This window comes from Symphodus melops, assembly GCF_947650265.1.
Source record: "Symphodus melops genome assembly, chromosome: 5".
NCBI classification, from domain to species: Eukaryota; Metazoa; Chordata; class Actinopteri; order Labriformes; family Labridae; genus Symphodus; species Symphodus melops.
In genome coordinates, this window is record NC_136695.1 from 13,052,730 (window position 1) to 13,124,818 (window position 72,089).

Consider the following 72,089-nt stretch of genomic DNA (forward strand, 5'->3'; position numbering starts at 1 on the left):
ATAATATGCAACCTAAACCCCAAAGAGTTTACATAAAAATGACAACAAACAACCTTATGTATTTTGGCTTTATTGAAATTACTTAAAATAAGACTTGACCATTTATGAAAAAAAATATTCCTCTTTTAGTTTTGGTAAAACAATGGAGTTATTGTTCTAAATAGAATAAATTCATAGATTTGTGAATGTATTAAGATTACTGCAGCAAGAAAAGTAGAATCCGCAGAAAACAATGCATATCAAGGAATGCATTTCATTCATGTCATGTAGTAATTCAGTTTTACTTCACTCATGTGAGGTTTTTTTTTTCCAGCCATACTGAAGTCTGACAGCATCTGATCTCAGCTGTTGTTTGTGTCCAAAGCAGACAGAGAGAAATGTAATTCTACTTCATTTGACCTAATCTATTTTCCGTCTTGCCAATTTAAATAATCTAATATACGTATTATTAGTTACAAATGTCACATTAAAAGTTTGATGAGTGGAGCAGGTTGGATGTGTTGGGGGAAAGACCTACCTCACACATTTCACATGCAGACGCCACGGCAGAGGAAGACCTTCATTCTCATTTAGCTGTTGCTTCAGGATCTGCTGCTAATGAATCAATGAAAGTTAATATGCTCTCATATTCAAACATTCACAATATTACAGTGATTATGTAAATGTGTGAGAAATGCTCTCTAGTGATACAACAGCACATCAATAATAGCTGATTGATATCTTATATGAGCGTCTGTTTTTACCAAGCAGGAGCAAATGAAAGAAGGATCAAGTTTCCTGTTCATGACATAATGACCAATTTCCATTTGTCCGCCATCGCCATATTGGCTGTTGATTAGTTTGGGTTTTGAATATTTTTTTTCAAGACTACACAGTTTGTCTTCTTTAAAAATCATCTGTGGATACTGTAAAAGTTAGCTAATATAAACGCTTTGTTGCTTGGAAAAATGTTTGGTTTTTTTTTCCATGTAGTGTCATGGTTTTAACTGTTTTTCCTTTTGCTAATGACAGGTTGAAAACCTTCAGATTTGTTGGATGCATTAAACAGACTAGATGTGTCATTACATTGAAAACAGGACCGCGGTGAAGCAACAACAGTAGAAGTGTCACTCTCTGCTAATTTCTTAAAACTATCTTGTTGGCTTTCATCTTTCAACCCCATTTAGGTGATCCAGTCCAAAAATATGGGTTTATGCGTATAACTACATTGTAGCTCAAACATAATTGCATGTGTGAAAGCTGTTGATAAAAACGAACAAGTAATAAATATATATCCATATACAGTGAAGAGATAAGGAACACTTCTGCTCGAGTGATGTTCAATAATGTAACAACCAGACTGAATTATTGTTAATGCACTGCACAGTTGAATAATGATTTGATGCCAAAAGAGAGATAAACTACTTTAGAAGTTAAAATTTTTTGAGCCATAAGATTTTTGTTGAAGACTTACAGAAGGAGACAAATTAAAGATTCATGTAAACACAACTCCTGTAGGAATATAAATGAGATAGAAGCTCTGTCTGAGGTTAATTAGGAAAAAAATCTCATTAATTCTGGAAATGCTAGGTGAATAAAATCTGTCTTCATGACTTTTTCAAATAGTATTATTGGTCCTGTGGACCTGCACATTACAGTAACAAATAAGCTAATATACATGTTTATATATGTGTGGGTTTTTTTTTATTGAATGTACAACCATTTCAAAGTCACAAAATGTCTCAGAGTTTGCCATCACAGAAGTGAGTCACAATGAAAACCCTCAAAGTCACTGATAAACATTGAGTCAGGCTGTGCAGACATTACAAAGTTTCAGTGTTTTCGAGAGGAGAAACAGTGCGGAGGGAAAACTTTTGGCTCATAATACTCAGGCATTGATTTATGAGCCTCATAGCAGAGAGTAAACTTGTTTGTCTTTTTCCTAAAAGTGTTTAAGTATGTAATGAAATTTCACTGACCAAGACTTTTATTGGGAATCTGCAAAAAGAAGAAAGATACGAAGATGGGAATACACGCGACAGCTTAATGAAACTTAAACATCATATAGCCTATAAGATACATTTATTGTGTCTGAATAGTTTTAGTTATATATACAAGGGTCAAACTTTGAACAATGGTATTACATAATCTTTCTTATACTGATGCTCATTGTCAGTAATAGCCTACAGGTACATGCCTGAATGAACTCTGCACCCGGACTCAATCATTGGTATCACTCAGATAGAATCACAGTGTCTCTCAAACATTCACTATCACAGATTTATAACTTCTCTTTTAACCAGTAAACATATGTTTCAATTGTTAACACTAGACCACAAAACCCCTAATGGCTGCACTCTAAACCCTAAAGCCTACGATGACTGGGCCTCTGTGTGTGTGTGTGTGTGTGTGTGTGTGTGTGTGTGTGTGTGTGTGTGTGTGTGTGTGTGTTTAGGTGTAGGTTTGTGTGTGTGTGTGTGTGTGTGTGTGTGTGTGTGTGTGTGTGTGTGCATGTGTGCATGTGTGTATCTGCCATATTAGTTTCAAGGAAGAAAAGTATGCCCAAGGGAAATTGATCCAGTGAGTAGCCAGAGGCAGAATTTACTTCTGAACTACCGTCAGGAGTGGCGTCAGTCAGATAAACCAGAGCCCACAATTGAGTGAGGAATGAATTGTCAAGAAATGTGTGACACAACACATCATAAATTGCACTGACAGGAAGTACACAAAGATTTGCACAGCTTAATCAACATGAAAGCATACATGACAAGAGGTGTAAAAAATTAGACTAAATTTAGATGAAGCTACTTTTCACAAACTAACAAAACAACAACATCAAAAGGGCAATGGCTGTTTCATGCCACAAGTCTCCAACTAGTCGTCATCTTCTTTGGTTAACATAAATACGAACACAAAAACAGTATAACAAAGCACGGCCTCCAAACAAACACTTTATTGAGAGTGTAACATTAACTTTTATTTTATTTTATTTTTATAGCTGTTGGGGATTCAGTGCCATGCTCACGGGCACCTTGCCAGTTCTCTGAAAGTTAGAGATTTAGTAATTCCCCAAATCTAATTTTATTAAATAAAAACTAAAGTGTCACAGTATAACCATTTGAGAACATTAATGCTCGAAACATAAAGCATCAATGTAATCCGACCAGCCTTTTGCTGAGAACAGAACAAACAACATCATCATTTAGCAGATTAGTTTAGATATTTCACCTGTTAAGTTAAAAGTTTGACCTACAGGTGGTGACTGATGTGAAGTCAGACCCAAGGGCTCATCCAATAGTGGTGCAAGCCTGAGGATTCAACAATTCGACAGGCGGCTGTGGCTCAGTTGGTAGACTCGTCATCGATCCCCAGCTCCTGCGAGCAACATGACCGATGTGTCCTTGGGCAAGACACTTAACCCTGAATTGCTCGCTCTGCTGCGTCAGGTGCGAATGGATGTGTATGAATGGGATTAGTCTCTTCTGATTGATGGTCAATATACTGTACATACAACCAGCCATCAGACCATCAGTGTGTGAGTGTGTGTGAATGGGTAGGTATGATATGCGGTGTAAAAGCGCTTTGAGTTGTCAGAAGACTAGAAAAGCCCTAAATAAGCTCATTTACCAATCTATCTTCTAACATTGCGCTGTCACGTATGATACCACCTGTGCAACTGTCTGAACAGTTAGATAGCACAAAAGATAACATTAATGTGTGAACTATTCTTTGTTTATTCTGCATAAATTATGTTGGAGGTTTCTGGCAGCCTTAAGATTTTTCTTTTTAACCACTATAGCTGAAAAAAAAATCCCTTTTTGTAAGTGTGTGAAAGAACAATATTGAGGGACGCTGGCTCTGCAGCTCCTTATGTTTCACCTCTTGAGGACATGATCGCACATCCCGACGCTGAAGTGGACCTCCTCTCTGAGCTGCTTTTTTATCTCTCCGTGCGGAAGAATAATGTTTGGCTCTGAAACACAGCAGCTGAAGAAGAAGCGCCAAGTGGAAACTTACAGTTCTTCTGACTCAGGACACACACAAGAGGCTTAAAATCATTAAAGATAGCAAATCTTGCATCTCAAGATGACCTTTTTTTTTTGTTAACCTCATTCAATCTGTTTGAAGAAACAGTGACCTCAAAACTGCTCTAACCTTTGATCCTGCATAGTTCCTCATCTGATATCTTTCTTACACAGAACACATGACCTGACAGGCTGACCAGAATCGATCCGCACAGAAATGACATTTTCAGACAAGCTGACCAAGACCTGCTAGGGAAAAAAATTGTTTCTTATTCTTCTGCTCGTCTTCTACTTTTTCAGTCGTGGCTGACTCAACACTTCAGAATGTTCTCATTTCCCCGCTGGGACCAGACACACCTGCCAGTCCTCCTCTGAGCATCAGAAATCATTTCACAAGCATTCAGTGCTGCAAGTATCCATCTGTCCCCTCTCTTCTTTTTAATCTCCATCATTCAGTTACAGATCAGCCTGCTTTTCAGTTGTTTGAGTTGCCTCTCTATCATCCCTTCTTTCCACTTTCGAAACTTTTTAAAACTTCCTCCTTTGTCTAACCTCTTAAAAAGACATACGTAATCAAAGTTCTTGGATATATCATTTTAATATTAAGGAAGAATGTCTGTCCCCATCTGGTTTACCAAAACACAAGTAGATTTCAAATTATAAGCATTTCTAATCGAAAAATTGCAAAAACAACATTACATTAGTGTATGAACAGAATGCCAGTGGTGGTTTATAGTGTGTGCTGTCTGGCTCTGTGGCAAACACGGGATGGAGAAGAAGCCCAGGAGGACACAGATCTGCTGAGCTTCATGCCGAGCCCAGGATGAGCACATATGGGTCGAGCTTAACAAACTTTGGAATGCCTTTCTTAATCTTTCAATGCATGATTGCTTTCTTTTTCCAGACTTAGAGTTGGCTGTGGGTTGTGTTTACACCAGCTGTCTACTTTAGCCTCTGAGACACACTGCCTCCCTGTGGGGTCTAGATGTAACTGAGAGGCTGGAGCATGTCATATTCAGAACAGTTGTTTATGAATGAAGATGTTTTGTTAAGTATAGTTGTCAGAGTAAAGGCTACATTTTAGAATGGGTTAGATTATGAGGTGACACATTTGTTGTATTAAACTACTTGTTTTTAAGCTGTTGCAGGCTCTAATGTGCATTGGTCAGAGATCAAGCCATTCAAAGAAGCACCAGTAACATCTGTGAGGGTGCAGTGAGATGATTATTGAAAAAATGGAGAACTGAATATTGAAAATTAAGATACAAAAGAATGCAAAAACTATTACTTTTAGTTAAATATTGGATATTCTTTTAGCATTTTAGAATGAAACCATGTTAGAAGTTCAGTGGCCTTTGTATGTCTTTTGGTTGACTTGACAACAACCCAGAGATCTCTACAATGTCACAAAGAGATACAGCTTTGTTGTATTGGGAGATTTGGTGTCAGAACAAAAAGTCTGGAAACCACAAAGCTACATCACGAAACAAGAAACATCACACTGCAAGAGATGAATGAAACATCAAGTGGAGTGAATGCTTGAAGGAGATGTTTACCATTAATGCTGCAAGCAGAGCAAGAGTAAATCTTTGGATGGTACCAATTTCTTCGATGCATGTGTGATGCATGCATTACAGATTGTACACATGACCACTGATGCAAATTATTGATCATCTGTTTGCAAGAAGTGCAATGATCAGAGTGTAGGTTTTTGACAAGTACAGTTGCCTTTACTGTGCAGCCTGTGCATGTCTTAACAGAGAGCAAGAATTGTTGGAGGGATGTGATAAATCTTGAGCTTCACATCCAGCAGATGACCACCAGTGAGTGATCTCAATACTGCTGCCAGATACTTATTCATTGTTTAATAATAGGGTCCTCAGTACTTTCAAAGTCCACAAGGGGGCCTCAGCACACTTGGAGAGCCCTGGACTTTAAAGTGTCATGAGAGAACTTCATGTTCAGGTCTGTGTTTTCGAGCTTTACAAAAAAAATTTGATTGAATTTTCCCTGTGTTTTCCCTTGCAGTTGTATCGCCATTGTCCTTGTGTTACATCTGCATACTTGCATTTTTGATGTGATATTGATTTCCCCCATATCTACAAGCCCTACTTCTATCAGCCATTCGGCAGGGTCGACAACTTCTCCACCGACAACTGCAATAAATGACAAATGATCAACATTCATGTTCAAGAAATATGAAATGAGCAGTAATTCCACTTAAATGCAAAGTTGAGAGAAGCTGCACTTTTCTTCTGCGCTGAAGAAGGACAAGAAGTCGGTCTTTATGTTTGTATTTTATTGACAGTCCAGCCTGTTCTGTAGAATCGAACACTTCAGTCCTGAACAGAAAACCACCTCAAACCCTTTCTTGATTTTCTACTGTTACAGTTTCTTTCAAATAGGAAAAGGTTAGCATGACTATATGTTGCATACATTTACAATGAAATAATGGTTTCCCTTTCTTAGGTCAACACAATGTATTGTACATAAATATATAGACCTAAGGCAGCATTACTGCGATAACTTACATTCAGATGTTTCAGCTGACACAGAAAAAAACAAACACGCGCGCACTAACACACACACTCTCTTTCTGTGCCCCCTCATGCTTAGCACTTTGTATTGTCGTCAATACTTTAATTTAACGTGGTTGTTGTTTTTTTTACCAGATGAGTCTTAAATCAGAGAACAGCATCTGTATACTGTTAAATTATACATGTATGAAGTCAAAGAAACACAAGTGACAGTTCAAAATTAAATCCAAACTCTATATCCTTCATTTAAACAAACACATTGGACATTCAGTTATATGTTTGTCTCTAACAATCCAAGTATTTTATACATTTGAATAAATATGTATAACGTAGTTACTATTCGTCTCCCACTTGATGAGACCACTCATTTAACCCTTTAATCATTAAGGATTTCAACAGAACACTTCCAGCAGCAGAGCCAGCCATTTCTCCATCTATGCACCTAAAAGTGGAGCAACGGTCAGCTGCCCAGACTCAGGCAGAAAAGGGGGATCAAATGTTGCCTGAGGAGTTGGACCGGTGAAGTACCATGACCTGAGCAGAGTTGCAACTTGCTCTCGATGTATAAGCCCATATGTTTTACACAACGTATTCAAGCTATCAGATGAACTAGGATCGATAATGGAACTGGGTCATTAGAACAACAAACTGTGCTATAGTCTATCTTCTCTAAAAAAATAATATTTGGATACTTTACGTCTCTGCTCAAAGAATTACATTCACAAACATTAGTTTAATAACTTTTTCTATTGCTATATTTTCAATCACACATTTGTCGGATTTTGACAAAATAAATTAAATGTTTTAAGTATGTATGTGTCTGATTCAGGTTTCTTAAATATTACATAAACTGCCCTGCAACAATTCTGTTTGGTGGTCCCGTCTACTTCTTGTACAGGTCTTTCTATGGTTTGAGTGAAACGTGGGGGTTCAGCCTGTGAGAGACTCTATTCCTTGATTTGTTGGGGCAAGATGTCCGTACTGAGGTCATGACATCATGTCAGACTGGGAGCTTTTCTATCGTGATGTCAGCACACATTGGAGGATCGAAATCATACAAATGATGAGGATGATAACATGACCTCCTCTGATTGAAATGATCTCCACTTTTTTATCCTCCTCTCTCTTGTTAGACAAACCCAATGTAGAGAATGGATTGGCTCCAAAATAAAAATAAAAACTAAAGCAAACTAATTGTGTTGGCTGCAGGTCTAGATCTTTATTTTTACTCACAGTTTTTTGAACAGATGTGTGTGTGTGTGATCTGGTCTGGATTACGTCCTATGAGCTACATGAACCTGATGACTAAAAGTGAAACTCATATAAACAACAACAACACAGATAAATTAACCAGTGTGGGGAGTACATATTCATTCACTCCCTCTACTGCATTCAAATAAAACATACCCACAGAGATACAGTATGTTTGCTGTTTTAGGCACATGAGTACAATATGTCACAGCAGGATGACACGTTAAAGCCACAATCTGGATTCATCTTGAAACTGCAGGTTTCATACATACAGTGATTGAAGGTTAAAAAGAGCTCCTGGTAGAAAAGAAGCTCCACTACCAACCTTATAACTCCCATTTAACTCCAGTGCAATACTTATCAAACACAAACTATGAAGGCTCACAATGAACATAAAGGACCAAATATAATAATAATATAATTTACCCTGAAGGTTGGTAAATTAACTGTATGTATTTCATTATGACCCCACTTCAATTTTAATTTTGAATACAAAACACTAAAATGCTTTTTTTCCAGGTAATTAGCTTCCTGGGTTGATTTAGCTAAAGGGTTGTGGTGATAGCCTGGTACTGTTCAGGACATTTAGCTATGTGAATGTGAATAATTGGAGAGATGTTATCTCCTTTTTCAAGTCTCAACCTGTCAGCTTAGGAAAACGAATAAAGACTAAGATGTAACAGTTTATTCTACCATGCTGTCATTGATGCTTGCTGAAGAGGAAATTGCTAACCGTGTCTGGCACTAACACAACAGAGACTTTTTTTGTGTAATAGCAGTAAGGCTATGAAAGATCCATGACTCAGCACTTTGGCTGAAGAAGTGAATGTTTCATCGTATCGTCCTGAGATATACCAACCCAATTTCTTGAAATATTATAGATGGGGAAATAAACAAATATCTTGTTTTGGGGCCATATGTAATACATATTCCTGGGTTGCATTTTTCCATTAGTGCAGTCAAAATGTTAAGAAGAAAAATAACAAGTGTTACTGGAAAGCTCTGCAGGACTTTGACCAGATTGGGCCTTTAATACTTGACTCTATATGACACAGTTTATTGCATAAACAACATGTACAATAAACAATTAAAAAATGGTCACTCAGGAAGGCAACAAACCAGTCTGGTCTGACAGTAAGTGAGTTTAACACAGTGTAACAGTGTCAGCCACTAATGGTTTAATCACCACCGTATCATTCAGTTGTTGTTGTTGATCCGATCGATGATGGACTGGTAGTGACGATGACTGTATGATTGAGTCTGCAGGAGGACTATTCATCAGTGTAGCTGTTCAAAATGAGTAGCTGAAGGTTGGCTGTAATGTTAAGCAGATTGTTTTGGTTTGTGTGTATGTGTAATCATGTTACATGTGTGTGTTTATGTAAAATTTGTTTTATTACTACTACACTGAATTTCTCTTGTTATGTCCAAGTTTCATCATCATCACTGTATGGGTCGGTGTTTGTTGAAGGCCACAGTCTGCAGTTTGGCTGAGTGTGTCTCTGTACAATTGTCTGTGGTGTGACAGTCTCCAGTGCATGTAGGGTCTGTGGTATGTGTATGGTCTTTTTGACCAGAGTCTGGTTTGTGTGTAATTTGTTTGTTTCTTTTGTGTGCACTGCATGTTGGGTATGAGGAGCTTGCATTGTATGTGGTATAAGTATCTCTGTGTTGGGGGGACCTCCTGGGTCTTTCATAGCCATACTCGCCCCCACCATAGCAGGGTAGCTACGATTCCTCCTCAGGCCTGCATTCAAGCCTGGAAGCCCCCCGCCCAGAGTGCTGTTCCCCAGTCCGTTAGAGCCAAAAGAGGCTAACAGAGCACTACCAGATGAAACGGACGCAGCATGCGGAGGAACGGTGCGGAAACTTTTCAGTTTGTCCACAAGTCGAAGATTCAGTGCGTCTGTTTGGCTTTCGTCATCTGCTTGCTCCCTCTCTGCCTCTCCAAGTATCTCCCTCAGGATCATACGAGCTGGCTTAGAGGCGAGGAAGGTTTCATAAAACGGCGGTTCCTCATTGGTCGGGCTAAACTGGAAAACCGGGCAGGTGGAGGTAGAGTATGCTGATTTAGAACGAGGGGAGTTTGGTGGGGTGGAGGGCTCCAGGAGGAGGGTGTCTGGCCGTTTCCCAAATCGTCTGAGTTCTGTCTCCTCAACTGTGTGGCAGCTCCTCTGCGCTGGCGATTCTCCCACGGGTGTTGAAGCGCCGCTAAGATCCAACCCTCGATCCCAGCTGCAGGGGTTATACACAGAGGCAGATATCCCATTCTCCAGCAGACGGTGCACAAGGCCCAGAGAAGTGCTGGTGGTCTTGGTGGAGTCTCTAAGGTTGGTGGAGGACTCAGCTAGAGAGAGAGAGAGGGAGCAGCGGCGAGGGGTGCAGCAGGGGGTGTAGGAAGGTGTGTGAGGGGCAGAGAAGGGCACAGGAGAGGGAGCTGGGGTAGGAGTGCTACTGCTGATGCAAGCACTGCCCTGACAGGAGCTGAAAGCTTGGCTATAGGGAGAAGGAGGAGACAGAGGAGGGAGGAGAGGAAGCAGGGGAAATGGGTGCGCACAGAGCACGGGAAGCAGAATGGGTGCAGAGACAGAAATGGTCAGACATAAGTTATCAAGTTGTTATGACTAGTTTTTAGTAATTAAGTAATGATAATTAAGACATGGACTTGAACATAAACACATCACTTATTTTCTGATCGGCTCAGCAAAAACATCATGCTTTCCCAAATAAACCAATCAGGAGGATTAAGCTTTACAGACTTATTAGACAATTATCCACACGGGACGTTAATTATTAAAGCCCTGATATAACAAGTTACACTGTCATATGAAACTAAGCAAAACATCATTTTAAAAGGTTTAATTCAGCAAATGGAGCTGACTCAGGTGTGGTCACATGGTTTTGCGAACCAAATGACACAACTTACAGCAGATATTTCAAAATAAATGTTGCTGAAAATTGGAAGAAGAAAAGGCTTCACCAGTGTGCTTCAGAATACCTAGTCGGTTATTCTGAATTTTAATGTCTTTTGAACTGACAAGGAGATTAGTCAATTGAGAACATCTCGAGTCCAACAGTCATGTGAGCAAAGTGTTCATAAACAAGGAGAAAGTGATAATGCCTCGCTTGATTCAAAAATAGACCTCTGCCTTCATGAATCAACTATGAATGATCTCCATTACAGCTGACCCACTGATATGTTTATCTTTTTGGCCTCCTACAATACGTTATTGGGTATCAAAGAATGTCAATGCTAGTCAATGCCACCATGCAAAAAAAAAAAGCTATTAAAGCTTTTAAAGTTTAAAAAGGGGGACAGTTTATGTAAGACTCATTAAAAAGATATTTTTTATCATATTGGTATCGAATGGATACTTCATGTCAGTTGATTCTAAAGAAGTTATGCTATATAAGTTTAAGTCTAATGCTAACTGCACAGGTTTAACCTGTAATTATGTTTACTCTTAGTCACATAGGAGGGCTGCTAAATCTTGTTTGGGGGATTATTGTATACAGAGGGGAGGGGGGACAGCGGGTGTGTATTGTAACTAATGTCTTGTGTCCTGCCTGTCTGTATACTGTTACTGGATGCCTTGAATTTCCCTCGGGATCAATAAAGTATCTATCTATCTATCTATCTATCTATCTATCTATCTATCTATCTATCTATCTATCTATCTATCTATCTATCTATCTATCTAGAATCAGGGAGGAAACAAAGGGCATCAGAACAGCTCTACTTTCCGTCTAGTTTTTGCTGCGTGCAGTATCTGGGCGCACTGTGCAGCTGCTGTTATCTACAATTGTGAGCTTGCTTTGTGCCTGGATTTGTACATCTTAGCTGGTTTTATAAAAGTAAATGCTAAATCCCAGTAATCTAGCATGAAAGGTTGATTCAGCAGCTTGATTGTTAGTTAGAAACGTGTTGTCAGAGAACATTAGGCTGGCACTCCCATGCATCTTCTCACCCATGTGCACCCTCAGAGGCTGCACTCAATGAGTCTGCTCTACTCCAGCCATGACAACCATTTGATACAACTCCACTTCATCTTCCTCATCACATGACCTGCCAAAGGCCAATCACAAAGCAGAAGAGCAAGACGTTAGCCAGGAGCTTTGGCATCAGATTACCTCTAAAATCTATAAAGAAGCCGAAGCCTTGGCTGACAAGAAGCTTTATTCCTGTAGCATAACAGAATCTGAGCTACTTATTGCTAATAGCTAATATTTGTAAAGCTCCTTCAACAAACTTTCAGGTTGTGTCAAATTTAGCAATCCCCGTAGACTAAGTGGTACATTCTGACATTCCAAATAAATACACAGAAATAATAAATCTTCTAGCTGATAGTCTTCTAGGCTATGTAGCTCATTTAGAGGAATCAGAAATTAATTCAGTCTGTTTTACAACGAGCCACTGATCATTGTTTCTCAAGTCCATTGATTGTCTTGACATGTCTTGGGCATACTTAAAGACATTTTTATACATTTTTCTACTTCATAAAAATCTGCCTTAGTAGACATCATCATTGTACAATGATGTACAATGATGATGTAAACCTGTCAGATAAGTGTTACTAGAGCATGTTATTTTTATGTTACAGTAGTTTCAGCAGCGTCTCTCTCCTTACTTTTTTTATGCAAAGTTGTAATCCAAGTCCATAAATGACTTCATCTGACATCTCCAGCTCATAATAGTTAACTAAAGTCAACAGTGCACACTAAAGACAAAAGGACCAACTAAAACGTCCACCAACAGACATTTGTGAACCAAATACAGAGTGACAGTGATTAAAAAAAAAAAAAAAAAAACAGTGTTTACCTTGAGGACACAGTGGTCAGCTGATCAGAGGGGTGGAGAATCCTGCAGGTGGTGAAGGTGTATGTAGAGCTAGTGATGGACATACACTTCCCTGGGAAATTTACTAGAAGAGAAGAGAGCAGTAAGTACAGAGAGAAAAGGTACCAACAAAAAAAAAAAAAAAATGTATTCAACAAAGTGGAGAAAAGATAGACCATGATCATAACAGCCCCAAGCATGAGCACCAGCAACCATCAGTAAGATACTGAGGAGATGATGGGCGTGCACGATTTGAATGTAATGTTGTACCTTCATATTAGGATTTGAGCCTTTAATCTGTATTTATACCAACAACAATCTCAGGACATTAATCGTAGTTCTGTGTTGTTTGTTTTGAGATTCGTCTTTTAAAAGCTTTACACCATGTCTTGTACATAATGATCTTGAAATTACCGTAAATTCCGGACTATAAGCCGCTACTTTTTTCTCACACTTCGAGCACTGCGGCTTCTACTCCGGTGCGGCTAATGCATGGATTTTTTATGGGGGACAATGAGCTTCTGCCGCAAACACATTTGACTTCGTCACGTCGGATCTTAATATCAGTCCTTTTGCGCTTCATGCACGCACCCTCATGATGGAAAACACACGGAGAAATACATATGATGCAGCTTTCAAGTTAAAGGCGATTGACCTGGCTGTCAAAGAAGCTAACAGAGCTGCTGCACGTTAAGATGACACTGACAGCGACAACAGAGACTGAGGAAGTGAGTAATGAAGTCATTCTGAGGCAGTGAATGGATGGACTTTTTCTTGTGAAATATATTACGGTCATCTTTTTCATCAGCCGTGTTACAGACACCGTCGGCTAGGCTTCGTATTGTAACGGTTCATGTTGTAAAGTCAGTAGTTGATAATGTGTTCATAATTCCGATTATGTGGAGAGTCAGTGAATGCACCAGCGCGAACGTGTTGAGTGGCTGTATGAGAGAGCGCTGGGGGAGAGAGTTGGATTGTTACGGCAAGTTATGTGTTGCTCTCTGCTGTAAACGGCGTGGTCACGGCCGACAGTGATCGGGTTATTAAAAGTTATTATTTGAACGCTCTCGTCGTCCTTTAACGTCCGTACGGACGCTACAGTGATGTTACCGGTAGCCTACGTCTGTGTAAATAGCTCTTGTTATAGCGTGGACACCTGCGGCTTATAATCAAGTGCGGCTTATATATGTACAAATACATTTATTTACTTATTTTTAGCCGGTGCGGCTTATATCCAGGTGCGCTCAATAGTACGGAATTTACGGTACTTGTTTATATTTTTGAGTTAATTGTTAATATTTAATGTCTACATTCGAGAGCACAGTCTACTGAAGTTAGATTCCTTGAGTGTTAAACATACCTGGCAAATAAAACTGATTCAGAGGTTTGTGACAATTGTTTTCATCGTTACATATTGTCACTACAATCCATAAATAAATCACACCATATCATGTGTTTCTAAAGGTGACCTTACACCAAAGCTAGTGGACGAGTCTTATATTAGTCGCAGTGGGTGTTGTGGTGTTCATGTGACTTGGACAGCTGCACTAATAACACCTGATATACACGTACGTGTCCGCTTACTGGACACAAGCCATGGGAAGAGTGTTGTTGACTGCTTGAAAATATAAGTAAACACTTATTTTGAAAAGATAGTGACAGAATTATATTTTTACTGTATAGTGGGAAAGAATTTCCCCTCGGGGACAATAAAGCAAAGTCTAAGTTTAAGTCTTAATAAATCACACCAAAATAAGAACAAATTGTGTGTTGCAGGTCACCCAAGAGCGAGAGTAGAAGAGGACAGTCATCACTGAAGATTTTAACAGAGGTGTGATAGGACGGAATTTAAGCAACTGTGGCAGTGAAAGGAAACGTGAACCCAGAGAGAAGGAAGATAATAAAGGGGTTAAAAAAGAATTTAAAAAATATAAGAGGTACTCTGTTTTGTTTGGGTTCCATGGCTGCAAACACAGGGGCTGCGGGAGGGACAAAGGGGGTGTGCAGGTGTGTGCGGGGGGGAGGGGGGGGACGTCACATTGGGGCTGTTAGAAGTCCAGAGAATGCCTTTCCAATTCCCTCCCCTGCCCTTCATCCCCTCCCCTTCTACACCCGTGCTCCAGGCTCATTAGGGTGGGTGGATGTTGGTTAGTGACTTCAGCTAAGTGCTCCCTCACCAGGCATGTGGTCCACTGTGGCTGACTGTACGGCCTGGAGCTCCTTGAGGTCTGCGTGCCCGTTCATCTCAGAGGACAGGAGAGGAGACGATGAAGGGTTGGAGAAGGAAAGCGGCGTGTTTGCAACATGTCCATCTTTTACTTGAAACACCTCTTCAGCCAGGCACATTTCTCCTTGCGACGTTTCCGATTGGCTGTTAACGTCATCAGCGTCTATGATTTTGTTGCAGCGGACAAAGGGAGAAGAGGTAGATTGAGGCAGACCCACAGGAGCAGAGCTCTCTCCTGACAAAGCGGAAAATGAGTCACATGACACTTCGTCCTCCTCTGGTTGGTCCAGCTGCCAGCTGTCTTCCTGGTCGTGCTCGTCTGCTAAACTGCGGAAGCCCTTTGTGACCACACCAGGCCGATGATCCAGCAGAGCGCCCATGTGAGGTTGAGCCAACTGCTGCCATGCGTGGAGAGTAGCAGAGCCTGGAAAAGAAATCAGAAAAACACTCAGGTTACCTTCGTCTGTTTAAGGCTGAGCTCTGTCGTTTGTACTTCTCTTGAAAGTGACATTTTAGCTCAAAAAACCGTGAAGTGAAACTGACTCATTACATCCTATATGCTAAAGTTAGTCCTAACAAATCCATTTTTAACATGACTACCAGGACAAAGAAAAAGGTTTTTATTATGGAGTCATGTTATGAGAACAATGAGACCCCCATATTGTCACACAATCACTTACTTTTCTTTTCTTTTTTTCCCCCGCACTAATGGATTTTTAGTTTAATTCAAGTGTTGGTATGATGTTCTTTGGGTTACAATTTAAGTTACGAAACTTTGCTCACAAAGCTTTTGCAGGTTAAAGCAGACCAGACCACGGGCACACTGCGCTCTTCGCATGTCTGCTTCACAGAATCCTGCTATTCAATCTTAAGCACATTGATTTGACAGGATGATGATGAATACTGCATTCATACAGACACTATGCTGTACGCAGACATACTGCATAGTAAATGTCATCGCTGTAGTTCAATGTTTAGAAATAGTTAAAATCATAGTAACAGATACAAACAGAGGCGTGCAGACAGCAGAGACACATGCAAACAGTCTGACACAGTCATTCACATAAAGCAGTCTTCATGCCACATACAGTACACAGACTCAAAGCAACTGTGGAAACACATTCTCACATATTGTTGACAGCATGTCTTCTTTAAGGGACTGAAAGACCGTATGTGCAGGTCTTCCCCGTTTATTAAGGTAGTTTCAAGTCTAATGAGAAGTTGCTTTGTAAAGACGAACGAAAAAGTGCTTTGAGGAAAGTCAGGACAGAAAATTCACGTTTAGGAAACACCAAAGAATGAGAGAAATGGGAAGATGACAGACATTAGTATGGTTTTATTCAAGAAATCAGAAACAAAGGGGAAAAGACAAGTTGAACAGAAAAGAAAGAAAGTTAACAGACAGCACAAACCAAACGTAAAGAACAAAGGATAAGAAAAGATGAGACAAAAGGGATGGACGGCAGTACAACACACACGTCTGCAGATTACACTAAAGTCTAATACAGTGATGAAACGGTCAAAACACAGACAGTTTGTTTGTTTTTAAGGGTACCTTTGCTGTGTTTTTAAATAAAGGGGATGATCACCTGACGGCAGATTCAATCATTCTGAATAATATTATTCTTTTCCAGATTGTTTCTCAGATCCCATCACGAGACATTAAACACTTTTACAGATTCATTTCATGACTTTCCTTTCAAAAACATGTTCAACAAGTCTCACATGCTTATGCGGTTGTCTTTTCCCGCCCTTTAATTGGCATAGCAGTTTAACCTGTTATTGTTACCGCGCAAAGGTTGTTACAGAGTTTGGACACCAGGGGGAGCCACATTACAGGAGATGCACAATTCATGTTTTGATTCAATTAAACAGTAAGCATACTTCTTCAAGAGATGGAATCCTTAAAGTCAACAACTATAAAGTTTAGATAGATATCTTTAGCTTTGAGGCTGTTGTAGCTTTTTTTTTTTTTTGGGCCAACCCAACGATGTTTGAACATCATTTCCTGTTGTCCAAAACTGCATCTTTGTGCGGTTGTAAATATCAGCACTTCATTCAACATGGACGTAAATGATTACAGGAAGAAAGAAGGGCCCTCTAATGACAGACATACATGGTTAAAACATACATGGTGTAATTTTAAATACAACACTCACATTGCAGAAGGTGCTCACTCTTTAGGGATATGTGCAACATTTTCAAAGAAATGTTTTTACTTCTCATAAAAACAGCTACAATGGAGGCACTGCACGACATAAAACACCTGCTTCGAATAGATGAAATATACAGACTTTATAAGGTGTTCGTGGCATTTTGACACACTGTACTTTGACACACTTCTTCCGCAGGCTGTCTGCTATTCTATATTTCAAACCAGCAGCGAGGCTGTGTGTGTCTGAAGTAAAAGGAGTGCTGCAGATTTAAACTGCCCCCCTGCTGCTCTAAAACCTCCAGCAGACCTGTGACTATAGCCAGACGAGCTCCCAGGTTAGGCTGTGAGCTGTGCAGGCTGCTCAGCTCCGACACCCTGGAGCTCATCTGCAGCGGTTTTATCTCCCGTGAGGCACTGAGAAAGATTTTTGGTGGACTGTGGTTATGAAAAATCAAAAATTGATTCCGCTGCTTATTCTCAACCTCCTGCTTTTGGTTCTGCTGATGAGTCTGAATAATATGACTATGGGGATTAATTAGAAGTACACTGTTTGAGTTTTGGGCCAGGCTGTTTTTTGCATTCTGTTGAGATTTCTGACAGTTTTCGTTTTCACTGGACAGGACATTCTTTTGACTTTCTTTTTCATTATGTAAAGGATCAGAGGACTTGTGTCTCTGAGAAGAATATTCACCTTCTAGGGGTTTGACAATCTGCAGCTTTTCCGGCAGGTAAGATCTCGCTGAGAAGGAGTATCCCGACCACATGCTTCCAAGTGAAGGGTGTGAGCACAGAGACAGCAGGCTCTCAGTCGGTGTCCCGGGGCCTCCACTGCTCCCCTCCTCTCCTTTTTCATCATCTTTGGCCAGATATGCCAGCTTTCTTTCCCTCTCATCCTCGAAGAAGCGTTTTTCTGAGAGGTAGTTGTCACGGCGGAGGGACAGACGCCGCAGTGCTGCCTCCAGGTCCCTGCTGCCTGGGGTCCCAGGGGTGCCGGGAGGGCGTTTGTTGGAGTCCTCTGATCTACGAGGGGAGACAAAGGTGATACATGTTGTTAGTGAAGGTTCAATTTAAGCAGAATTTTCCCCTCTCTTGTTATTTTATAAAGTCTTTCCCTGTTTTGTTTGGTAGTAATGATTCAACTGTAGCCAGAAACTAAAGATTAAACATTAAACCATGAAGCATGAAAACACTCTGAGCAAACAGTAAATATAGAGCTGAATCAATAGAATCCACAATGTGCATCCTCTCGGTTACTGCAGGTAAAAAAACAAGAGAAGTTAAAGAACAAAGAACAGACAAAAAAAAAATCTTTATTTTTACAGCATCAACTCAGAAAAAATATCATCCCTAACAATTCACAGTGCAGATATAATATCTAACTCTTTGTAATAATAAAACAATCTGACTTCAAATAGTCTCAAATGTGAGTCCATCAGTCCTTACCCATCATCTGGACCCTCCAGGATACTGCTGGTCCGGTTGTCCAGGATGATTCCACTTCCTGTCTCACTTCCACAAATGGAGTTAGAGCACGGCGTGCCGACCCTGCTGGAGCGCCCTGAGGTGAGGCATGATGTACGATTGGAGCCTGGGATGTTGAGGGGGGAGGGGCCTAAGGATGAGCGCTGCTGACGCATCAGGTTCAGGTTTTTCACCGTCTGGAAAACTCGCTTTGGTTGCAATCTGGAGAAAAAGGATCGCAAGTATAATAAAGAGTTTCAATGTCTCAATAACAGAACATGAAACCATTTTTTTTTTTCACAGTGACGTATTCTTGCAAAAACATGGCATCTTAATACCTCTGCTCTTCTACATCTGGATCATCCATCTGAAGCTCCTTCCTCATGGTGCCCTCGATTTCAGCTGCCAGAGAGTCCTGGAGAACAGGGTAGAAAAAAAATGTACAGATGTTTTAACTGCTGGGGACATTGCGATGCCGAGATACTGAAAGAAGGGGTCATGAATATGGGCTCACCATTGGGAAAAGACCCAGAGAGTGGAAACGTCTCTGTGTGCTGACCGGGAGAGTTTTATTTCTCAGGTTCTTCAGCTCCTCCTGAGCCTCATGAAGCATCTCCATGCACTCTGCATACTTATCCTGTAACTCTCGCAGCTGCATCAAGGCAAAGAGGGAAAAAAGAGAAACACATTTTGTCTGGTCAGTGGCCTGTTTGAGGGTTATGACTACAAATAACTTGCTAGTGGAAGCTACCGCTGCAGAAAATAAAATGATGAAGCCGCGGTCAGCTGGCTGGGAATGGCCTTACCTCAGCAGTGAGTTGGCGCTGGGCATCTTTGGCTGCACCTAAATGCTGAGTCAGCTCTTCGTTCTCCACAGCATACTACAATCACCCCAGACAAAAAAAGAACAGCACATACCAAAAATATATACGTTACCATATGTATCCAGTTCCTTCTGCACTGCGTTGAATATAAGCATCGATAACCCAAACACACTATGTGTTTACATTGACTTGTCCTGAGTTTCTTACCATTTTGGCCTTCTTCTGGAGGTCTACTATCTGGGAGAGGAGGTGCGTGATCTCCTCCTGCTGTCTCGAGGCATCTTCACTCTTCCTGGCCAGCTCCTCAGCCAGAGTGGACATCTGCTGGTTGGCATTACCTGGAAGAATTCAAAAGTGTTTTTTATTTGACTTTAAGAACACACGTGTACACACTGCCTCTTGACTGCTTCAGAGAAGCGAAACGTTTCGTACGATGTCAGCCCGGTACTCACGCAGTTCTTTGACACAATCATTAACAAGTTGCTGCTCTTTCTCCTCTTGGAAGATTGTTTCTGTCTCCAAATGACTGGCCTGAAAAATAAAAAAAACCAGGCATGTTTTAATAATGCTAGACACGGTGTACATGACCTGAAATTATTTAAATTAAACCTTAAGCCATGCTTAGACTGTAAAACATTCTGATAAAAAAAAACATCTTACTGCAGTAAAATTAGAATAAACACACTTAGGTTTTATTTGTGCCCTGACTTTAATATAAATAAGCAAATGAGTTAGCATATGAAGTATATTCATATTGATGTGGTCAAGGATAATTTCCCCTCATAAGTCCGAAATGATTACATACTGTATATGCAAATGTAATGGAACAACCTTTGGCTGGTAATGTTAACTTTGTCAAATGAGAGATAGTTTAATATCAAATAATTTTGTAAAGTAGTTTCTTGTTTCCAGGAGGTTATGTGTGCGAGTGTGTCTGTGCACCTCAGAGCGCAAAGATTTATTTTCTTCCTCCAGATCTTTGAGTTTCTTCTGCAAGGAGTCAAGGGGGAAAAGAGTTGGAGTTGACACACTGATTTCACTGGGACGCACACTGTGAACACACCGCAACACAAACATGTAAGTCAACAACTCATCAATAACTGTGTGGCCAAAGATTAAAATGCAGTTTGTATGATGTTTTCCTTTTCTTTTTTTCTTACATAAAAAAAAAAGACATTCAATTATTTATTATTAACTCATATCATTTTGAGGAGATTCACCACAGGGCCAACAATAATTGTACTGTTATTTCTAGGGAGAATTGTGTTGCCTTGATTGGCTAGGACAGCTGAAGAGAGACAGGACATGTTGGGACGAGAGAGTAGGGGATGATATCCAGCAAAGGGCTGAAGTCGGATTTGAACTCTCAGCCCCTGTGATGAGGACTATAGCCTAAGTACATGGGGCGTGCTACATCACCTCTGGGCTATCAGCGCTCTAGGGCTGAAACGTTTTTTTTTTTTTTTATAATAAGTGGCAGAAGCTTTGTATATATACTTGAATTAAATCCATAAGTGCAATGTGTAATATTTGGACGAGAGAGGAGGTGAATGAAAGGAGACGTACGGTGTGGTGGTGGCAGAGTCCCCCTCGCTTTCGTCTGCCGCGTTGGTGTAAAACTGAAGCAGCTCATCTTTCATGGACAAGTCATGACGCAACTGAGACACCTGTATGAGGGACACGTAAAGAAGATGTAAAGAAGATGAGGAGAGCGGAGAGGAGGAGCAAGGTCATTAGTACTCAAAGTTACTGGGTGACTGCTGGATCTGGTAAAACTACTTACTGGATTTATTTGCTCTATCTAGATAACTTATATTGCCTAAAAAAAACATTTATTTCAGTAAGTTAAAAAAACATGCTACACTCTCCCTGCCCCAGTACTGTCCCATAAATGAGGCATAAATCAGACACACACACACACACACACACACACACACACACACACACACACACACACACACACACACACACACACACACACACACACACACACACACACACACACACACACACACACACACACACACACACACACACACACACACACACACACACACACACACACACACACACACACACACACACACACACACACACACACACACGCTGTGTACCTCCTCTCGTATGTGTTCTACTTGCTCCTCCAGCAGTTCATTTCTCTCACTGAGACCTTTGTTTTTCTTCAGCAGTGACTGTCCGATGCGAGCTGCCAACTCCAGGTCTCGCTCTTTCTGCACCAGGAGAGAGACAAGTTTTCATTAATGACAGTTAAACGGTGAACAAAACATTAGTCATAAAAAGGGATTACAAGGAAAACTTAGCAAAATATGCCAAAGCTCCCAGAGAACTGACATCACTCTTACCATGCTAACATTTTCTGCGTGTTTTCAAAAAGGATTCATGCTAAGCTAACAGGCTGCTAGCTCCCATTTCATATTTAACATACTTCTTTGAGAATGACTTTGATCCTCTCATCTAGTTTTATGCAAATTGCCAAGCTGTCGATGGTACATATGTCTACAACAAACGGTGGACTTAAAGGCCATGTGACCAAAGCAGGAGCAAAGTGAAAGGGTTGATCACAAGCTCTTAGAATAGAAAACAAAGAAAGAGAAAACCAAGGACTGAAACCGAACACTTTGTCCATGACTTAACAAGGAATCAGTCACTAGAAACGGCCAAACACTGGAGTATAAACGCTGTGCAATCCTGTGCCAGGCACATTGGTTCTGCAATTAAGTAAAGGCCTTAAATCATTTGTTGCTAAGCAACACAAAAGCAACAGACTAAACTTTTCTAAAACTTTCCCCCTTACATTGTGACATGCTTCAATGTCAGTTGAAGAAGAGAAGGAAACCTCAATCAACTGAACACTGTTGTGATACAGAGGAGTCACCATGCTGCTGGTGGATCCATTCACAGTGTTTCTGTCACATTACATTTTGATTTATTAAAAAAAAAACTATTTCAATGTTCAAATCATTTAAAGTCTAAAAATATTTAAATGTGTAGGTGATATTATAGCTTTGTCATCCCTATATTGATGTTTTGCTGTCTAGTAGTTTAATGTCAGTAAAGGTCATGTTTGTAAAGGAACAATCAAAACCCAGACTAGACTGGAAGACATTGGGTTTCCAATGCTATGACTGCAAACACAAAACATGGCCATGTTGGTTCAGTTGAGTCTGCTCATACAGTGTTCATGAATAGGGCTCAAAGTGATAAAGCTTTAAGAAGGCAACATTAAGGACTGTGTGTTCATATTTTTTCCCATTTCCCCCATAAAAAGAAAAAAAAGGTGCAACACTGGACAGAAACGGAGAGCAAAGTTCACTGACACGTCATCCTTGGTGTCTCAGCAAAGTATGTGCGACTTCTCCCTTTGTGTTAGGGAGCGGGATTTAAGTAGCCTCAGTTCAAGTTTTTATTGTTTAATAATGACGTGTTCATCAGTGCTACCAGGGTGAACCTCTCATTAAACATGACTAATGACTCCGAAGCACTGGGCCAAACTGAACTTATATTGCCATGTTTCTTTTAGTCTCACTTGTCCAAACGAGCAACAGGGACTGCGTGAAGAACTTAGGAAGATACAATTGATAAGTCAACACAAGTGCAAAACTCTAATAAGTGAATATGAAAAGGAGTTCAGTAATGGAGGTTAGCAGAATAATCTGTTTATTGTGGTGCGACATCTTTGAATACCATATTTAGTCAGTACTTGGATGGACGGTTCACTGACTGTACTCGAACAATGACACCAGTCTAGTTTCAGTTTTTATATATGAAGAGAGAGCCTGTTAACACTCTGGTTATGTTACACAGAGCTGCTGATCAGGAACGCTCACATTTGAATATCAGCTACCGGGGAGAAAAAAAAAAAAAAAAAAAATTATGATGCAGCTCCATCCAATCTCCCATCTCTTGAACTTCATAACGAAACCTGTGTTCAGACTAAAAGTCTGTTGAACAACACTTGACTACAGCGCCCCACAGTCTGAATGTACTGATGGACTCTAACAGCAGCTTTCACATGATCTCACCTCTTCCAGTAGTCGCGTGACAGCATCGATGTCACTGTAGGTCTTCGTCATCTGGCCCACTCTGTCAGCACACAGCACTGGAAAGACAGAAACAAAGTCTCTAAGTATGAATACAAAATCCTCAAAAAGTGGTAAACTGAATCACGCAAACATACACGGCGAAATAATTGCAAATTTTTTGTTGAAACAAAGTCTCATGGATAATGTGTCTGCTGTTTCATAATGCCTTCAAGTAAAAAAGGAGGGGCATGAACCAATGTTATAATAAAAAACAAAACACTAAATTCCAAATAACTTATTTGTACAACGCTTTCTGTTGGTATGCACATGCATTGGTTGAACATTTGTATCAGCTGATATTGGCCCTCAACAGACATCTGCAAGTAACGTGGCATGCACTAAGGTCACTAGCGGATGTCTGTTGAGTCTAACATCTAAAATGTGCAATTTCTAAGACATGTTTCAGTGACTTTTCAAGAAGAGGAACCACTGACAACAATTTAAAAACAAATATCACTGGTCATTCCAAAAAAAGACACGAGGTAATAGGAGAAAGTAATGAAAAAAATATTCCAAATAACTGGATAATAACTAAACTAAAACATGGTGGCTTCAGACAACAAGTTAATGTACCTACTACAAGGTGCCAAAAACAAGATGCATTTAATAATTGAATACTTTGAAAACAATTCTTAATAAAAAATATATAAAACAACATTTGACTCGTAGAATGTTTCCAAATGAAGATTTTCTATAAAATTACAGCAACTAAAAAGCAGCTTAACAGGTATAACATTGAAGAATCTTCATTGTGTAGATTTTGTAAAGAGGAGGAGGATGATCAGATACATTCCTTTTTTCTATTGTCCATGTGTTGTAAGTTTGTGGACCAATATACAAAGTTGGCTAAGGCTGCATCATATCGGCTTCACATTTGAAACCATAAACATCCCGTTTGGGGTTTTGCATGCAGATGGTCTTCAGATAATAAATATTATTATTCTGTTAGGCAATATCTTCATATTTAAAGCTCAATCAAGGAATAGTTTGAATTTCTTTAATAATATAGTGATAAAACAATCTCTGTTGGATAAAATGAAGCCAGTTGTTCATGCACAGGTCCTTAATCCAGCTGAAGAGGGAGAGGGGGGGTCCTGTGACCGAGGGCTTGGTGGTGGCGAGGGGGCTGACTGGTCTTGTGTGTGGGCGGAGCCAGCTCTGCTGGGGGCAAGCTCAGCATGTCACGCAGATTTGTATGTAATACTGGGATTGAAAATGTTTTGTTGAATTTATGAATACTAAAGGGATCCTAATAATTGAATTTACTTTATGTTGTTTGTTTTGTCCAACTGTCAGATTGTTTTTTCTTGTTTGTTTTAGTTGGGCTGTGTTTATCAAATAAAACATATTCATTTCTTCTTGTGTCTTTCATGAAAAGAAAAGCTCTGCTTCCTGTTGGTTTTCATATAAAACTCCCTATAACTGCAGTTAGAGGGTTTTTTTTATGCAAACTGCACTTTCCATTTATTTCCCTTATTTTCTAATCTTTTCCTGTTCTCAGATCATGAGTCATATTCCAGAGAAAGACACACCCACATACTGTAAAACATTAAAAACAAATCCATCTAGGTTCACACCTGTATCGACCTACATACCCAATGACTTCGAGAAGATAAGATATGCAGACACTGGTCAATGTGATGGGCCACACCCGAGCACTGCTTTTTCAGGCACAACTTCCTGCTGCTCCTTCCAGTCTCACACAAAGTAAAGACTAAAACACATCAGCTTAAGGTCCACAATGCATAAAGACGTCACCCCAGAGGCAGAGAATTCAAACATTAGTTGAAAGAATGGATCACTTGCAACTCCCCAAACTACTTTCTCTTTACTGTCGTGAGTTGTTTGTTGGCTCATTAGGAAATACATCAGTTAATTTTTCAACATCTTATTTGTCAAATTTGCCAAAGGGGCAGTTTAATAGCAAAGGTGTGTGATGCTGCACTGTTTGCACATGCAACACACAACGTCTCATTAAGTCACATAACATACCAGGTATGGTAAAGTGGTATGACACACAAATATGACAAAAAAGAAAAATGTAACTTTGTCCGTTTCTACAGCTCAGGTATAATATGACACTTCATTCTAATAGAGAGCTTTATTTGAGATATCAGGAATGTGCAAAGTCGAGTTTACTCAGAGGCCTCCTGAAATGCAAATCTGACTTGGCCAATGCAAATGATACATTTTCCTATCTTCATACATCCCTGCCAGTATATGACTGCTGGAAACATAAACACAAGGTCTCAGCTGGCTTTGCGTTAGTTAAGATGGTACCCATCATTATCATCTATTATTTAATAAGTCGCTCTTTTCTTCTCAGGCAAGGTTGAATGAGCATGCACGTGTTCGTTGTTCATATTTACCCTGCATGTGTTCCAAGGGATTCAAGGTCTTGTCTTAACTTCAAACAGTACTGTGTGTTCATGCTAAAGTAAGCATGTGAAGATGTTCACTATGATAATATCATGCTCCTTAAACTGTAAATGTCTATAAACAATGACTACAGTCCCATTGTACAGTTCGCATTAAAGCAGGCTGACTTTTACTAAACATCACCAAAACTTCTCAATTCTGAAACTCTTTGGTCATCTCAGAAAGAAGAAGAACGCAGGTGTGATGCAGAATGTTGTACTTCTTTTTCGGTCTGGAGTAAAGCTAGGCTAACAGGCTACAACCCATAACACAAAAATCATATCCCTTAAAAAAGGTTTATGGGTCAGACTCGTTACGCACTTCAAACATTCAGATACAAGTCTGTCAGTAAAAGTGTGACACAACACAAAACTAAAGACAAACAGACATGACCATGGCCACAAACTGAACACAACCTTCACTCCTGGGTGAGCTGTTAGGCACAGGAGAATTACTGAGGGAGCCACTCTGAATGATGGCAACACAAGTACATGTACACACGCACACACACACACACACACACACACACACACATAATGCTATGCTTGCATCTGTTTGCTATCTGTCCTCTAATGAGATTATATAGTTGATAGTACAAGGTGCAGCTTGTTTACCCGTCATACCTTCTACGGCTGTGTGCTTTCTAATTGTTTATTTCAGCTGTGAAACTCCACCTTATTGATCCAATCCCAAGTTGGATCAATAAGGCAATTCAACAAGATCAACTAATGGAGTTTCTTAATCATTCATGTGACAGTTTGTCCATAATATGTTACAAATTTATCTGGTCAAGTAAGAAAACAAAACCCAATGGTACTAAAATACAAGGAGTTGCTCTTTCACTGAAGCAGAGTGATTTAAATTCAGCATCCTCGTATCGCTTTCCTTTAATTGTGCACTGATCATAAATCTATGGTGAAGGAAAATTGAAGAAGCCGGATTGAAAAGCAACTGCAACCTTGAATGTGTAAAAAAGTAGATGAAATTGAACACAGGAAGGGGATCTGGGTGTTTCTTGCCATTTTAAACAGAGAGCATGTAACCTGAGATAGTCCCACATACATCTGTTTACTCTGCCCGTCTGTGCAGTTGGCTGCTTGTTGTCTGTCTGAAACTCGGTTCATTGTGCTGTTGCCTGTGCCTGCCTCACGTTTAATCTCAATGAGTTTTCTATTCTAGTTAAATAAAAAAAAAAAAAAAAGATAAATCTTTGTGCGTCTGTTTTGCAGCACAGCTCCTTAAGGCTGCTGGGCAACAGACAACACACAAGTTCAAGGGCAACAAATAAAGGTCAAGCAACAAACAGAAAAAAAGCCTTTTTGAATCGATAATCCAAACACAGCCTGAGCGGTTCTGTTATATATGTTCAGTGTCTAAACTGTGTCCTTATTGCACCCTGATTGCCACTATAAAACAACCGTTCATCCTGCAGTGATATCTGTGCACATGCACTGTCTCAAATACTTCACCATTCATTTGTGCCATTTAAAGAGCTCTTTTGGTCCTTACTTTGTACATGTTTTAGCCGATCAGATTACAGAAGAGTCCTCCATTGTACCCGTGTGTTACACCACCTTTATCTCATGTACAAATCTTCAAAATGCACGTCCTTATGAGCTCACGCAAAGCCTGGTCTCTCTTTCTCTCTATGCCTACTCAGCATGTCAGGGATTTCTTTCCAGTTCAAAACAACCATCCTTAAAGTTATATAAAATATGTTGACTAGCCTGGTGTCCTGCAGTTGAATGTTTCTAACACAACACTTAATGTCAGCTAGGATAAAGAGCCAAGCCTATATTTGAACATGTCAAATCAGCCGGGAGATTAGCCATGCATCGCTGAGGTCATCACTAACATGAGGGACAAGACACAAGGAAGGCAGTCTTTAAAAGTTTGCACAGGTAATCCTCGTCGGAATACGCAAAGTACAACAAATTATACTGAAGATTAATACCAAAAAAAAAATGCTAAGCAAGACTGTGTACAGAAAGGAAAGAACCCAAAACAAAGATGAGACCCTGGATTACAAAGTTGATCCCAGACTACCTTCACACAGAACTTGTTGCTCTTCATCCATCTCTTCTTCTTCTTCTTCCTCCAGCTGCTCTGTGCTGTTGTGTCTGGTGCTACAGAAATATTCCTCTTCTTCCTCCTCCTCCTCATCTTGGTCTTCCTCCTGCTCTCTACTTCCACGACCGGATGTAAAAATGTATTCCTTGTTTTCCTCCGTCTCATTCGAGTCCTCCAGCTCGTCCTCAGTGCCAGCAGCGTTGAACAGAGCCATCCTCTGCTCTGAGGCTAACCACTGAACCACAGAGCCTGCAGGTGCGACGCCATGGCTCTCATCTGTGCTGTGAGAATTTATGGGTGTGTGTTTGAAATTAATCAATACTTAATCTGCGTGAGCACCTGGACGTGAAAGTACACGACTAACAAAGTGCCAGTCATGTCCACTGGAGACTTTGAAAGATATACAGCGCACGCTACTAAACAAACACATCACCCTGTGTTAAGTATATCCTTCAGGTCTCATGGGTGAGTTCTTTGAGATGTGTGTATCAGTTGTCCCTTGACAACTCTGCGAAACAACCTGTTAACTTGACTCCTCCCCTTCTCTGTCAGTGGCTTACTTTACTGTCGTGACACAGAGGGGGTGAGGCACAGTCTATCATTTTATATGCTTATATATAATGTTAGGTTAAAATACACTCCACAGAGCACATTAGAGCCTTTCAAATAATGTGCAATATGTTTCTATAGTTCTGTGATAATCAACCCTCAACACCCTCTCTGTTGAAATAAGCTTGAATTGGCACCTACAGGAGTGAGAGAGACACCTTATTCTCAGGTAAGCTTTTAATCTATTGAAAGTCATTCTTCTCATAACCCCCCTTCAAGTGAAAGTGACTTGGTACAGTCCTGTTCAGTGACAAAAGGGCAGAGCGAACAATAACAGACCAGCACTAGTTTCTAGGGTGGGGCCAGTCACAGTGAAACCTTTATGTGTGAATGATTCAACACACATTTAAACTTTGAATCATTAAGTGAGAATCAAGGAACAGCTGGCCTGTTTTTGTAGGTGGACATTCAAATAATGAGGTATTCATTCAGAGCATGGTTTATTGTGTGTGACACATACGCTTAAGTCATGAACAAGAATATGAAATAGTAAGGAGACATTTTTTGTGTGCCTTTGAACAAATATAGTTTGGTTATCATTCAGTTTCACTACTGTATAGATATTATTTCCTATGTTACTTATAATAACAAGATAATAAAGTACACATTTCAGATTGTAGAGACAAGAGAGATGGTTCTGGCAGGAGATATTTACCAACAGAAAGTCTCTTATGGACTTTGGGACTGTGCAGCTTGTGTTCTCTACAAACTGCACCAACAAGAAGAGAGGTGTTACAAAAAAAACCTATTTGACCAGTTACATTCACTGTACTTTATTCTTTAACTGGAAACTTGCAGCGAGTAGAAATTTGGAAGAATCTAAGTACTATCCCTTACACTGGCATAACAACTGTACAGTCAACTGTATGGAAGATAAGACACAACTGGGTCATGTTCACTGTGCAGCCTGTAACATGCAGACCAAGGCCAAACTTTAAAGCTCCAGTCTACAGGCCTGCTCCCCTACTCACAGATATCAAGTAGCAACTGAATAGTAACTGTTTGAGAAAGTTGTACCCTAATACATCTCCTTGACTTCTGAAATGTATACTGTATGTCAAAGCCCATGTCCAGCTAAGCTCGGCGAGTACGACCTGTCAGACTTGCTGGTTTACAAAATTCGGACACGACAAAGCAGCCACATTTCCTGCTCATTAGTCACCACTAAAGTGTTATAATTACTGTGATTGGTCTAGAAAACTGATGCCAGCTCTGTCCTGCATGCTTGAGTAGCTCCCCTCAATGGTCCTGTGGATGCAGTGCCTTAGGAAACAAAGGCGTTCGGGACAAACACCACTTAGTGCCTCCGTGTGTTCAGTTGTTGTTCTTCTCTCATTGCATTTCTGGTCACATTCACTTTACACTCCACTTGGTTTCCCTTTCATTCAGCCTGAATTCCTCGTTATTTCTGTGTAGACAAACTCTACAAAGTACTTTTACGGGAAAAAAAATGCTTCAAATGCCCACAAGTACTATAGTTTAGTTTCAATAATGTAAGCTTATTTTCTTTGCCACAGAAACTGTACACACATTTTCCATGAGAGGGCGATACGTGTCCTCTCCTAGCTGAATAAGTGTTTTAGTCAGTTTCTAAAATAAAACAGCTTATTGTGAGTTAGTGATGTCATGAGACCAGAATTTTTAACTAAGAAACTGAAGATACTTTAAATAAGAGTCGAACACTATTGATACATTTTACCATATCATGGCAACAAAAAGAAAGAAAATCCAATGGCACCCAATGTTGGGCATTTCTCGTTTTTAATAACTTTTAAAACTTTTGTTTAAATTGCACAAATATGTTTGCAACATTGAGCATTTAAGACATCGCCTCTCTCTCTTTCGCTTGTAGCAGTTTTTGGTAGAAAATAAGAATGAAGATCTGTTGTTATCATACAGCTTCTATAAGTTTCAATTCAAATGATCATTTAAAAAAAAAAAAGATCATTTTATCAACACAAGGTGTCAACAAGTATGGAAGTATCAAACAACAAAATAAACTTTAAAGATCAATTACACTTTTCAGTAAAAAGTTTGGACTTATCTTCTTAGTTAATGGAAAATACAGCCTGAAAACTCAAACCACTAAAAACATGCTTGTGTTTAATCTTTTTAATGCTCATAAAATATCAGAACAATTCATTTCTAAGTTAACACAACAACTCAGTGTTTTAGAATAGAGTGGTCCTGTTTCTCAGCCGCCTGCCCTTGATGCCCTCCAGCCATTATTTATGAATATTTGACAGGCTTCTATCAATCAGGGTGTCACAGAGCAGCATGAAAGTCTTTGGGCTAAATATAAGCCAACCTACTTCCACATCCCTCTCTACATATCTCAGAATAACACCAAACCAGCTGCGTTCTATTTCTGTCTCTTCACTCCACCAGAACACTCATCAAAGATACTCCACAACCCCCTCATATTTTGTCATTTGATCATTTTAGTATCAAACACTTTGAAAGCAATTGTCAGTATCTGGCCGAAAACTAACGGTCTCCAAAATGCTACAGTATAGCTAAAAAACACTGCAGATGTTTAAGCAGCAGAGCTCAGATTAGGGAGGTGCAGAGCCGTCTCAGACTGTTATGTAAGATCATCCACAGAGCATCCCTGGCACACATGCATAATATAACGCAGCTCATGTTCTCAGCCTTACTGCAATCAAATCTACAATAACACACCTGTGTTTATCCAAATGGAAAACAATCATTGAAGGTTATAGAGGTACTGAATGGATTAGATTACGTAACAAATAAATACATGGACATAAACCATGCAAGCTGCTTCTCACAACACAGAATAGGAGAAACACACAAAAAAAACACCACTGCTGTGACCTGATGTTAGTCACACATGTCACATGACCGGGCAGCACCAGTCCTGCACATGTGTCAGCTGTGTTTGTTTGGATGGCTCGCTGGAATCATCATCCACACAGACTATACATGGGGAGGCTACTCTCAGACGATACAAGAATCTGTAGGAAAAAACGGGGGCGCATTACATAACTGCACATCGATGCAACACATTTTACGACTCATGGGACATTTACAACCATGCAGCTGTCTTTGAACCATTAAACGTAAAGATAGAATAGGTTTATGTGCATGAGTAGTTGGGTTTTGTTGATGCTCGTTTGCACCTGAAGGAAACACAGTTATGTTGCAAGGTTGCAAAAATGTCTAATGCCCTAACACAGCATTTTTTTTTTCCACAGCTTCAGCTATATGTTGACAAGCTTAACTTCCTTTCACTCAGATGTGATGTCACTCCAGCCTTTACTGGCTGCTTATATATCTTTATGACATCTCGCCTTTCATAATAAACAGGAGTCTCTCCAGGTAAGCTGGGATAGGTTCCCTCCTCTGGGAAACGTTTGCTCCTTACATCACATCATTACTCAAACAGCCTCCTTATACAAATTCACAACCATTCCTCCTCCAACACCTACACTGAGCGAATCATAAAAAGCTACTCTGAGGGTTATTTTGGTCGCTACACTGACTGGGCTGACTCTCAGCACCTGTTACAACATCAATTGTATCTTGCAGAAAGTGCCTGCTGCAGCTACATATTCAATGCTGCTTGATTTGTTTTTAAGGTCTGGCGAATGTCAGTCCACAAGGTTGCGTTACTGATATTCTTAGATGGAAACAAGAAGAAAGATTTAATTTAAAGATGTTAGTCCCTTTTCATTCAAAACACTTGTAATAATCTACTTGGTCTGTTAAGAGGAGGAGAAAACTGCCTTCTCATTCACAACCTCTATCTCTGTCTCTCTTCACTTGAAGTGTCATAAACCTAAACGCTTATCAAAGAACAAGATTAACCCACTTATATGATATAATATCAAAGCAAAGTTTGATATTAAGTTTATAACCTTTGAACCAAGAAGTTCAATCATTAAGACCATTGAGTTAGTTTTTTTTTTTTTTTTTTTTTTTTTGAAGTTGTATTACACATCTGGACCCTCACAGTAAAGTTTTAGGACATGACTTGATGCGTCTGCCTCAACTTAGTTGAAGTATTCAAACATAAATAAGCTTGGAGATCTGTACAACCAACATTCTACCAACCCTAGTTCACTTTTCTAAAACTAGGCTGCATGTATAACACTCTACACTTACCATCTGTGCACTCTTCATAGTACCAGTCCAGCTCATAGTAGTCTGCCTTGACAAACCTCTGGCCTCTGCTTTGGCCTCGTCTCTTCATCCTCAGAGCTCTGACACACTGCCGTATTGTTTCCAAAGTCCCAGCATGCTTAGAGACAACCAGCTGCCACCCTGGTCTTGCACTTTACTAATATTGAATGCAAGTCAGTCCACTTGTGCTATCCCAGCATGCTTTGCAGTCACCAGATGGCAAACACAGGTTCCATCATATGTCCACTCTGTTCCACATTCATTAGAGGCAAACTGTCAGCGTATTATGCTCCATATTCGTTGTGGTGTCTGAGTGTCGTCCAACCGAACCATTACTCCCGTCATCAGTTGTAGCATCTTTTGCTCCTTGTTTATTCTTCACACTTCAAGCAAATGTGACACTTGAAATCTGCCATATTTATCAATCTGTCTTCCTTCTCTGTCTCAGTCTTCTTTCTTTTCTGTCCATCATCAACGCTTCAGTAAATGTGCCGGACTCCATCCTCTAATGTACTGTTCCATTTTTAGCTTCCTATCAATGTATTTTTCCCGTCCTCCTGCCAGCTGAGTCTGTCTGAGGTCAAATTATCACTGCTGTCTTCTCTTGGGTAAGAGTCCCTGCTCAGTGACAGCAGCAGCTCTGCACATGGACCCCCGCATCTCTAACAATGACTCAATAATCACAGGGATTCAGAGAGTGTGTGGGAGAGAGAGAGAGAGAGAGAGAGAGAGAGAGAGAGAGAGAGAGAGAGCGAGCAGCAGTCACGAGTTTTGCACCACAGAGATGATGAAAACCGTGACACAGCGGAGAGGGACGGGTTAGAGGAGGCCTCCAGCCAATCAGAGGGAGCTGCATCACTGGCTTAATCCCGCCCCCCATTCCTATGTAAGCATCTCCCTCCCTCCTCTCCTCTACTTTGTCCTTCTATGTGGTTGCTATAGTAATAGGCTCAGACTCCAATGCCCTGAGACTGGAAGTGAGCAGTAAAGCAGTGCAGTGTTGGAAGAGGTGACGTGGCAAAAGAAAAAACTGAATGAACCCAACTAGTGAAGAACAACATGACATGTGACAATGAACCACACGTCTACACATGTGTGTGTGTGTGTGTGTGTGTGTGTGTGTGTGTGTGTATTTGTGTGAGTGTGATAGAAGAAAAGGATGCATAAGGATGATAGAACACATAATATAAAATACTTTTTTAAATCCTTATATACAGATATTAAACTGACCTGCTGTTTGTATAAAAAGGAGAGGATTTCTTTAAACTCTATTAAATACATGTTAATTCTTGAAAAATGTAGTGTTACCTTTGTAGTTTCTTTTTTTTGTCCAATATTTCTTATACTGCTCTTGTTATCTTATTCTGCACTGAGCTGCACAGGGAGAAGCTTCATGTGTCGCTGTTTTGCACTGTTTCAATAAAGACTTGAATCACATTGATCTTAATGTCCCGTTGTTCTTTTGTGACTTTTTCTCCACCTTCACAACCCCGAAACGTATTTCTCATATTGTTATTTAAACTGTCCAAAAACCAAGCTATCGGCATGAGATGGCAATGGGAACCTCTATCTCTGTGTAAAAAAAAAAACCCTCTCCTCTGTTTCATGAGACATGTGGGTGTGAGGTCATCACAACATGAAAAGGCTTCCTATTGGTCAGTTGCCTCCATGTCACCATCCTGAGAAATGTGTCCTTACATGCCGCAGTCTACTGACTTTAAAGAGATCAATAACCCCCTGGTGATGTAACAGTGTGCATGTTATGCTGCCCTTTGTAATTCATAGTGCCTTTTAACATTTCAACCAACGAGAGCTTCAGGTGAAGATGCAGTAGTAGGAAGGACAGACAGTCGTATACATAAATAAATGCATGAATATTATCATCTGGTAAACAAACGTGCACTTTGGTTGGTGTAGAATTTCTATCAGAGAGAAAATATCCCTGGATCTCCTCAGTGAAACACAACCAGGGTGAAAAGGATGAAAGCTGATGTCCCCCTGGTTCATCGTCCCCCCTCAGGGTGTCCATACCCAGCCATCTGTTACAGGCAATAATTAGAGGCAACATGCATTCATTCTGTTGTCAGGGATGACCGAGATTAAAACAATACAAGGAGATTATATCTGCCGGTAGAAATCAGCCACAATGTTTCTTACATAACATGACCTTGACTCTGCCTCTTCGCCTTAGTGTCTGTGATGACCGTCAAGGCAAAGGTGAGAATGACAACAGGGATCATCAAGGGGAATTTAAAGTGCTCAGTTCAGCCTATTCATAGGATTCTTGATCTATTTTAGAGGCTGGTTTTACCCTGAGTCACCGTTAAAGCAGACATGGTTTAAAACTAAATTATTGATGGTGAAAGAAAACCTCACTCTACGTTCCCCTGGTCTCTCCCGTCAGCACGTGTTTTAGTCTGAGCCCGTATGTGTGTGTGTGTGTGTGTTGTTTGTAGCTGTGTGCAAATGGGAGTGTGTGTTTTACTGCTGCCCGAGGCGTCAACCTCGGGGCAACTCACAATTTGATAAGACGAGAGGAGAGCAGACGCATGAATACAAAACAGAGAGGCTGAGTGCGAGAGAAAGCTGAACATCACCCGGCACAGGGGTGAGTGCACGAGAGCACATCACATGTGTTTGTTGTGGTAACCATGATCAGCTGTCGTCCCCACACTATGATGGGCCGATGGCCAACTATTGGCTTTTCTTTGACATTCCTTCTGCTCAAGGTCAGTGTAAATCTTCACTCTCAATCAGAAACCCTTTCTCACAACATTTCTCAGAGGCTAAAACGGAAATATCTACGTCCCTCGTGTTTGACATAAGGTTGGTGTTTAAAGTACACACATTAATGTGTTAAACTATTACAATGTTTGGGATGGCAATATTTTAACAGTGGATAATGACAACAGAGCATGAGTATTTTTTAAGATTTAATTTTAACTTTGAGCCTTTATTTGGACAGGACAGTGGATAGAGTAGGAAATCAGAGAGAGGGGGGAGGGAGGGGGAGAGAGAGAGAGAGAGAGAGAGAGAGAGAGACCGACCTATACTCTAGACCAACTGTATGTATTATAACAGAGAATAAATCATTGACTACTGTTGTTGATTCAGCGTGTTTTTAAGCTCACATAAAAATAGAGTTTTTTAACATGCATGGGGGACTGATTTTGCACTCACATAACTTTCAAATGTTCCCAAAAGGCTGCGTTGCTAGTCAAATGATGTTGTCAAGACCATTTAACATTGACATTGTAATCTAGTTGGAGTGCAGTCCAAAGTTTCTTCAGCTGGGATGATCAGTTACATGTTGCAGAGAATGCTGAGTATACAAACTATATGATATGATTTCTTTTAAAATGAGCCTAAGTATTGTTTTTTTTACAGAATGTCTTTGTAGAAAATTTCCCTATCAACACATAAGAATATACCGGTACATGGATACAGATATATCCGGAGATGTCCTTAAGAGCAGGATAATATCAGAAAACACGAGTTAGTTGGGCTGTAATGAAAATTCCTCAATGTATGTTTGTAAAAAGAATCTTTGCCCTCAATGAACTTTAACTTTAGGAAATAGTATTCACATTTCCAAATATCATCATCATCATCATCGTCACATTTTAAAATGCAGGCCTTATTTTGTACACAGAAATATCTACATCAAGAGCTTGTGTTGAACTCACAGAAGTATTTGAGGGTCTCCTCAATCTGTTCTGTAGTCAAGTCGAGGGAGGAGTTGGGGTCCACCAGTGGAGTGCGCAGCCAATCATCTTGGTCGTAGCCGAAGATGGTGTCCGCCCTCAGCTTGTAGACGGGCAGCTGTTCCTCCAATAGGCTGATAATCTCGAGCTCTGGCAAATCAGTACTGTACACACATCTGCACAGAAAGAGAGAGAGAGAGAGAGAGAGAGAGAGAGAGAGAGAGAGAGAGAGAAGAGAGAGAGAGAGAGAGAGAGAGAGAGAGAGAGAGAGAGAGAGAGAGAGAGAGAGAGAGAGAGAGAGAGAGAGAGAGAGAGAGAGAGAGAGAGAGAGAGAGAGAGAGAGAGAGAGATGAGAGAGAGAGAGAGATAGAGAGAGAGAGAGAGAGAGAGAGAGAGAGAGAGAGAAAACATGTGAGTTAAGCATGTGTTGTTTCCACAGCAATGCCTTCCTTCAGTCATGATTTAGAGGGATTATCTCTGAACTGTGGGATAAACTAATACGGGTTTCTGGGCATTTGTAATAAATATGATTAGATGACCCGTTCTCATTAAACATCGATATCGAGACATTTCATCAGTAACTGATGGGCTCTCTAACCTTTCTTCATCTGAGAGCTACCTTGACAAAACTGAAGTGGCCAAGAGCTACCTGCATCACATCAAGCACACACCAGCTGAATTAAGCTACTGTTTGTACAGGTGTGAAATTCCAATGCTTTTCAATAATCTTAAATTCACATCAAGGGTCCAAGAAAAAACATGAATATTTGACACTTTTTATTGTGCCACATTGTATGCTTTGTTACTGAAAATATACATCAAGCTCCAAGAAAACAATGACTACTTTAAACTTGTTTTATGGGCCACATATACTAACAGTGGGAAGAGGTGCTTTTACTTTCGGCATATTTTGTCAGTCAGTCAAAGTTAAAGCGAGCTACTCAACACCTGCCCGCGAGCTACAGTAAGCTTCTGAGCTACCTGTAGGAGAGCCCTTGGTCTAGTTAGAAGAACTGCAGGTTTAGGATGCCCTCTGGTGGTACACCTCAGAAACTTTCCTTAATGCACTTTGAAATGGCAAAAACACAAGTACAGACTGTTTGAGGTGAAGCCTTCCCCTTTACTGTGAAACCTTAAAGTCTAAAGTCTAAGCACAACCGCAAAGAAAACTAACTATTAACAGTGACACACAAAGTCACTTTACCTACATTAAGTTTCTAATGTGTAAAAAAAAAATAGAAAAAATAACTTCACTCATTTTACATAGAAACTTCTGTTTAAAATGATGGACAAACTCTCTGTATCAAGTAATGAAAGTCAACAGCAGCCATCTCTGGGAAACCACAGAATCAACCAGAAAGCTGCATTTATGAACTGTTGCTGTGACTCACTGTTGACTCTTTTATTGTGATTTATAAGGCTTTCCATTGAGGACTCAGGTGCACATTTTCCCTCTTTACTCAAAATTTGGAGATTTTAGTCGACACAAGAAGCTTTTTTTCCCGATGGACACTCTTGTCCTTGACGGGGGAAAAAAGAATTAACATAGAGCCAAAATGAGGTCCTTTGTTTCTCTGCCTCCCTCCATGTCAGACTGTCGCTCTCCTCTCTTGCCTATCTGTTCCCGTGGCTGTCCTCCTGTCCGTCTCGATCTCCAACAATGGCGTCTCTCACAGTTTGCTAATCCAGACTGAATGACTGACTGTGGCGAGGAATGAAAACACACGCACTAACACACACAGAACAGCTGAGAAATCATTCAGCAAACACAGCCAATGAGGCTTCAACTCAGAAGCAAGAACAGACAGCCTTTCCTAACACGGTCAATGAAGATCTTTTTAACGACATAAACTTCAGATGTTCATTTTACATCAAAGTTCCTTGTGTATGTGTACGCAAGTTATTGTCTCTGAGTATCTGAACATGCCGTTTCCCCTTCCTTTGAGATGATTTTGATGAGACAAAATAAACAGATGCACACACAGCCAACTGACAGCTGCAAAAACATTTAAGCCATTTTTTTAAGCTGCTCCTTCAACATTGTGATCAATCTTTATTTTCTTTGATTTACACATTGCTCCTGAAACTATACAGTCATGAATAATGTGTTTGTGCTTTTGTGGATCTATGGCTCATCTTTTTTTCATGTCTGTGTACAAACATCATGATGTGGATGTCGCTCCTCAGGATCACGGGGTTCCTCGTCTGTCTGATATGAAATCTGACGAATGCACTTCAGCTCCCAAATAGAGTCTCGATAGGATGTGAATGAGGATAAATATAGCACAAAGCCTTCTGTGCCATGTGTGCTGACAAAAGGTCAATGTGGAAAGAAAAAGAGAGTGTGAATGTGTGAGCACGTCTACGAAGAATTTAGTCAAAACAAATGTCATTTATAAAAACATTTTTAATGTTTCTTTTTGGTAAATAGATAAGAGAGATGTTTTGTTGGAATTCATTTACTTAACCAGTTTCTTTTATGCCCTTACTCTAGAGAAAGGACAGTGGATAGAGTCCGAAATTGGGGAGAGAGAATAAGCAATGCCATGCAGGAACAGAGCCACAGGTGGGATTCAAACCCGGGTCGCATGCTTGGAGGACTATAGCCTCGCTACATGGGGTGCGCACACTAACTACTAGGCTACTGGCACCCAACCAAACCAGGTTTTATGAAACTGGATATAACTATCTCTAGAAACATTCATTGTATAAAGTTTTTTTTTAAGTTAACCAGAAGTGTTCAAAGTAAACATCGTCTTTTAACTGTTATTGGCTTTTCTACTACATTGTTGTGTTTTTAAGATTTCCATTTGACACAATCTTCTGAATAGCATGAAATCGTCAGCAGGCCACCGACAACAGAAAGATAACTTTACAGCCAATGCTAACTTCTCTGCTCGACACTGATCTACAGGTATCACAGGGGCATGATCTCTTTAAAACCCAATGAAGTCTCAGCCTTATGACCAAGAAAGTTCAAGCGCAACATTCAGATGTAAATATAGACTGCTGGCACCCAGAACACAACCTGAAGGGTCACACCAACATCAGTAGCAGCTATAGAAGCCATACGAGTAAGAAAGTTCAAGTTCAAATGTAAGAATAGGCCACTGTCACCCTGACAGACTGAGCAATAGACACATGAGCATGTACAGTAAAGAGTGAAATCAAATCAAGCTCAGGTCATTCTGAAGATGATGAAAAAAAAAAGATCTAAAATAAGTATAACATGTGTCAGCTTAGGTAACAGCAGTTCTATCAACCAGTGTCAAAACAAAGCCTGTCTACTGTCTGTTGACCCCCACAAGAACAAACACAGCACTCACAATATAACCGTGTTGTATCACTGGACTGACAAGCAAAACTAGGTCACAGAGGAGAAGAAGGCAATACAAGCTAATGAGCTGGCTGCACGTGATCTGATGTCACACTATGGAATATTAGCTTTGGCACATGTTGCATAAAAGAACAGTATGCGTTTAAAAGCAAGTGCAATGAATCCTATGTTCAAAATGGCTGCCTCCTGTAAACAAGTTACCGTAAATTCCGTACTATTGAGCGCACCTGGATATAAGCCGCACCGGCTAAAAATAAGTAAATAAATGTATTTGTACATATATAAGCCGCACTTGATTATAAGCCGCAGGTGTCCACGCTATAACAAGAGCTATTTACACAGACGTAGGCTACCGGTAACATCCGCAAATACTTAATAACCCGATCACTGTCGGCCGTGACCACGCCGTTTACAGCAGAGAGCAACACATAACTTGCCGTAACAATCCAACTCTCTCCCCCAGCGTTCTCTCATACAGCCACTCAACACGTTCTCGCTGGTGCATTCACTGACTCTCCACATAATCGGAATTATGAACACATTATCAACTACTGACTTTACAACATGAACCGTTACAATACGAAGCCTAGCCGACGGTGTCTGTAACACGGCTGATGAAAAAGATGACCGTAATATATTTCACAGGAAAAAGTCCATCCATTCACTGCCTCAGAATGACTTCATTACTCACTTCCTCAGTCTCTGTTGTCAGTGTCATCTTAACGTGCAGCAGCTCTGTTAGCTTCTTTGACAGCCAGGTCGATAGCCTTTAACTTGAAAGCTGCATCATATGTATTTCTCCGTGTGTTTTCCATGATGAGGGTGCGTGCATGAAGCGCAAAATGACTGATATTAAGATCCGACGTGACGAAGTCAAATGTTTTTGCGGCAGAAGCTCATTGTCCCCCATAAAAAATCCATGCATTAGCCGCACCGGAGTAGAAGCCGCAGTGCTCGAAGTGTGAGAAAAAAGTAGCGGCTTATAGTCCGGAATTTACGGTAAGTATATAAGCGCCCCACACTGACCTTTTTCATGACACATTCATGGTATACTTTGAAAACATTGCCATAGCAACGCAAAACTTAAAAGTAAAGTTTTATTTGTGTCAGACTTTCGGAAAGCTCAATGGTAAAATGTGTGAAAATCAAAACAGCTAACGTTTTGGGGCAAATCCCAAAAGCTGCCTAAACTCCAAGTCCATAAAAGGAGAAAACAGCTGACGGAGTCACAGAAAGACAGCTCAGAAAAGCAGAAGACAAGGGCAAAGGAGAGAAACGCGATCCAGATGTTAGCCAGACCCGTCATAAACTTGAGTAAAAAAATCAGCTGAGGCTTGCAGAAAACCAGCCAGTGCACAGTGTACTCACTCATGGTGCCTGACGCCCGACAACCACCAACTCTCCTGCCCTCAAATCACATTTTCCACTGGACCAGGAGTGAGCAAGGTCGAACAAAATGACAGAGAGGAGAGAGAGACAGCACGTTGGGAGGGTGAGAGACAGGAAGAACATGAGAGAGAGAGGGTGCTAAAAGTTTTCAGAGGACGGCACTGACTGTAAGAGAGAGAGAGAGAGAAATAAGAGGGAGGGAGGAGTGAAGTGGAGAGGAGACCCGAGCCAAACTGGCTGGTAATGCCTGACATGCCAATGACGATAGCCACATGGACCGCCCTACACTTGCCACCTCCCATCCGGGCTATGTCTTGCTCACTCTGACAGCCACAAACCCAGCTGGATTCTTCTTCTAACAAGCTGGGCTAACTAAACTGAACAGCCCCCCCCCTCTCTCTCTTCCTATCCTGCTTCAGTGTATACACACTGCAGGTCACAGCAGGCCAGAGGCTTTTCTTACTGTTTGTCTTTCTGGTTGTTCAAGAATATTGTTGCTCTAAAACAAACAGAGAATGGCTCTTAAGCAGTCTTGCAATGAAACTATGACAAAGAGAAACAAGACAAATGTAATATCACACTTTTAGTCTCCACAATAACCCAACAACCCTTTGAACCCAAAGTGATTTATTCAAAATCTGTACTACTACAAATGTTAATAAAATAAATAAATAAATGATAATAAAGACACTGTATAATAAATGGACAATAGCTCAGTGACCTCAGTCATTGGTTTCTGCTGCAGAATTTGAAGAACAACATGGCAGTCGCCATGTTGGAAATGCTGACCTAACTTAACTTTTGATGAATCTACAAACAAAAGAGGTGAAGCTGAGGCAGGCCTTCAGGCTACTGGCAAACAGCTACATTATGCAGACCTGTCAGTCAAATCTGACACGCCCATTACTATGCAAAGTCACTTACTTATATAAAAAGTTCTATAAAAGAAAAAGTATAAAGAGTTCTATTAAAAAAAAAAATCATTAACACAAATTAATTACCCCAAAAAACCTAAAATGTTTATTCGAACCAGGCTATAAATGTGATTGTTTCATGTTAACATGTGAACTGAGGGGTTCCTTAGTTTTTGGAGCCACCTAGAATCAAGTTAGGCTAATATTAGCAGCTTTGATCACAGCTCCTCCTCGTGTCTAAATACTCAACGTTTCACCTGAAAGTTCTTCAGTTTGTTTACATGTGTTTAATTTCAAATCTATGTTTCATTCTGACAAATTGACACATTGGAATTTTTGCCCTTAACCCTTTAAATAAATGTCATTTGGGGCAAAATATTTCATTTAACATTTTAGGTTGTATGGGACCGGTCTCAGTATTGGAATCTGTAACTGTAAAAAATATCTGGATTTGGCCTGGATTTCTTTGACCAAAGGGCAAGGTGAGAAAGCCAAATGGAAATCTGGGGATGAATAGAAGTGGACAACCAGTGAGAATAATGTGTCGAATTTATCTGGAAAAAAGTTTTATTGGAATCAATGTTTGATTGATGAAAAATAAATAATGTTAACGTTTGTATTCAGTATTGTTTATCTATTCTCGGAACAGCAGGTTTTGCTTTCTAGTTACAAAATGTACATTTAATATCAGCAGCCTGACCTTGACAAACTATAATCCATAATCACTTAGAGCCTCACTTACAGCTAGAACCCCATTAGAACCTGCACAATCCAATACATCAATGCTTTACTCATGAGGCTGCAATAACAACTGTGCCCAGAATTAGACTGCGCTGTGGTTGAAAGCTGCCGCTGGTGACAGAGGGTCAGGCCATGTCATACAGGAGAGTACATCAGTGTGGTCACTGACAGCCTGCAGGATCTGTGTGAGAGGCTTTACCAAGGTGTTTAAATGTCCTTGTCTGAGTCTAGTTTATGTATGCCATTCTTCCATCAAGTGTTACAGTTTTTGTGAGGACTTGACATTAATCAAAAATAATACAATTCTAAAATTGCGGCCCAAAAATTGCTGAGCATTCTGTTGTGTGACAAATCAATTACGCCACTTACATAGATTGGAAATGATCAACTATTGAAAAATACATTACATAACCTGCCACAAAGCTTTGTTCTTCCTTACTGTGGCATGGACTCTGGTTCAGAACAGTATTGTGAGTTTATTGTGACACCCTGCCAACCATTACAACACATACTGGCAGAAATGACAGTACTGATTGGTCGGAGACAACAGCTAATATTGAGAGGTCGTGCACACGTGGCTCCATGCTTAAACAGCCATGTGTTGGTTTGGTCACTCAAAAGTCAACAGTTATGGATTTCCACATTTGGTAGCTGGATACAAGGAAAAGCCTGCGATATCTGATTGGTACGTGGACGTCTGGTGGGAAATGAAAACATATACATGGCAATGCATGATGAAGGAGGGACGGTTTTAAAATATAAACTTGTAGATTGGCAGTTTTACTGCAGGGGTATGGACTAAATCCCAATAAGGACCAGGCAGGCACGGAACCTGGGGAGACACAGCCTTCTCAGTTTCTGCCCTCATCCTCCAACAAAACATCCAGGACACTGCAGACCCTACCGCCTTCAAGAGCAAACTGAAAACACACCTTCTCCACACTGCTTTTAACTTATAATGTCTTTAGTTATATTCTACACGTGTACCATTTTAATACTTGTTAACTGTATTTGTGTTTGCTATATTGTTGTTTATTTACTGTATACTGTTCTTATCTTTTCACCTTGTAAAGTGTCTTTGAGTCCATGCAACGCGTACTGTTATTATTATTCATGTTTACTTAACCAGTGAATTAAAGGTAAGAAAATGTTTTCAGTGATAATAGCAGGTTACATGCAATATGTAAAATCATTAGTGGAATTAAAACAGGGCATGTTTTGACAGCTTAAATCATTTAGTGTCTTATGAGAAAGAACTAAGCTCCACAGGCTGTTAAGAAAGGAGACTTGGACATGACAGGACATGTGGCTGTATCAGATACACATCGTGCCAATGTGCCTTTTACAAGGAGCCTGGAAAATGACTCACAACAACAAAAAGAGACACCAAGCAGTAATCCGAAATATTCTGCTCATGGTCAAACTGATCTTTGCAGCATTTTACAACAAAATGCCACATTTTACATTTTCAGGATGTTACGCTGCAAGATTTTCAAACGGAGCCAAGTACATTTTTCCGTGTTGTGAAAAAGCCCTCTGACTGTGACTAAACAATGAAGTTCAGCCTGTTGTGTTATTTGAGCAGCCAGCCAGTCTCCTGTTAGTCTGTCCTGTGTGATTCAGACTTTTCATTTAAAAAAAACCCACTGTATCCATGGCAACACTAAGCTAACATGCACGATAGCACACATCTGACAGACCAAGAGTTCATTAAAAACCCTTTTTTAAATCACTCCTGCAGTAAAGCAGACATCCCGGCTGCTTGTTGTCAACACAGTTTCACTCTCATGTTCCTCGACTCTGTCTCTCCTCTCTGTGTGTGACCGTGCAAACGGTAAACAAGCATCGAACCCTGCTCCGAACATTACAGCACAAAGGAAGTTTTCACATGATGTCATTGCTCCAGAGAGAGCAAGCAGACTCAGCAATTAGGATTCTTCCCGGTTTTTGTCTGCTTACATAACTTCTCTCAAGTTCTCTGTCTGTTTGTCCCTGATCTCTGTCTTCCTCACACTGCGTCCAATAATTTCACAGTAACTCAGCTCTTTACATCACTGCTGGCCTGTAACCATGGAGAGTTCAACTCACGCCCAGGAACCGCACCATGACAATGAGCGGCTCCATTCAGCTTTTTGTGTTCATTCATCCTCTAGACTTAGTGAAAACACACAGACATACACACTCCCACACAAACTCTCTCTCTCTCTCTGTCTCCCTGAGGAAATGTTCAACAGACCAACAGACGGAGAAGCATCAGCAAAAACAAGGAAAACAGATACTTGTACAAAAACTTCTAATGAAATATCATCTGACTTAAAAACACTTTGTTGTAGTCTTCTTACCAGTAGATGGCAGCACTGACCCATCCCCTCTCAACTGTTCTGCCCTTGAACGACTTCAGTGAGACACGATCACAGTCGCCATTAGCTCAACATGTGATTTTAACTTTTGTTTGTCGCACAATAAAAGGTTACACTGACTTCTAAATTCTGCAGTTTCTCTGACTGATAATGCTCGAGTGAAGACATGAAAATGAAATGCTTAAATCTGACATCTAAATCTGACACATGACACAGGAGAGAACAAACTGAAACTGTGAATGAAATGCAATGGGTGGATTTGTGATATATCGAATGAATTAATACTAATGTTACAAGTTAATATTAGCAAACACTGACAAATAACAGCTCACCATTTGTGACCAAACTGTAGCTCATACATTTCCAGCACATTTTGTGTAGGAGACTAAACTAGAATGAACCAGCTTCAAAAGAGCTTTGTAGGGCTAATGTAGCACTACTACAAAGACTGCATTATACAGGGGCCTGCATGATATGAGAAAAAATATGCAGCAGGCATTACCATTGTTTAATATTGCAATAGTTATACGTAGTGGTTAACCATTGCTAACCATTGTTTGCAAAATTTTTCTCTTTATGCGTCCAAACAAAAAAAACAAACAGGTTTTTTTAAACCTCTCCATCGATATCAACGCATTTAAGGGAAGTTGACCGCTTGTGTTAGGTTGATCTGAGAGTGCACAAACATGACATGAAAGCACCCATCCATCAGGTAAAATGTACATGCGCCGAAGGAGAGAACGTTTCTCGCCAACATAGAATATTTTAAATAAATAAATTCAGACTCGGGTCTTGCTTGTTATTAATGGTGTAGAAAAACCATTAGAGTGCAGAATAACATCAGCAGCTACCACATGCATTGAAACGATCACTAAACAGTTCTTGGTCAACGTATAGTGAGGTAGCCTCCAGCATTGATAGCAGTTTCAGAGGCTGCAGATTTCATTGTGTTGTTTGGCCTATTCAGTGTAGTATTTCAGGAGGTTGAATCTAAACTAAAAGATGGTAAAGGGCAAATGGACTTGAGATTGCTTTTCATACACATTTATACGCTGCCGATGAAGCAGCATGAGCAACTTGGGGTTAAGTGTCTTGCCCAGGGAACATATCGGACATGTGGCTGCAGGACGCTCAAACCCCCCCAAACCACAGCCGACTCTACTCACCGAGCCACAGCCGCCCCCTAAATAAAGGGGACTGAGTTCATGTTTAACGGTTGGAGGGTGTGTGATAGTACAGAACAAGAAGGGTTCTTTCCTGTTTGGGTCCGTGTGTGTAAGAAACTGCTATTGTCTCAGTCAGCGATGCCATGGCTCTTTAGTCTGGTGCTGTGCGAGTACTTGGCTCTCCTAAAGGCGGCCTTGCTGAGATGGCTTTTTGCCAGGCAGTATTCAGCTCCACATCCCGTCCCCTCTCCTCACTGTTCCTCAGCTCCTTATTGAACAGTTGTCATCTGACAGTTATGAGAAGATGGTGTACTACACTATGTACTGCGCTGTCTAGAACTCTGAATTCGCATGTGGTATCACTCTAAAAGAGTTGTCGTTGTCATTCGTTTTTGTTTCTAGACTGCTGCCTAATTAAACTGAAATACGAAAAAAAAAAAAAGAAAAAAAAAATCGATATCCATTAATAATTCATGACCAATCACTTCAGTCATTAAATGCGTCTGCCAGCCACTCGGTCCAGACGGCTCATTCAGATTGGAGGAAGAAAAAGCCAAACCAGCGGGGAAAACAGATAAGTGTCCCTCTGCTCCATGGAGAGAAGGATGAGTGGTGAGAGGAAAAGAGGAGGGGGGGGGGTGAAAGAGCTGACGGAGATGGTCCACTGGGAGCTCTGTTCACATGCATGCGCATACAGAGAGCTGAGGTCCCCTGGAGCTGCTTTAGTGACAGGATGTGACATTAGAGCGGGTCGCAGAGTGGAGACACTTTCTCACAGCATAAAACAGGCCTCACTATCACCGTCACTGTCTCACACAGAAACCTCAGCAGCGTGCAACATCATTTAAGAGCTGTCATAACAGATCACTCTTTAATGACCGGTTTAACCCACACGTGTAAACTTTATCTCCTTTTCTCACTCCTGATTGACTCGAGCTGAATTCATACACGCACACGAATTCTGAAAACGAACCCCCATATGTTCAGGATGAGATGCATCCCATGCAGATTATCCCAACTTGATCCGGATTTTTCCTGTCAACCCTCTCGTAAACTGTCCACATGAAGTGAGGGTGAACTGTGTGAAGGCAGAGGGAAGCAGGAGCAATCTAGAGCGGGTGATGGTGATATTTATGTCACCAGACTGGCAAGCAACTAATGTGAGGCCCTGCACTAATGGAGCTGCTTTATTTTGTTTGGTCAAAGCAAATACTGTCTCTGTTGCTTGTCCTCCATCTTGGCGCCTTCTTTTTACGTCATAGTTTGTATCCAGAGACTCACTTCCTGTCTGACAGGGAAACCTTCCTGCAGTTGAGGAACATTTGTGAACGACGCAGCAATGCAGTAAGATTTCAGTGGCAAGCTGTTCTAGAGATTAAGAAAAAAAAAAAAATAATAATAATAATAATATAAAAAGAGAGATTTTCAGGAGTGCGTGTGAAAATGTTTGTAATGCCTGAGTGCAACATTACCAGTGATGGTCTCTGCATCTCTGTAGTTGTTTGTGAAGTCCTGCAGTGCAGCGGGCAGACTTGCTTCACTGACATACTCCTCCTCGTCCTCCTCTCCGCTGGCCAATAGGAGCTGAGCTGTGAGTTCTGGAGACAGGTTCGGGGTCAGGGCAGAGGAGCAGGCCTGGGGAGGCAAAGTTGTGGGGTCCAGCTTGGCGCTGAGTGTTCAAAGTCTTAAAATATGAGCAGCCATGGAAAAGGACTTGGACTCTCAAAACAAGACGGACATTTGTTTTGGGTGCCTCGTTGGATAGCGAGGATGTCTGGAGTACAGGGCAGGTCGAGGTGACAGAACCAGAAGTGCTCCCTTCGGTGTACAGATGTTATTTACAACATACCTAAAAGAGAAAGAAGAGAAACAAATAAGAGAAAGAAAACGTTGCATAAAAAAAAGAAAGAAGAATTTTGCATTTTTATCCATAAGGAGAAAAGTCTGGGTCATACTCATACGCACATCCACAAACAGGACCTACAGTGTAGACCAACATTCAGAGAAAGAGGCCCCTTCACAGGGAGCACTCCTGAGCTGTTGTGGGTTATACTGGCTTTGCTCAAGGGCACCTCTGCAGTACTTGGGAAGTGGCATTTCTGACACCTCTCCAATTAATTAGCATAGTGCTTGATAAATGTGCTTGAAGCATGTATAGCACTTTTACATTCACACCCTGATGGCCCCTGTTGCCATGTGATGTGAACATTCGTACACATTGATACACGGCCGAAAATGCAGCGGGAGCAACTTTTGCACTCCCACATTGGATTCTTTTTTAAAGAGCGGAGGTTGCGGCTTGGTTTACACTGAATCTCTCACACACACACACACACACACACACACACACACACACACACACACACACACACACACACACACACACACACACACACACACACACACACACACACACACACACACACACACACACACACACACACACACACACACACACACACACACACACACACACACACACACACACACACACACACACACACACACACACACACACACACACAATATCATGACAAACACACTCATATTTACCTCCATTCATCTTTGTCTCTACGTCTTTCTTTTCCACTCAGCCACCTCTTTAGACATTTAGAGTCATTACCCAGTGGTTTGTGGGAAGTAAGATTGAGGGCACTCAGTTTCCATTATTTTGGAAATAGTAATGCCCAAACACTGTTGCTAATGGCAACAAGCCACACTGTCACTGCAGACTCATGACAGGTTGAAGCTGGTCAGGACCGGGATCCTTTGAAGCACTTCACACTCAGTGCCCTGATATGAATGATGCAGTAACGCTGACCACACAGTAATGTTTTGCAAACTTAAAGTTGAATAGCACCAGGATCAACAGTAGCATGATGTAACATGTTTAGGTCACAACAGTCTTGCCCTCTACTGTACTTCAGCAGGGCTGACAATAACAGGGCCGGGCTGAGTTTGAAAGGATGTGGAGAATTTCAAAAGACTGATGGTGCCAGTAATCAAGAACACAATGTACATGCAGTTTCTCTCGAGGGGATACGGTGTGGCTTTCCTTTTCTTTCAAATGTCGTTTTACTGCATCCTCTTCCTGCTGATACACAAACTACTCTTAAAGTCCACGGACCTTTGACAGTAATTAACTGCTGTTTCTCAACGTATACTCACTATAACGGGACACAACCAATCACAAGACAGAAGGTGGGACATGATGTTGGGATGAAGTTGATTAGATCCTGAACTTCAACAAAACTTTTTAATTGGTCGAAAAACCCTGAGTGCAGGACGAGTCCTCCGACATTTGAAACATTTTAAAGGAAGTGAAACGTGGTTATTTTAGTATAATAACACTTTAGAGAATCTTTTTTTGAAAATATATTTGTCAGAAAAAAAGGAGGATTTAACATGAGGATGTTGGATTAAAAAAAACAAAAACTGAACATGCATTTATCATTTCATGGAGACTTTAAAAGCAAGTGTAAAGAGAAGACAGGACTCATGATCTAGATAATACAAAGTGGTATCAAAAGAACAAGAAACTGCACTCAACCACATATTTATATCGTTGTTTTTTATAATGTAGACAGAATTGTTGAAAACATCTAATACATCAAATTCAATCACTCCACTCCAACATCTTCTTATTCAGTCCTCCAAAACCCCAGCAGTATTTATCTTTACCCACAAAAAGTCTTACAGTGCAGTATCCCTCCCTTCCAGATCATTGCTCAATACATTCTGTTAATAAGCCACTCCAAACCCCCCTTCTTTAAAATGTAACAAGACGGACATTACAACACACACCACACAGATTTATTCTCAGCTACAAAGGGAACCAGAGTTGCACCACCATCTTTCATCAACCACTCCAAACACTCGGTCAATCCAACTTCAGCTCACTCATTTAGTGTTGAACCAGACTTTTTTCACACATTTTGAATATAACACCTGCCAACCCTCTCATGTATACAAAAAATACAAATCAAGGGATTAAGGATGCCACTTTTAAATGTAAACCCATTGTAGTCTCATTTGGTATACATGCAGTGGTGTAGTGGTGACTCTTTATTCTCCCCCCAATGATATGTAACACTACTGCACATTCAGTCATAGTCAATTAGATACAGAGTAGGGTTAGCCCTTCACCATAGTAGGAACAAATGCAGCAAACCACTGAATATTGTCAGTGAATCAATGGTGTGACTCAGAGGAGATTAAGAAGTGGGTATACACAAAGATGCATTCACATCGTTCACTGAAGAGAGGCTCAAATTAAAACACAAACCGGAATTAGATATTGTTAGGCAACACATTAGGAATGCTTCAATTTGTTGTAATGTCATGATCTTATCACGAGTCCTGAAGCAGGTAATAAAATATGCAGACAAAAACATGTCCAAATGTGTTGAAATTGATAACAAATGTCAAGTCTCAGTCATCACTCGGTACAATCCTGATGCAACCCGACAACATCCCTACGTCTGCAGCACTTCAGAAGAATTTGAGTTACTACTTGTGTGAGCCCCGCAGGAGAATCATGACAGTGTTGTAATGTCCTTTGGAATAGGAAACAGCAACAGAGCTTCACTCTGGATGTGGCTGTACACAAACTCCTCTTTCCATGACGCCAAAACTCGAGAAAGTGAGTTAGCGAAGTCGCTGAACCGAACATGCAGGAAATAGGGCGGCCTCGCGGTACATTTTGTTGCATGTTTCATATTACATACACAACCTACAAGACACAACTGCAAGAAAAACGCAACAAATTGAATCCACAGATATGTTACAGTCTGTTACTATCTCTAAAGCAGCAGTCAGTCCATGCCAACAACAGATTAGTCTGCCAAATGAGCTGTAGCCTCCTTCCAGACAGTTGGTCAGAAAGTTCTCAGACAAAGACATTTGATGATCTCTTTACCTTCCTACCCCTTGGAGTTGGAATTACCTTGTTGAAATCGAACATTATACACTTCTTATTTATTTTACATCAAACCTTTCTGCCGTTCCAGCCAGCCAGAACTTCACTTAGTCGCGTTTCTGTGCCTGTTCAGCAGCTGATCTGAGAGGTTTGACCTTGCTCGAGGGGATTTCCTTACTTACAACGGTTCATAATTAAGGACTGGGAGTATTGCTTTGTGCATTTTATCAAGTGTGTCTCTGTGTCCTCCTGGCTAATGGAACTGAGACAGTCAAACTGACAGAAGTGTTCACATGGTCATCTGATGAGAGCGAGGCTGTCCTTCAGACTGACTCAACTGCAGAGCTTCACAAAGGAAACACTGTACAGTTTCCTCTCCACGTTCTTTGACACACTCAGGAATCTCAACCCAACTTCAGGACACACGTTATATAGAAAACCAGTTTCTGTCTGGATACAGGTCAGCGCTTCAGTGACAGATGGCTGCCCATGCATGGCAACACATTACTTATTTTAGTTGTCGGTTACTAAGATACGCTGGCTGTAAATTATGTCTCTCAATAATGTCACCAAGGAGGAGACCACCATACTGCTTCAAAATGATCAATTAAAAGTAGCTAAAACAAATCAGGAAGTAGAGTAAACAACTGTTACTCCAGAAAAAGGTTCATAAGAGCCTCATTAACAATTAGTCATAAAAAAGGCACAAAGGTGAAGGTAGTGTTTGATTGGCTAATCGAAGAGGAACATTTTTTATTATTATTGTTCTGAACGTTTGATGTGAAATTCAAACTAAATGTTTTAAATCTGAGCAGCTGGTCTGCACACACCCCTGTAAGTCAATCATTGTAATCAATCAGATGATATACCAAAGACTGCATAAAACATGGAACCAGTCTCAGTGACATCCATCATTGACAGCAGAGTTATGATGCTCGACAATATTGTTTACCATGTACTTTAAGCTAACCTTCAGTCCATCAGTCTAAGATCAGCCAGGCCCCTGATACTACATTACTCTTAGTATCAATATATTCAAAATAGATGAAAATGATTCACCGACCTGTTCAGTTTTTTTTTTTTTTGTACCAGGATGTAAGCATATTTATTTCTGCAGTCAGAATGGGAATTTGAAAATAGGTGTTGGGAGCTTTGAAGGGGGCTTCTTGTAGTCAGCCTCAATCTGACATTTCAGGGAAAGCAGTTTTTTAAGGTCTTATTTGATTCGTTTTTCAACACGGGAGCTTATCACTTGCTTTGTATGTTATATGTTTCAAGCTTCCTGCATTTATACACATTGTTATGTGGCAAAAAATGGGCATTTGAAGTTTTGTGATTCACACTCAAAGACTTAACAGCGGAAACCTCTCCCTTTTTCTCCCTCTCTGGTCACCTGCAGACTGGACAGTGAGGTAGATCGATCACATGCTACTTCATTGGTATTAAATGACCTCAAGTAGACTCTGTACTTTAAGCCCTGCATGTTTAGACGGTTGCAAAGGTTGACAAAGATTGTAAATCATTTTGTGCCCTTTGGTCTGATTTAACAGAGCAGCATGTTAGAAATCTTTTAAAAAGTTAAATATGAATAGGTCCTTGACTCTGGCAAGCTCATTTTCAAATGGGATGTCCGCTCTCATGATTGACATTTCTCCTGTTCTCTCTGGCTTGCACATATGATAGTTTCATTTCACATCACTTCGGCATCAACTAATGGACTAAACTATGTTTGCGGACCTCTAAATTGAAACAATGCACCATGGGAAGAGAGACTTTATCTGCTCCTGGTTTTTCAAATTCAAAAACTGCTCAACTGAAAAAGAAAACAGACAAAGGAACAGAGAAAAGACAATTGGCTGTCCTTACAATGGCTACCCTGTCCCTCCTCATTCATTTCTATAGCGTCTCACTCTGAGCTCTTTCAAATGTATGTGGCAACAAGCTCATTGTTTCCCTACAGACTGAAATCTTTCAAGCTTATTCTCATACAGTAATCTGATACACACAGTCTGACTTCAAGAGTCCCTTAACAGGAAGGAAAAGCAGAGGAAGTAAAGTTGAGAAGACGAAAAGGAAGCAAGATTTGAATGATCCATAAGTCACATGATCCGTCAAAGGAAGTGGAGACATCTTTTGTGAAATCCTCTACAATCCTTTATGTCATGTCAGCGTTGAACACCTCAGCGCTAACTGAAACGCACCGTGCACTTTGTTCTTCAAGAGCACAGAGAGGTGAACATGTGATGGGTGTGACAGTGCAGCTAGCTTAAACTGTCTCTAGCTACTGACAGATAAAAGGCTCATGGAGGAAGGGAAAGCTACAATGACAGAGCGAGAAATAGAGGAATGTAGCGTAGGTAAAGAAGCAGTAATGATTACGAAAGACTTACAACAAATGAAATAGTTCTGTACACAAACAACCAAAAACAAAGCAGAGCTCAAACTCTGCCTCAAAAGGCAGTGCGAGGCGTGAGGCTGTTGGCTAATCCTGTTGGGACTGAATAAAGTTGGCACAACAGAAAAAAATCTTGCCAAATCTCTTAGCCTTCAGATCTGTTGCTTTATAAAAATGTGCAGTCTGGCAAGGGCACACAGGAACAGTGTAAAACATGAGGCAACGTTGCTTGTAAATTTCAAAATGTGCAGTCCAAATGGAAGGAAGGGCTTGAGTATCTGATATACAGTAAAACTGTAAGGAGCAAGTAAAGTGCTTCATGTGAATAGTCTGCTGCTGTGAGCTCAGTCTATCTGACATTTTGTGTAAAAACAACCACATTGAAGTTCATCATAAATCACTGAAACACACTTCAGCATGAGCTCATAAACTCCAGTCACACATATCACTCAGACAGCTGCATCACTGAGTTTAAAAGTAATATAATATAACTCTGTCACCTAAAATAGATCATTTTGTCTGCATCTCCAATACCTTCTGATTTATCGTCCAACTCGTTTCATTGCATGAAGATTATTACTGTAGGCTAATTAACAGTATAGCATAATGTATCTATGCATACTTATACCACATTATGTTTTACGATCAACAATCTTGATGACTGTTTAAATGCTGTTTACGAACAAACTGGAGGTACTATATCGGAATGGTATAGTTTTGGTGTGTAAACATCAGTCATGCCTTCGCAACAATGGAAAAAGACTGCGGTAAAATTGTGTCGTGAATCCAGCCTTTGTGATAAGTACTGTGAGTGGAGTGTATTAATAATAATCTCTAATAATTGATTTAGCTGCTACAAGACAAGCCTGATGATATAACAGTGTGTGTGTTAGTCTGTTGGTCAGAGAGGTTAGATAAGTATCCCCCACATCCCATCTGTCGGCCACTTAAACTGATATGTGAGCTCTCTGTGGAGGTCCAGCTTCTGTAATCATTCTCAGAAGTGTGTGTGTTCACAGTGAGACCTGCTGGGAGCCCAAGCAGTGAAAGAGACGGTACACGGAGCAGTCACCGATCATGTGCTGTTAGTTGGCAGAACCAAGTGGAACCTTTTTGAGCCTCTCACGGCTGCCTGACAAATCTTCGTCCTCCTCAGCATTGAACAAGTCAAATCTAAATCACTAAACCCACGCAGGCTACCTTTCAAACCGAACTTATGATTTGATTTTGTAGCCTCTTCATCCTCAAATCCACCTCTTAGACATGATAAATGAGGCTAAAAATGTTAGTTTTCTTATCTTGTTGGTTTGCAATGTTAAATCTGACCATGTAAATCTGTATGTGATAACTTAAACAATGGAAACTCAGGGATAGTAAACTATACTGGATTTAACTTGACTATTATCCTAAACTTTGCAGTTTGAAAAATAGCCTTAAAGAGATGTGCACCAAGTGGAGTACAAACATTAATGCTCGGGATGTATGCAACCATACAATCAACTCAGCATACCAAGTAGTTTAGTTTTTAGGCAGCTATTTTCAAACTATTATGACATGACATTGAAGTCAACTTCAATTGGAGAGCAAAGTTCTTTCATTCAATGAAAATATATTCTTACTCTGACTTATGCTGGTTTAAAACACTTTAAAATGATCCATCTCATGTCCATGCAGACTGAGCAGAGGAACAAATAATTAACATGTAACTGGACATTAATGACAGTTTGTCCAGAGTGTCTGAGAGAGGTGGCTGTGGTAATCAGTCAGGCTGATTATCTGCGGGGACTTTAGTCGCTTTTAATGAGAGGAGGAAGATTTAGTGTGAGAGGATTAGGTCTACAGAAATCTGAAATCAATCTCATCGCTGTGACAAACGTTGGAGACTGCACATGTCTTATCACCTCTGTCTGGCAAAGTGTGGGAAGAAAAGAGATCAACATCAGACAGTAGTCTTCTCATGCTGGAGGGACAGCCTAGGCTACTCAGAAGACGTACAACAAGACAAATATGAGTATCTCTAAAAAAGATTGTTGTCCAAAATACAGTGAGTTTCCATTGTTTGAAACGTAGATCACAACTAAACGTAATAAAGCGCTGTGCACTTGCTCCAAAGTCTTCAAATCGCATATCAAATGTTTACAACATCAAACTCAAAGACTTACCATTTAAGTGGATAACTCCAACTTCCAAAAAGGGGCAAAAAAATCCGTATAATTTCTTTGTGGCGATCAGCTACAGGCAACACATCAGTACATCAAGGGCGACACTCTGCTCATGTGAGAAAATGCTCCGGAGTTGTTTTAAAAGTTTCTAACTCTTGCATTCAACCTAAACATAAATGTTTCACAGGTCACCTTGCTGCCTTTTGAGATGATTAAACTGAACCTCAACTTTATCCTCACCCCCCAGCTAAACCCGGCACCGAAACATGCGGCGATCACCACTACAGGAAACAGAATTTCCCACAACACCGGTATCGGAAAATCAAGTAAAAAAAAACAAAAAAAAAACAAGGGAGTGAATGAAAGACTGCAGAAAACGTGGATCTGATCTGAGGCAGACCCGTTCCTGCTAACAAAACAACAAAAGCAAAAAAACAACCAAAAAACATTCAGCTGTTCGTGGCTTCCTTTGCAAATGTGTCTCTCTGGCTCTCTTGATGGAAACAAAGCTGTGGAGCTGAGACAAACTTATAAGTCAAACTACAAAAACATTAAGCCACATCCGGTGTGCCTTCAAAATAAATTGCAATGCTTTTAAAAAAGTGGAGTTTCCTTTTTTGTTCAAGATGTATCTTTATCGACAATAAAAAAAAGAATAAACTAAAATCCTGAAAGGCAGTTTGTGAATGTCCTACTTTCTTTGGTGTTGCATGGAAAAAGTGATCATGAAGACATAGATAGAAATGTGACACTGCAGTGTTATGCTGAGACTGTTGGCCTATTTTAGCCCAAACGTACAAAGTATATCAGATAAAATAGACTTTCAAAATCAAGATTGAAAAATAAAAATGTCCACCATTTCACTAGGTTTCACTGTCTTAGCACTAGGGATGTAAAGATCAATCTTGAGGCAGTTAAAAATCGATTCAAAGATTTCAAGGTACGAATCAGTTCTCTGAAAAAGGAATCGCAGTAGTGTTACAAAGCATCAGCAGCTGTAGAGCAGAGGAAGTTTGACTGTCATACAATATACACCTTGTTGGTGTCAATAAGGCGTTTTCATGGTAGTGGAAGCATTTTGGCTTCCCAAGACAGAAAATGAAAGACTGAGTGCAACATAATAACAAGACAGAGAACTTCACAAATAGAATAACCAACATGATGCAGCATTTAATCCACAGCACAGTGAGAAGCTCTAATCACCTCCAGATTCTCTTCAAATAAATCCTACCGTGAGTTGAGTGAATTGTTACATCCCTATTCAGACTTATACTGAACTGTCTGAACTTTACTTTATTTATTTTTATTTAGCACACAGATCGACACAGGGGACATTGCACACATATAATTAAAGGCTTTGATGGTCAGATGTTTTAAGATGAAGGGAGTACAGGAATTAATCTTATCAATGATGTTCCATAAATCAAATACTGTTGTTCATTGTCAGAGCAATAAGTGAAGAGGAAGAGCATAAAACAAAGTAGGTTGCCCAAAATAGTTGGACCACAAGACAGTAAATCCTATTATTAAAACAATCCACTTTTCTTTATAAAATATTGCAAGAACCAAATCTGGTGGGATATTTTTTCTGAAATATAAGTTACATGAATTTGCTCTTATTTTGTAGAGCATTACGCTCTCACGGAAATGGTAGTCTGCATTTCGTGTTGGTTTTGCATTCATTTTAGAAAGTTAAATATCTAAAGACAGTAAAATATAAAGACGTAATCATTTAGGCCTACATACAGTTTAATATTCGACGACATTTTAAACGGTTCTAGTCTATTCTTTCAACATATACTGATCATTACCTCCATTTGTCCAATCGTGTTGTTTTCTTTAATATTTAACCACAGTTTTACTTTTATAACTTAACAAAATACATGTACATTTTGATTAGAATCATGAAACACGGGCCATGATGGAAAACTGTCCATTGTGCCAATGGAGATTAATTCCTAATATGTTTTTTGTTGAACGGTTTTATTTGGGTTTTCAATTAGCAAAATAAATCTTGGCCAACATTTGTTTCCAACATAGGCCTACATTGTATACATTTTCACATATTTTGGCACAATTTAATGGAATAGCGTAGCCTAGTTTTCCTCTTCATTCCCTAGTATCCCAGACCTCCCACCACCAAAATGCCTCCTCATGTCAAGATGTTTAATTCAAAATATTAATAGTAGGCTCGGAGATTTTCTTTGGCAAAATTGTATTACATGTCAACGTCATTCAAATCGAATTAGGCTATTTGCTATTATGGTAAACAAAAGCATTTGAACACGCTTTTGAATATTAGCTTAATTGTAGGCTATAAAAATAACATAAAAATGGTTAGTATAAATGGGTTTTTTGTACTTTGAAGACTCAAGCACCAATTATTGGACCTTATCAACTTAAATTGCAAAATATATGTATGTAAAAGTATACTTTTGTAAAGATTGGTAATGACATGTTTGTGATAATACTGTTTCAGTGTGATCAAATAAATTTGATACCGATCGTTTACACCATGGTTTACATGTGCTCGTCGGTGTGCTTTCTGTTGTATAGTCTTGTGTCCTAGCAACGCCGGGCGGAATATACCATTTAGACAAAATTAGGTTAAGCCAGAGATTCGTAAAAAGTTGAAATAAAAACGAAAAAAACATGAATTGCCTGTACCTTACAAAACATATGTTTTTAAAACAGCCACATCGTATTTTAATGAAAGCTATTTTTAATGAGTAGACCCAAACCCATTTTTTTTGTTCTGATGAAGTGCCGACTTCCCTCTTCCAGTTGGATTGATCTGGTCCAGTTCTCTTCCGCCAACAAACAGCAGCGCGTAGAAGTTAAGTTCTGAGGTAATTAATACGAAGAAATGCAAATATTTTATGCACTTTTTTGAGGCTGTTTTTGTAAAAAAAACATAGTTTTCAGGAACTTACTTTACTTTTTAGCTGTTGCAGTGACCTTCTGTCGTTTTCCATGGAAACAAACTGCCTATCAACGTTAGCGGTTGGCAGCATGTTGGACCAAACTCTTCAGTCGTTTAAAGACTAATCAACACTGAAAGCCAGCACATTTTAAATGTTCTTAATCATTGTAACTTTACTAGCTTCACAACTGATTAATATGCATTTTGTAGCTTGCTGAGCCGAATAGTGACAAACGGATATCCCTTTTTTGTCTGTTATTTTCATCCAACTGTAAAGATGACTTTTGTTCATCAGCTGGTTAGACGCTAATAATTATCAAGCCCTTAATAACTTGTTGTTCCTGTGTTATTATATTTACAGTCTATGGTTATAACCCAAGTCTGATGTGGGTTAGTCAGTAACCATCCTGGTATCTGATACATAATCTGCAGGATATGATTGCTGTGAGATGCAGTCTGTAATTTTAGATTGAAATTATGTAAAAGTAAAGGTTTTTGGAAACAATATATAACATATTGCACAAACATAAACTTTCCATTTTCATCTGAAACAGTTGGAAAGGCTGTACAATGAATGAAAATGTTGAATTTGTAGGGCACCCTGGATTCCTGTACAATTAGTTTATTGGTTCTCCCCTTCAGAAATTATTTTTCACAGTTCTAAACGATGTCGTGGTACATATTTGAAAAGGTTGTTTATACAAACCATAGAAAAACAAAACAACAAAACAAAAAACAGACATGTTTTTCTTCCTAGTGAAGTTCAGTGGTTATTTCATCATTTGCTGCTTCTTTGCACTAAGATATCACACTTCACCTCTCCCTTCAGTAGACTTTGCTTATTGATATTCTTTAATGAATGATAACTTTTGTTCCTCTTGTGTCCATTCCACAGCAGATGGAGAACTTCATCCTGTACGAGGAACTCGGGAAGGGCAGCAGCTCTGTGGTCTATAAAGGAAGAAGAAAGGGCAATCTGAACTATGTAGCCATCATCTGCACAGACAAAGCCAAGAGACCTGAGATCACCAACCATGTAGGACAGAGCTTCACATTTTACAAACATGTTAAGACATGACATACTTAACATTACTGTATAGCTATATTGAAAGTGGCCTGATCTCTCTCAATATTAGTTAAATGACTGCTGAGAGTGATATTGCTCTGTTATGTACCCCCTGTTAACAGGGAAACAATACATTTTTAACACTAAGTTATCCTTTGACTTTAGACTTACGTGCCCTTTTCCCCCCAAAAAAATCTATAAAAGTCATCTATTCAAAGTGCACACAAAAAACTACAGGATTGTTGGTTACCTGCCGTATCCACTAAATGATGTCTTGAATTGTTCCCTGTCAGGTACGTCTCAGTCTTGAGCTGAAACATCCTAACATCGTGTCCTTCTATGAATGGTATGAGACAAGTAACCACCTCTGGTTGGTGGTGGAGCTCTGCACAGGTCAGTTAATATTTCCGGGCACTTCTGATGACAGTCACTCATGAACCATTAATGCTGAGGATTTTGTGCTGTTTTTCAGCCGTTAGCTGTGACACCTGAAATGAGAAATGCATTTTTAATAAACCGAGAACTGAATGACATCACAAATAGTTATCAGTGTATAAAGCAACAATTTTAAAGAAATGGATTAATGACTGATATTCTTTTCACTCGCGCCCTTAACAACCCAGCAGCAACTAAGTTTGAATAAATGAAGTGGCTTTTAAGCTAGGGTAATCTTCTCTCTGTTGTGTCAATCATTTCCTCATGTATGCTGATCTCTCTTTTCCCTCTTTCTCCCATGTCTCTATCAGGTGGTTCCCTGGAGTCAGTAATAGATCATGATGGATGTCTTTCAGAAGATGTGGTGAGGAGGTTTGGATGGGACCTGGTGAAAGGACTGAAATACATCCACGAGCTGGGAATCATTTTCTCTGATTTGAATCCTGCCAAGGTTTGCGTCTTAATTCCTGTTGATACAAAACTACTTGTATAACAAAAAATATGTGATTCAATACTCTCCTTTTGTTTCCCATAGATCCTTTTGGACGGTAGTGGTATTCTGAAGTTGGGTAACTTCTGTCTGTCAAAGGGAGAAGGGGAGACACGGGAGGATTTCTTAGCCATGCTCTCTACATTTGAGAGTAGAGAAGATCGAGACACCAAAGAAAACACTGACGACCTGCAGAAAAGAATACAAGGTCAGATTACCACTTCATCCTGTTGGTTTTCTTTTGACGCTTACAACCAAGCCAGTATTATGTTATTATTATTATAAGGTGTGGCGCAATCTGTGAAGGGTTCAGTTCACAGCCTACTGCTGCTGTATGTTTTGCATCACATCTTTTGATGGAGTCAGAAAGTGAACGGCTCTTTAAGTGTATTTACTTATTATGACTGAAGAATCTCAACTGAGACCAAAACATCCCAAGTGAACATACAACCCCAACCCCCCAAATAATCACGTCGTCATTAACTGATGTGCCAGTGAAATGATGTAACTGAAGAGATGCGCTTGTTTCGTGCACCTTTGGAGCTGCTGTGTGGAACAACTCTCAGTTTGACGACGTCATGAGGACAGACAGCAGAGACAGAGGCTGTACATTTGCTGACATGGTTGTTCTATCACAATAATAAAAGACATTTTGGAGAAAGTAAACTGTTTGATAACTACGTGAAGAAGTCATTAAGGACCAAGGATAAGAACGCTTTTTTTTTCCCTTCCTAATTCCAATACATGTATGTATTTATATTTCCAGGTTCTCCAGTTTACAGCTCTCCAGAGGTTTTACAGGGATCAGAAAATACTATGAGTTCTGATCTGTGGGCTCTGGGTTGCATACTCCATTACATGTATACAGGTACCTACACACACACACACACACACACACACACACACACACACACACACACACACACACACACACACACACACACACACACACACACACACACACACACACACACACACACACACACACACACACACTTGCAGGCACACAGTAAGAGAGACTTAGTCACAGCTACACAGGCACAGACACAAAAACAGACAACCAGACAACAGAGGGGAGCACAAACTAACTATTTTAAGAAGAGACAAATCATTAGGGGCTAAGAGAAAAGAAGGTCTAAATAATAATAAACAATAAATATTAAATCAATAAATTAAAATCTGAGTGTGGGCGCAGGGCCGGATATCCAAATAAACAATGTATGTAACGTGTATTTGTACTTTATATTGTGAAACTCCACCTGTGTCTGTGTTTCAGGTAAACCTCCTTTCTATTCGGACAGCCACGCTGAACTTACCAAGATGATTTTACTTCAGGAACCGCCACCTCCCAGACAGACAGGTGACACACACACTCACTCACATTCATACACAAACACACACGCGAGAACAAAGACGCGCGGTGTGCGATGGTTAAAAAGTTCTATTGAATTCTTCGAGGTTGTTTGTCGGTTTGTTGAGGACAGCTCTACCTGGCTTGAGTCATCATTTTTTTGGTTTTGTTTTTAACTCCTGTTTTGTTTTCTGCAGCGTGTTCATCCAGTCCTCCGAGTGAAGATTTCCAGAATCTTCTGAAAGGCTTGCTTGGCAAAAACCCAGATAAGAGGTCATGCTCACGGAGAGAGACACGAAGACACACACAAACACACTTAGCGAGTCCGACACAGACTCTTTTCTTCTGCCTCTGTAATAACTAGCAGTAAACCAAGTCTCAGATTGTATTTTAGTTTACGACTCCATGTGATTGTGACAAGGTAAAAAGCCCATATGATCATTTATTGAGGGCAGATTGGAGCTTCAGTTCTCTTGAACTGTCTGAGACGTCTTCTGGACTTTAAGCAGTATTTTGACTTCAGGTTGCTACTTCCTTTGGCATGTCATCCCTCGTGTCATGTTATGGTGTTCTGATTTGGTTTTCGCTTTGTTGTTGTTTAGGATGGACTGGCCAGAGTTGTTAGAGCACCATTTCTGGACAGATTTACGAAAGGAAGAAGAGCAGTATGTTGAAGAGGAAGATGGAGAAGACGTGGATGTAGAAGGGGATCAGGAGGAAAAGAACGGCTTCGAAGGTGTCAATTCTGTTAGCTTGAGGTGTGTTCACACATAATTATTTCACTTAAATTTACAGTCTTTTGTTGATTCAGTCGATTCCCTTACAGTTCCCTGAATGGAATAACTTGTGTTATTGTTTGTCTTTGCAATATCTTCGCAGTCAAACGAGGATCCCTGAGGCTTCCCCTCCAGGAGAGGCAGAAAAGCTTCCCAACAGCCGCTCCGCCATTCCCCTGCCAACCCATAGGGTCGCCAAGAAATTCATCTTGTCACAGGCAACAGGACCATCAGACAGAAAGACTGATATCCAACACTCTGATCGACACACAACCTGTGGGACCTCAGGGAACAGCCAGGGCGCGGATGTTGAGGTGGGAAAGGAGACAGAAGGAAGAGAGGATTCTCAGACAGAAGGTTACCCCGAGCTAACGGCGGCTCAGCTGACGTGCCACACCCAGCAACCCAACAAGTCATTCACACGAGGTAACACATCACCTCGTGTCTGCGTTTGGGACTGATGTGTGACTGTTTAAATGTCCTTTCTATAGTTGACCTTTGTGCGTGAGGACGTTAGTCACATTACTTGCTGTATTTATGGAAAGCTGTTATCACCAGCATAGCTTTGAGAAAGGCTGTTTCCAAGCAGCTATACAAATGACAAGCAGGATCAACAAACACTCCTGCACAAAAAAGGAGTATCTTATAAGGTGCTTTTTTTTTTTTTTACAGTAACATCTGTATACACAAGCGCAGTGAGCTGGTTCCAATGATAAGACATATTTGTTCAAGGCCATCGTTTTTCAATTAATTGCAAACATTCAGCTGTGATTTACTTCATTTTACACACGTGTGGCCTCGAGTGAGAGACGCACAGATCTGTGAGAAATTGAAACAAAAAGTGATAACTTGACCCCCGACAGAAAGGGGATCTGGTCAGGTTTGGAGAGCGGTTTTGGTCCACTTGTCCCAATAGTCTGTCCTGGACATCGATAACTGAAGGATGAAGGAATATCTTTTGAAGAGACGTTTGTCATCCCCGCAGTCCAGTTCCTCAACTTTTAGAATCAATGCTGAGGCACAGTAAAGCAGTTCAGTCCACACATGGCTATGAACTCTTTATTAAGGCAATTTTCCCTTAAATCATCACCTGTCATGAACTATCCTCAAAAGTCTTTTATTGTATGTTCTTTCTTCTGCAGATAATGTGTCAGAGCTCAGACCTAAAAGTGGAGTGGATGAGGACAACACTGAGGCCATATTTCTGCTCAGGTAGTCAGCCCGCTGTATTTGCTTTGTGTAAACGTCTTCAGCTAGAATTTGTAATCATCGTCTTCTTGTTCCTCCCAATGTGCTTCTTGATGGCCAGTTAGATATTTCAGTATTTCAGAAGCACTTCAAGTTGGACTGAATCCAAACCCCTTCCTTGGACAGACAAACCTACAAATACTCGTCCCTTAAGTATGCAGTCAAATACTGAACTGTTTTTAACAAGGAGGGAAAAAAAGTCTTTTCAAGAGTGTCATGGCCAAGAAGTCAGCAGCACAGGTCAAGTTTCTGATAAACAACGAGCAGACAGAAACCTAACAAACATAATATAAGCCACATGAACACATTAAAAGTCTGAAATAAATAAAGCAGAACATCTACAGATAGATGTGTTTGCCTCTACGTCATTCCACATCCACTGGAAAGAAACGAGCGAGACCAGCTCTTTCTGTAATGCGTTCCCAGGAAAGGGAGCAGCCAACTTAAATGCCCTTTTTTTCCCCCCAGTTCAGTTCTGACTTTTGTAACAGACAGTAAGATGCAAAGACTGTAAGTTGACTGATGTAGGTCAGGAATGCAGTAAACATAAAAAAGGACACGAATGGCAATCCGACACGTGCGTACCACAAACAGTGAGTGCTGAGGGATTTGATATCAGTGACGAACCTCAAAGCTCTGTGACACACAGTGTCCAGAGAATGTGCATGTTCAAAGACGTCACCGTGGTCCAATACAGACATTCAAGTCATAACAACATTAAAATGTAATTTGAGATAATGCACATGGCTTCCATCGTATTTGAACACTCAACCTTTACCTGTTCGCTGCTCTAATAAGCTACATCATTGTCAGTCTCAATCATATCGATAGCAATAATAGTTCAGTGGAACTAGTAATATATTTTAATGTTGTTTTCCTTGTTTTTTTAAGCTCCCGTGCCAACTTGAGTAGAAGCTGCAGTGTCTCAGGCTCTTCGATCCCGACCCCGGCACCTCAGGTCACAGCCATCATTGATTCTTGAATCTGTCGAACATGACCACAGCAGATAGGAGTGTTTCATGCTCATGAAATACACAATATGAACTACTGGTCAACTGTGACCAAAACAAATACACTCCAGCTGTTTGTTTGTCCTACTGAAGACTAAAATAGTTTCTTTTTAAAGTCTAACTTTAGAGGCACGGCGCCCTCTGCTTCCATCTGCTGGAGTTCAAAGTCAATGTTTCACTGCAGCTCAGGTTGACTCTTCTGCTCTGATCTTCTTAGGCCAGCACTGGGACTGACATCACATCGCAGGTGAAAGCTCTTCTCCATACTGACTCTGATCTCACCGTCACCCCAATAATGGACAACCCAAAGGTACAGACATGCAGTACTGACTGAGCTTTTTACCACATTAAAATGCATTTACACCTTTTCAATGGTAAGAGCATTGTGAGAAGACTTTCTTGTGTTTTATTTAGTAGAACCTCCTTACACAATACACATGGATAAGCTTCACAGTACCAAACAAGAAAGCTTTATTTGTATGTGGATGATTCTCATTGTAATAAAAAGTGATGACATACTGAATTCAGTGAAACATGATAACTATGAAGCAGGGCCATAACCACATTTGACACGTGGAGACTAGAGAGCTCATACCGAGGCGCATTGTGTGACTTCTTTTTCTACTTTCCAGATTCTTAAGAGTCCTCCAGTGCGGTTTGACCCCAAAACTCTTTGTGTGCCGGCATATTCAGGTGAGTAACGTATTGGTGGTGGTAAATACGTTTTTTCTTTCTTGACTCAATAACAAATGAGATCAGATTTGATCAGGACGTGCAGAGGCCTCAGTCTGTTTTTATGCCTGCCTTTATTCCTCCCCTCCAGTTGAGAAGCTGCAGTCTCTAAGTGATGAAGAGTGGACTGTCTTCCTCCTGCAGCTCTGCTCCTCCCTTGAAGATCAGAATCTTTCCACTCCTGCTCCCCCGCCCACCACAGCCACTCGTGCCAGACTCAACCTGCTGTGCTACCTTTGTTGTGTGGTTGGACATAAAGTTGTTGCTAACAGGCTGATTAACTCAACATTGGTATAACAATTTCTATTGACTTAAAATTAAGACTGTCAAATGTGTATTGTGATTCAACTCTAAAACTCAGCAATCGTGACGAATCACATTTATGATCCGGGTTTGAAATTCCATTACTTTGGCTTTTATATGTTAAAATGGTTTGGCTTCTTTTCCATCACTGACTACACAGAGGCACTGCAGAGGCTTCTCCATGGTGCACCTAACAGGACAACATAGCATGGGAGAAAAAAAGGAAAAAAAACCCTTCTTAAAATCCCCAATGTGATAATGATGCACAATCATTAGATCGAATCAACAAATACATTTTAAAGTATGTGGGAATATTTTTAACTTGGTAGGATCATTGTCCCTGTTTTATACTTAGTATATAATTCCTTATTTTTTGTGAACTCTTAACAAATTTTTTTGTGTTTGAATGTAATTTCATTTTCCTCTATGACGTTTGCTTTAACAGAAAGTATTTGAGCGGGCTGCTGGTTGCTCAGTAGTTAGTGTGCGCGGCCCGTGGACAGAGGCTGTAATCCTCGGAGCGGGCAGCACGGGTTCCTGTACCTGTGGCTCCTTTCTTTTCTAACTCTAACCAATGAAAATGTACACACAAAAGACCTTTAAGATATACAAGTAGTGTATTAATGTTGTGTAGTAATACTTTGTCCATACTGCTACTGTGTCCTATTCACCTTCAGACCTTAAACATGATGAAGTGTTTAAACCTTTGTTTTTTGTTTTTTTCAGAGTCAGTTTGAACAAGCTTATACAATGCCTTAATGAAACTAGAACCCACTCACATATACTGAAGTCATTTTCTTACAGATGAGGTTTTTAATCTTGTAGGATTTTCTTCTCTCTGTTTTTGTCGCTCAGCTTCCAGTATTGACCCATCAGCTACGACACGCCCCAAACTGGGATATGTAAGTACAAGGTGTTTATGTTCTTTCTATGATGTTTAGGATAGAAAAGGACAGTCCCGTGTTGATATGTGAAAAGAAAACTGGACTGCTGCAATGTTTTATTGAATGAAATGTATCTTCTTTTTTTTACAGGAAGAGCAAGGTTCTCAGAGTGATGGGTCTGCTCGCGCTGCATTGTACCCAACTTGGAGATGAAAGTCCTGTCTCTGAGGTCTGAAATACACACACACACACACACACACACACACACACACACACACACACACACACACACACACACACACACACACACACACACACACACACACACACACACACACACACACACACACACACACACACACACACACACACACACTCAGTGCTATTTTATAACTCGATTTTGTTCACAGTGAGTAGAATGTTATCACTCTGGACTGAAACATATCTCTGAGTATAAAAAAAAATCAGCACAGTGAAACATTGACTTTGATTTTAACTCCAGAAAAGTAAAGTATAAGGGTCATTTTAAACTCTTAATGACATGCATTCTGTAACCTTGATGAAGTTTTTAAGAACCTTTTAAACTGCAGTACTAGTTTGTACCACGTGGTGGCAGGACATGCTTACACCAAGGGGAAAGGCCCTCCAATGCACTAGTGCACCAAAGTTATTGTAATTGTCGAGAGTTTAATTTATACATCAAGTGAGTAGTTGTTAATTTATCTACAGTAAATCCTGCTTCAGCTTGAAATGCAAAATGTTGGGTTGTTATCCCTGCTGTTTGGAGAAATGTCACCAACATGTTTCCACAGATGACTCCATCCTCACTCTAACTGTACGAGTAATAGAATTTACCAGTAGGTGGCATTAAAAACCTACAAGACAACTCTTTCACAAGAGTCTCTCTCTCTCTCTCTCTCTCTCTCTCTCTCTCTCTCTCTCTCCCTCTCCCTCTCCCTCTCCCTCTCCCTCTCCCTCCCCCATATCCACTCAGTCTCCCCTCTGGTAAAATGAGTTTTAATAGTGTTCCGTTTGTCGTCATAACATGTCTAGTCATAGATGCATTTGAGAAGAAGTGTGCATGGTAATCAGTATGGAGAGACATAAGACTTTTTGCTCTTATATGATACCATGAAACAAAACTCTGACTCTGTAATAAAGTGAAGAGATAATATTACAATTTGTTAAAGTATTGATGGGACAAAGTAGATACTTTTCAGAGACATCTCGCTCGCCTGCTCTACTTCAATCATTGACATTTTTTTTTTTTTTTACCTCACCCTGAGAAGAAGAATGAGCTGATGTTTGCCAGGAGGATGACCATGTTGATGTTAGTGACAGAAACAGTGCTGCATATGAGAGCAGCAGCTCACGCCAAAAAAAAAAAAAAAGAGACTTGAGCTTTGTAATCATTATATTAACATAAGTACATTAAAAAAGGACCAAAAACAATAATTGTTTCCCCAATGATGAAATATTTGATCAGGTCTACAGGAAGAGGAAGACTGTGCCTTGATTAGTTGAAAAGGTTGAACTGTTTTCAACCACATGAAGACTTCTAGTCCATGAGTACGCTGATATGATAACAAGAAGTGTATCTTATATAATACACATTAATATAAACTTACATGTTTGTCAGTTTTTATTTTAAGCTCATGATGTCAAACCTTTTTTTATTTTAATGTTTATTATGTTCATTTATTTAACATGTTTTCAGGACTAAGGCTATCCATTTTAAAAATATAACTCTAATAGAGTAATCCTATGTAAAGTAATAGGACATGCTTATTTACACACAGAAGTCCCCGGACAGACACACGAAGTTCAGATACCTCAAACACACACACACACACACACACACACACACACACACACACACACACACACACACACACACACACACACAGTGTTAGACAGAGGGCTGAACTCATAAAAGCAGGTTTGGACCTAAGATCCAGGAGCGTCTCTAACTTAACCTCAAACATAAACACATTATATGTTTGACTGTCTCTCTCTCTCTATCTCTCTCTCTCTCTCTCTCTCTCTCTCTTTTCTCTACCTGCTCTCTACTCTGCTTTGTTTCTCTTTCTGCTCGTTCACAAACATTTACTCTCAATGAAATCCGTTCTCGCTACAGGGGCTCCGACTTCACATCCGCTCCCATTCCTGGTTTGTCCTTTTCTTCTCTTCCAACACTTGTTCTGACACAGCTACTGAGTCGTCACGGCGATTTACAAAATGGCCGACAGTGGCATGGCAGTGGGTTTTTTTTCAGGGGGCTTGTTGTTAAAGACAAATGGCGGAACGTTTTTTCCGCTCCAACCCTAACGTTTCTGCTGCTGCTGCCGTAGGATGACAAATTGTTAAGAAAAGGACAAAGCTGTTCGACTGTGCCAGTGTGTCTTTGTGTTTCAGTTTGTGTCCATGGCTGTGTGTGTCTATCTATAGACTCAGCAGGGGTTCTCTCTTCCTGTGTATTTAAGTGTACAGAGGCTTCTTCAGACGTGTTCGTGTGTCACTCAGCAGGGGTCCTGCGTATGAAGTTGTGTGTGTCTTTTTCCCTATCTGAGTGTTTATTGCGAGTGTGTGTGTGTGTGTGTGTGGACATGCAGATGACCATAAAACAACAGATACTTGTGTGTGTTTTTTCTCAGCAGGGGTTCTCCTGCTGCTGTCCTGCTGATTGGAGTTTCAGGGCTGGGCTTAGTTACCATGGTTACTGCTATATGCTTCCATCACACAAAATTGCACACACACTCAAACACTCCTCTCTGTCACTTTCTCTGTTCTCTTTCTTAAGTCCGTCTGTCTTTGTCCTTAACTCACTCTTTGTCCTCTCCAATAGAATTAAGAGAATACAATTTTATGGGTTAGTGTCACTAACTTACACAAGGAAGCCGTGCTTTCAAAACCAACTCAATATCATTTTCCCCTTCACTTATCATCCCTCATAAAGTTTTCTGTGGCTTCACAGCGGTTTAGCCCGTAATGCCTCTACTGTGTGGGGTGTTTGATGAAGTCTAATGCATTCTCACAGCCATTTTTAGGATCCCATTCAGAGGGCTGCAGGACAGGGAGGAAGACGCTACATGGAGAATTTGTGACGACCTCTTGTAGGGAAAGCATTAGAGCTGAAGCCATCTGGTTTGTGTGAAATATGACTTAAAAAGAATCGAAACACGTTTGCATTCGTTGTCTCACGGCCAAACAGAAAGTATAGCAGTGCTTTCTGCTCAAGGTTCCTCAAAGCCTCCTCTGTTTTGTGTTACGCATCTCTTCAATAAGTGTTTCGTTGAAATTGTAAACAATTCAAAGATTTGCTGTGAATGTTTGAGCAGTGCGTTTGTTGTCGTCTTATACTTATAGATATCACATCTCCCATGACATTGAAATCTATTTTATGAAATGATCTCGGGACTTCCCTGTATGAAGCCAATTTCCCTTCTGTCTTTAAAAAAATAAATAAAAAATAATTAGACAGCTGGATACCTGAAAAATAAATGTGGGACCTGTAATTGTAATTTTACGATACTGCTTTGTCTCTCCTCTCATCTTTGCAAAGACAATTCTTGTTTAAGCTTTTAAGTTTCTTTAATTCCCTGAACCTGCTGTTTGTATGCTTTCATTATTCATCCGGCTTTCCCAAGGGTTGTCACACAGTCACTGCTCCTGAGCACATGTGTATGTGCCATACTTGTGAGTGTATGTGGAAAACCCTTTGTGTTGTGTTGGGACGTTGTTTTATTCCCTGTGCCACTTGTGTTGTTTATGGTTAATGGAGTGCACATGTTTATGTTTACTTGTGTGCATTGATTTGCATTATTTGATCAGAGAGTATGTTGAAGCTGGGATAATTAATATACTTGGCGGGGGGGGAGGGGGCAGCTTTTTGACTCTGGCTCCGTGCACAGGGCTTCCTTTTAGCAACCTCTGTGTATGGGAGCAGCTGCACGACCAGCTCCAACAGGGAGAGAGAGAGAGAGAGAGAGGAGAATGCAGATTGCAATTTTTAAAAGAAGCAGAAAACAAAGATTGATATTTATAGCCCATATATAAGACTCTCACACTACTTAATTAAAAAGTAAGTTAAGGAAAGGTGAACCTTAACATATTGGCCTGTTGTGTGCCTCAAATTGTACTGACAGTGTTCAGAGCTGCTCAGGATTCCAGTGGCAAATTGATACCTGACCATGCTCATCTGTGGCTCAGGTTACACCATGGTGTTTGGGCAAAAATAACCACAAGTAATTATTTAAAAGATGGAACATATATTAGGAGAAACTGTTACCACGTCGCATTAAAACAACGAGAAAGAGAGATAGAAGCCTTCCTACCTGTACAGTCTACCTACAGTATATGTCACTGATCCCAGAACAGTCTATGTGTTACTGATCCCAGAACAGTCTATGTGTTACTGATCCCAGAACAGTCTTTATATGTGTTACTGATCCCAGAACAGTCTTTATATGTGTTACTGATCCCAGAACAGCCAGTCTTTGTGTTACTGATCCCAGAACAGCCTACCTATATTACTGATCTCAGAACAGTCTTTATGTGTTACTGATCCCAGAACAGTCTTTATATGTGTTACTGATCCCAGAACAGTCAGTCTTTGTGTTACTGATCCCAGAACAGTCTTTATTTGTGTTACTCATCCCAGAACAGCCTACCTATATTTTACTCACCCCAGAACAGTGGATCTTTGTGTTACACCTCTGAGTTACTGATCCCAGAACAGCCTACCTCTGAGTTACTGATCCCAGAACAGCCTACCTATGTGTTACTGATCCTAGAATAATCTACATTTGTGTTACTGATCCCAGATCAGCCAGCCTATATTACTTATCCCAAAGCAGCCTTCCCGTATGTTATTGACCCCAGAACAGTCTTTATTTGTTACTCATCCTAGAACATTCAGTCTTTATGTTACTGATCCCAGAACAGCCTACCTATGTGTTACTGATCCTAGAACAGCCTACCTATGTGTTACTGATCCCAGAACAGCCTACCTATGTGTTACTGATCCTAGAACAGCCTACCTATGTGTTACTGATCCCAGAACAGCCTACCTATGTGTTACTGATCCCAGAACAGCCTACCTATGTGTTACTGATCCCAGAACAGCCTACCTATGTGTTACTGA

At 40.3% G+C, this 72,089-nt stretch overlaps 2 protein-coding genes across 7 annotated transcripts in view; one reads left to right on the top strand and one right to left on the bottom strand.

Moving 5' to 3' along the window:
* Nucleotides 1–6,288: 6,288 nt before the first annotated feature.
* Nucleotides 6,289–36,520, bottom strand: trak1a (trafficking protein, kinesin binding 1a). 2 transcript variants are annotated; one of them, XM_079343033.1, is made up of 15 exons: nt 36,329–36,520; nt 23,340–23,416; nt 21,411–21,527; nt 20,863–20,963; nt 20,239–20,347; nt 19,749–19,827; nt 19,504–19,634; nt 19,279–19,353; nt 18,987–19,124; nt 18,811–18,887; nt 18,455–18,694; nt 17,703–18,031; nt 14,807–15,280; nt 12,612–12,714; nt 6,289–10,288 (listed from the first exon to the last, which is right to left on the bottom strand). In XM_079343033.1, the coding sequence occupies exons 2-15, from the start codon at nt 23,388–23,390 to the stop codon at nt 9,214–9,216; spliced, it is 3,099 nt and encodes a 1,032-aa protein (XP_079199159.1). In that variant the 5' UTR covers nt 23,391–23,416; nt 36,329–36,520; the 3' UTR covers nt 6,289–9,213. The 2 variants fall into 2 exon arrangements, with proteins under 2 accessions (XP_079199159.1, XP_079199158.1); XM_079343032.1 differs by lacking the exon at nt 36,329–36,520 and adding an exon at nt 32,625–33,381.
* Nucleotides 36,521–58,324: 21,804 nt separating this feature from the next.
* Nucleotides 58,325–72,089, top strand: part of ulk4 (unc-51 like kinase 4) — a 70,249-nt gene continuing 56,484 nt past the window's right edge. The window contains exons 1-18 of one of the 5 annotated variants that reach the window (XM_079343028.1): nt 58,325–58,577; nt 59,247–59,279; nt 59,547–59,687; nt 60,011–60,110; nt 60,464–60,603; nt 60,688–60,850; nt 61,409–61,510; nt 61,919–62,002; nt 62,191–62,266; nt 62,596–62,751; nt 62,873–63,195; nt 63,912–63,981; nt 64,909–64,975; nt 65,245–65,337; nt 65,660–65,720; nt 65,851–66,050; nt 66,918–66,964; nt 67,097–67,175. In XM_079343028.1, the coding sequence (XP_079199154.1) occupies nt 59,550–59,687; nt 60,011–60,110; nt 60,464–60,603; nt 60,688–60,850; nt 61,409–61,510; nt 61,919–62,002; nt 62,191–62,266; nt 62,596–62,751; nt 62,873–63,195; nt 63,912–63,981; nt 64,909–64,975; nt 65,245–65,337; nt 65,660–65,720; nt 65,851–66,050; nt 66,918–66,964; nt 67,097–67,175 (1,899 nt within the window). In that variant the 5' untranslated portion in view covers nt 58,325–58,577; nt 59,247–59,279; nt 59,547–59,549. Of the gene's footprint in view, nt 58,578–59,246; nt 59,280–59,546; nt 59,688–60,010; nt 60,111–60,463; nt 60,604–60,687; nt 60,851–61,408; nt 61,511–61,918; nt 62,003–62,190; nt 62,267–62,595; nt 62,752–62,872; nt 63,196–63,911; nt 63,982–64,908; nt 64,976–65,244; nt 65,338–65,659; nt 65,721–65,850; nt 66,051–66,917; nt 66,965–67,096; nt 67,176–72,089 lie in introns of those variants that run through there. The other 4 variants (XM_079343027.1, XM_079343029.1, XM_079343030.1 and 1 more) reach the window with 4 other exon arrangements.

Bases quoted from the DNA above. Each gene is read 5' to 3' on its own strand.
- trak1a (XM_079343032.1), bottom strand. From the start codon at position 32,712: ATGAAGAGACGAGGCCAAAGCAGAGGCCAGAGGTTTGTCAAGGCAGAC. The intron at 23,417-32,624 runs GTAAGTGTAGAG...CTGTCTTTCCAG, and splicing joins CTATGAAGAGTGCACAGATG to TGCTGTGTGCTGACAGAGTG. The intron at 19,635-19,748 runs GTGAGTACCGGG...GAATTCTTCCAG, and splicing joins TGATTGTGTCAAAGAACTGC to GTAATGCCAACCAGCAGATG.